Source organism: Carassius auratus, chromosome 8 (genome assembly GCF_003368295.1).
Source record: "Carassius auratus strain Wakin chromosome 8, ASM336829v1, whole genome shotgun sequence".
Taxonomy (NCBI): Eukaryota; Metazoa; Chordata; class Actinopteri; order Cypriniformes; family Cyprinidae; genus Carassius; species Carassius auratus.
In genome coordinates, this window is record NC_039250.1 from 15,865,385 (window position 1) to 15,937,473 (window position 72,089).

At 38.8% G+C, this 72,089-nt stretch overlaps 3 protein-coding genes and 2 long non-coding RNA genes across 9 annotated transcripts; 4 read left to right on the forward strand and 1 right to left on the reverse strand.

The window, feature by feature from the left end:
- Nucleotides 1-1,615: 1,615 nt before the first annotated feature.
- On the reverse strand, nt 1,616-10,734 carry LOC113107408 (formin-like protein 2). Of its 3 annotated transcripts, none has more exons than XM_026269899.1 (7): nt 8,763-10,734; nt 5,168-5,364; nt 4,949-5,057; nt 3,860-3,943; nt 2,823-3,387; nt 2,163-2,322; nt 1,616-1,868 (listed from the first exon to the last, which is right to left on the reverse strand). In XM_026269899.1, exons 2-7 carry the CDS (start codon nt 5,361-5,363, stop codon nt 1,696-1,698), a joined length of 1,287 nt encoding a protein of 428 aa, XP_026125684.1. In that variant the 5' UTR covers nt 5,364; nt 8,763-10,734; the 3' UTR covers nt 1,616-1,695. The 3 variants fall into 3 exon arrangements, with proteins under 3 accessions (XP_026125684.1, XP_026125685.1, XP_026125686.1); XM_026269900.1 differs by lacking the exon at nt 8,763-10,734 and having other exon boundaries at nt 2,823-3,153; nt 3,193-3,387; nt 5,168-5,494; XM_026269901.1 differs by lacking the exon at nt 8,763-10,734 and having other exon boundaries at nt 2,823-3,192; nt 5,168-5,494.
- A 3,274-nt stretch (nt 10,735-14,008) lies between these two features.
- On the forward strand, nt 14,009-26,645 carry LOC113107409 (uncharacterized). Its single transcript, XM_026269903.1, has 12 exons — nt 14,009-14,792; nt 21,604-21,746; nt 21,849-21,993; nt 22,104-22,147; nt 22,298-22,327; nt 22,417-22,470; nt 22,813-22,842; nt 24,110-24,148; nt 25,321-25,341; nt 25,502-25,646; nt 25,877-25,951; nt 26,389-26,645. The coding sequence occupies exons 2-12, from the start codon at nt 21,693-21,695 to the stop codon at nt 26,547-26,549; spliced, it is 798 nt and encodes a 265-aa protein (XP_026125688.1). The 5' UTR covers nt 14,009-14,792; nt 21,604-21,692; the 3' UTR covers nt 26,550-26,645.
- A 2,839-nt stretch (nt 26,646-29,484) lies between these two features.
- Nucleotides 29,485-32,264, forward strand: LOC113107410 (uncharacterized). The gene is made up of 6 exons (XR_003292653.1): nt 29,485-29,740; nt 30,031-30,061; nt 30,159-30,297; nt 30,397-30,447; nt 31,638-31,780; nt 32,187-32,264. It is a non-coding gene; the product is annotated as an uncharacterized LOC113107410 (long non-coding RNA).
- Nucleotides 32,265-32,568: 304 nt separating this feature from the next.
- On the forward strand, nt 32,569-40,476 carry LOC113107411 (uncharacterized). Of its 2 annotated transcripts, none has more exons than XR_003292655.1 (4): nt 32,569-32,626; nt 34,419-34,629; nt 38,831-38,911; nt 40,232-40,476. It is a non-coding gene; the product is annotated as an uncharacterized LOC113107411 (long non-coding RNA). The 2 variants fall into 2 exon arrangements; XR_003292654.1 differs by having other exon boundaries at nt 34,419-34,618.
- A 10,016-nt stretch (nt 40,477-50,492) lies between these two features.
- LOC113107412 (uncharacterized) lies at nt 50,493-54,431 on the forward strand. 2 transcript variants are annotated; one of them, XM_026269905.1, is made up of 4 exons: nt 50,493-51,038; nt 51,539-51,673; nt 51,844-53,502; nt 53,619-54,431. In XM_026269905.1, exons 3-4 carry the CDS (start codon nt 52,923-52,925, stop codon nt 53,864-53,866), a joined length of 828 nt encoding a protein of 275 aa, XP_026125690.1. In that variant the 5' UTR covers nt 50,493-51,038; nt 51,539-51,673; nt 51,844-52,922; the 3' UTR covers nt 53,867-54,431. The 2 variants fall into 2 exon arrangements, with proteins under 2 accessions (XP_026125690.1, XP_026125689.1); XM_026269904.1 differs by having other exon boundaries at nt 50,493-50,828.
- Nucleotides 54,432-72,089: the final 17,658 nt, after the last annotated feature.

Here is a 72,089-nt window from a genome sequence, read left to right on the forward strand (position 1 = left end):
TTTTATTTTGTGACAACTGCAATCATTCAAGTATATTAAATGATATTAAAATGATCAGTTTCAAGAAAATGAATGAGTAATTTAAAGCAATAAAATGTTTACTGTATGTTAATGTTTTTCTTTAATGCAAGTTTGAAATCTGAGGGAGAATTATATTGTTTAGATTGTTACAACCCCCTTGGCTCTAGGTGAAACAACATTACAAAAGGCCACACATGGAAGTAAATTTGACAAATAAACATTTAATTAAAAAAAAGAAAAAAAAAATCTAAATAGTAATACAAGAATTAATAATAATAATAATAAAAAAAAACACTCCAAGACTTAAGAGGAAAATATTAATGGTCCTAAAGTCCAATTTAAGACACTCTTTTCTCCATCTCCTTTTTATCACCAACTCAATCACAGGTAACACTACACACCATTCAAAATTCAAGTTGTATTTGTTATATGACATGCAAAGAGCAGTGAATTGTAGGTCTGGCATACTCTTTTTAGACTGTGCAAAAAATAAGAGAAAATTTAAATACAAATAATGAAACAATAGGAAAAAAAATAAAAGTTTTTTTGGGGGGAGATACTTAAATACAAATAATAAAAATATACACAATATTAAACTATTAAACTACTACACAGATGATTTGTAGAGATGATACACAGAAACTGCTACACAGATGATGTGCAGAGATGTAAACAATGTGCAGTGACCCTGTCAACACACCCATGTGGGGCCCATAAGGGATGGATATGGGCTGGTGAGTGGGCCCCATCTGGGCTGCCCAGATGGGGCCCAGTTAATTTTGTCCGGGGGTTCCATGGTGGCCCCATGTGGGCAAGCCCAGATGGGCTGAAGGTGGGCTTCACATGGGCCCTAGCTAAAACCTACTTGGGCATCCCAGGTTTCTCCCATCTGGGGCCCACACTAGCTGGGCCCCATGTGGGCTGATTATGGGTCCCTGCTATTATACCCATATGGGTAATAACCATTATTATTATTATTATTATTTTTGGGGAATTGGAATTTGAACAAATTCAAATTTTAATTCTTATTTTACAGTCAGTCCATACAGTTCTTTAACAGTTGTAAGATGTTAATATTTTTGTTACACAGCCAATATCCCCGAGTCTGGTGGACCCACCACATTATTAGGCTTTTAAATCAATACAGCCACAACAATTTATGTAAAAATAGTTAACAGATGTTTACTTTAGCTCAATATTACCAATGGTATATACATAATTTATGGTTCTTATTCGCCATTTACCCCTGTGAGATAACAATTATGATCATATGATGGATGAAAACATGGAAATTCAATTATAAAAAAAAAAAAATAGAAACAAGATTTTTTATCATTATTGGTGCTCATTTCTTAGAACTTTATTTAGAACAGGTGAAAGTGCTTGAAATGTAACAATTTTGTTACTTTGTGTGTGAATAGCAGGTGCAGAAAAAAAAACATTCGCGCACACAGACAAGACACAGCAGGCCCAGTTAGGAGGAGGACACAGTTAATAAATAGCGTAACTTTTTCTTTTAGCAAACATTGAAAATGGGTCTCACAGACCCGAACACCTTGGGTTAAACAAGCTAAAATAACAAGGATACCAGTAATAGAATTAATTACATTTTATTTAAGTAAAATTTATGACAACATGCTTTTGCACAGTGTTCCCTCACTGTCACAAACAGAATTAGTTTCTTTCCACCTCAAACGAGCCTGAAGCCTGAAGTCCTTGTTGAGGGGTTGACTGTCGGGCCTGTCTATTACCCCCCCGGTCCCTAGCACCAATGAGCCACTTGGAGACCGCCTTCTCGGCATCTTTACGGGTGATTTGGCTGGTCATGGCGTTTTTCTTTAAGCCTCCTTCAAGAAACAAATATAACGGTGACTTAATTCATATGTGCCAACACAACACTCAGCCAGGACTGTAGACAACTATGTTAAAAAAAGAGCTATATAAATTAAGATTATTATTAGAAATAACACTCTTGAACACACAAGCTAAGCAACTGAGAGACATGTGCGAACACACTGCTCAGCCAGGACAACAAACGCTTCATTCACAATATTTAAAATTGACATGTTTATAACGTTAGGGTATTGTGACACCTTTCTATTATGGGTACACCTTAAAACATTATCCACATGCACACCTACCATATATTACTTCATACAGTTTTAAGGCCTTGAACTCTCTCTTCCCATTTCGGCCCACAAAGTTATACTGCCTGGATAGGCCATGGTCTAGGAGAAAAGTCATCATCCTTTTTGTGGCCTCGTCAACAGTCCCCCCTCCTATGTCAGTCACAGCTGCAACCTGAGGGGGAACAAAGGCAATACAAAGCAAATTTATCTACAGTATATTGCTCACTGGAGTAAACCACTCAACATGAAAGAACTGCCAGAAGCATGGGTGTGAGCTAGGCGTGGAACGGTACATGTATTCGTATTGAATCGAAATGGTAGGGGCATCACTACATTGATTAAAAAATAAAAATCAAATGTTTTTAATGGTAGTATTATTTTATACAGAAATAAAGTATTTATAATTCAGATGAGAATAAAGTTAGTGTTAATTAAAATGAAGGAAAACAAATATATTGATCTGAAATATAGCAAATTAACTTTAAATTCATTCAGATACAATTACCAAACATATCTCAAGGTATTTTTTGTCTCTTTATTAATTTAATAAACTAATTATCTAAAACTTGTCAAAAAGTTGTGAGCACACTTGGGAAGTTTCAGATCAAATTCACTGCAAGCCCCCCAATAAAATTTAATTGAGTTGCACTACCCTAGACTTAACATGCATACCAGTTCGGACATGAAGTTTGGGTTTGCCAGTTTTTCTTCCATGATTTCCACATCCCTAACTGTCTTTAGGGGGAAACCCTCGGGGGTAGAAGAGAAGGTGGTGCCGATGTTGCCACGCTGTTGTAGAAGCGTTTGTAACATCCTCCCCTGGATTTTTTGTGTCTCTTTCATCTCCTCAATCAGTGTTAAGATGCGAACAAACATGTTGCCCCTGATTTGTCTTTGAGAGGTTTCTGGTGACATGGTGACGTGGTGATGGGTTGAAACATCAGGCCATCTCAGGTTACCCAGAGGTGGTGGAAGTGTCGGCCTAGCAGATGATGGTGAAGAACTGAGGGTGGATGGAGGCGGTGCAGGTGTCAGCACAGACCTGAGGGTGGATGGAGGCGGTGGAGGTGTCAGCACAGACCTGAGGGTGGATGGAGGCGGTGGAGGTGTCAGCACAGACCTGAGGGTGGATGGAGGCGGTGGAGGTGTCAGCACAGACCTGAGGGTGGATGGAGGCGGTGGAGGTGTCAGCACAGACCTGAGGGTGGATGGAGGCGGTGGAGGTGTCAGCACAGACCTGAGGGTGGATGCACCATACAAAAATCAACACTGTAAAAATCTCGTACAACAACAAAAAAAATCTTAGTACTAATTTCTCCTAGCTTTTTCTTTTTGACTCAACTTTTGTAAATAACAGTACGAACTGAAAATAAGTTGTCTGTGATAGAAAAAAACAAAAAAACAAATCTTTTGAAGTTGAGGCAATTCAACATCTTGTGTCTATTCGAAACAAAAGTTCTTATTAAGAATAAACGGGTTCAGATGTTCTAATCTTTTTTGTCAGAAATAAGATTAGTGATTTATTCTAGTTTATGAGGCTGAAAACTTGATCATCTTGGTTTCTTTCAAAGCAACAAATTATGTGTTTTGCTAAACACTGTTCAAAGACCCCAAACTCGCACAAAAAAAGCCAAGAATCAAACCACCCAACCAAAGGAAATGATCATCACCTAAATGGTAAAAAAAATTTACAGTATGGAGGTGATTACCTGAGGGTGGATGGAGGTGTAGGCCTGATTTGGCTGCCGGACCAATTGACATCATCCTCATCGTCACTGTACAAAATCACTCGTCTAGAAATTTATAATATACAAGCACATCAATGAGTTAAAGCACTTTAAAAAACAGTTGGTTAAAAAAATATATATATACATTTTGGACAACAGATGATACCACTAAACATAGGGTTGGTACACATTTCCACCAGAGAATTTCCATGACTGATCTATATACAGTATGACAACACTCTGGGTACCAGAGAGACACTCACATGGATCCTTAGCATCTGTTCCAACACCCCATTCCACCTTCAGGCATGCACACATCCATTTGTATACATCTCTTTTAACCCTCTAAACATGTGATTGTTACTTTTATTAATTGATTACATTTAATTTTATTATTGGTTAATTGTATATCTGTTGTCTACCTCCCTAGTTTTGACAGCTTTGAGCCAAATACCGTATTTTTCGGGACTATTAGTCGCACCTAAGTATAAGTCGCATCAGTCCAAAAATATTTCATGACGAGGAAAAAAACATATAAGTCGCACTGGGCTATAAGTCGCATTGATTTAGAACCAAGAACCAAGAGAAAACAATACTGTCTACAGCCGCGAGAGGGCGCTCTATGCTGCTCAGTGCTCCTGTCACCTATCAGATCGGCTGCATATTTATCTACCTGCAGTTTGTAATCTGCAGAATAGGATTTTCTTTTGGGGGCATTTTGTTTGCATTCAGTCTTTTTCAGTTGTCTTTAAGTTAATATTTCAGTTAACAGATTTCAGTTGTTTTCAGTTAATGTTTTCAGTGGTATGCTACAGGAGCACTGAGCAGCATAGAGCACCCTCTCGCGGCTGTAGACGGTAATGTTTTCTCTCGGTTCATGTCAAATTAATTTTGATAACTCACACCTGACTATAAGTCACAGGACCAGCCAAACAATGAAAAAAAGTGTGACTTATAGTCCGGAAAATACGGTACACTTAACAAAACTCCCACAAAACTTGTCCTTCCTGTGTCATTGGGAAATTCAAATTTTCATCATCCATTTAGTAGTAGTAGTTCAAATACCCTCACCTCTTTTTGCGCTTCCCCCTTCCCATATTCTCTGTAGAATCAGATTCGGTTGGTACATCTGTGTTCTGTTCATACTCGACTAATTTTGTGCGGGCAATTTCATACGTTGCTTTGGGAGACAGACAAATGAGTGGCAATTAGTTTCATTCAGAGCTAATTTAAACCGAACCAACAGTGAACTCATTATGTCAGATAATCTCGTACAAATGGACACCTTACCGACTTTTCTCTTGACAGTCAACTTGTATGTCGCCCAGTCAGTGTGAGGGTCCTGTTGCTCTATGACCGCCTTTGCCATGTTCATCCTTGCTGGTGGCCAGTAGCATTCATCCTCCTCAGGCCCGATAAACCACTTGGTCGGTATAACTGCCAATCCTCCACTATTTATAAATTCAACTATCGCGAAAGGTAACATGCTTAAAGAAAAACAAATACATGCAAAAAAAAATTAAAACAAACAATAAAAAATAATAATAAATAGCACACTAGTGCAGGAGTGGCAATGCCACGTATCCAGTCTTGAGTGGCAATAACACCATTTTTGTTTTTAACTCCTCAACAGGTAACAGCTGCAAGTCTTCAGATAAATTAAAAACAAAAAGAATTCCAAGACATGATGAGTCCATTGGATAGGTGAAAAAGGATTTGGCAGTTTCAAAGAAATTACACAGGACTTTAACAGTTCCAGAATGTGACAAAATGTTCCGCACAATAAGAATCCTTCCCCCTACAGAAAAACAGTCATCGCCACGAGAGGAGGAGATCAGTGTCTGTCCATCATTGTAACGCCTGTATTGTTCCCATGTTGCAATTGAATTAATCAATGGTCCAGAAAAGTGGAGCTGTTTAAGTGGGCTGAAAACTGATGTGGTCTTTTGGCTTGCCACTTTCTGCTTCTCATGGATTCGCCTGACGAGTTGTTGGACAGGGTTTTGAGGCCGACGGACAAGTTTTTTCAGTTTACCTAAAAATGTCTCAAAGGGAAAAGCTGAAACACTATCTAACGGGCCGAAATTTCGTGCATCTTGAGCTAGGTGGATCAATGAATGCATGTTATAGCTGACAAATTCAGCACCATAAATTGCAGCAAAATCTGTTACAAAGAGTTTCAAAATCTCCTCAGCATAGTCACAATTGTCAGGAGAACATAAGGCAGGACTCAGAAGTATTCTCATAGATACTGATAGAAGTAAAAAGTTTCTGTACATTATACTGGGTATATTATTGAGGAGAACAACAGGCCCAGTGTAAAGTAAAAATTGCCGAAGCTCTGTAGCTTTCCATGTGCTGAATTCAAACAAAGATCGTGGTTTCCTTGCAAAATTGCTAGGTAAATATTGCCTGATAGAAACCATAAATGCTGACATTACAACAAAAAACTTCATAGATTGCCTGCATTTCAGCGGCCCCTTCAACCAAAGAAATATTAACTTACGCATTGCCCCCAAGCAGACAAGGTGCATATAATCTAACACAAAACTGGTAACTAAACCTATACCCAGGTCATTTAGGGGGGAGGCTGACAGTTGGTGCTGTTGATAGCCTTGCCTGCCAAATTGCTCATCTGTCCTGAGCTCTGCTGATATTTCAGGATAAGCCACCTTCCCATTAATGTACTGGCCTTTTTGAGTGCACCTCTCACACCCATAATAGCCCGTATGGCCTTTGGAGCATTTAAGAAAGGCACGAGCAGGTGCATCACAAATAAAAGCATCAGGTAATGGTACCCTGAAATGTACACCATTGTACACAATACCACTCTGAGAAATTGCTTTCATATCTACAATGAATTCTTGTAAATACTCTTGCACATTTGCGGGTTTGGACACACCAGAGTACACTCCAATTACAAAGACACTACACTCTGGAATTTCCTTAATCATACCCAGAATAGGCCACAGACTCAAACTGGAGCTACGGAATAAGGGCAATCCATCGATGTTAATTCGAAGTGTGAGAGTATCAGTCACATTTGCTAAATGTCCTAAAGATGTTAGTTCAGCTATGAGAGCATTTTCGATTCCAAAGTGGTAGTAGGACCCCCCAGCCATATTCGCCACATTGCAAGATCTGTCAGTTGACATAAGAGTTCTGCCATCCATTGGGATATCAAGACCCTTTCTCCTTAGGATTTTAAGAAGTGCAGACAGCGCTGTTTGTGGTATGTTGAATTCTGCAGCCCACTCTGCAATCCCATGCGAATCATCATCATTGTCATCTTCCAAGTCAGAACACACATCTCCATGCAAATCACAGTCACTATCACAACCAGGCATATCACCTGGAACCCGGTTTTCAGAATCCAAATCATCAAATGAGGAAATGTTAAAATCATAAAAAGAATCTGAGGAATTTTCATCTTCTAAATCAATTGATGAATTCTCAAAACAGTTCTGATCACAAGCATCGTAGAAAGTGTCCATGGAATCTTCGCTTTCAGTATGCTCTAACAAATCATCCAGTTGGTATTCGTTTTCAGAGTCATGTGCCAACAAATCAATCATAGACTCCTTTTCAAGGAGACGCAAATGTTCCTCCACTTTCGCTGATATTTTCCTCCTTTTAGTTCTTTCTGAACACTCCATTATTCTATATTAAAAAAATAGAAAATAAAAAAAAGCATTTTAGTTTTTAGCTATGATTACAGGGGATCGGGAATGACAAACTCTAGAGTACAATTGCAAATCATATAGTTTGGTAAACTGGTATTAATGTGGCTGATTCTACCATCTGTTCTTAGTAGCCTTCAATTTGATAAGTAAACTATTTGTAAGATAGCATTTATCTCTCTGTTAAGGCCGAACCCTTTACTATCGTGTTTCAATTGATTTCGATTAATATGCGCGAGGGAGAGAGAGCCAGACAGCGCTCGTGCTGTTTGAAGACCGCAAGAGTGTGCGCGCGCGCGGCCAGGCGGGGCTCTCTCTCTGCTCGATCGTGTTTGAAGACGGTGAGAGTGTGCGCTCGCGGCCGGGCGTGGCTCTCTCTCTCTCTGCTCGTTCTTATTTTCGCCCCAGCAGTCATTCACCGATCAAATGGCGGGACAAATGTTTTTGCTATGGCGGCCGCGAAAAAATGTAGGAAAACCCCTGTATCAGTCGGCCTTTGTAGCTAAAGTGCATGGCAATATGGAACTTAGGAAAACACTGTAGATTAATCCACAATATTAAACGACGCATTAAACAATTCACACGTCGCCTTAATGTAACAGACAAATAAACATATTTATTTAGATAAATGAGTCCCTTATTACTATGGAAAACCCTTCCACGTCGCTATTTGTTCCATTTAAGAGGTGAATTCGTAGTGCACCAGTTAAACTCTGCTTCTCTGCGTGCTCCCGCGGCCATGGGATGCAAATCAGGCGGCAATGAGTGCCTTGGCACAACACCCTAGCCGATAAAACATTTCTGACAATCAAATGGACTTTCATCAGTGTTTTTGCTTTAACTGTAAATGCAACAAGTGCAAACATTAAAATGCCACCAGATGGTAAAAGCGGAGAAATTGACATTTTAGAGGGTTTTTTTAACAGCTTGCTAACTGCCTGTTCGACTGCCTTGCTAACAAGTTCGCAATCAAATCCTTCTAAACAATGTATTCAAATCAACCACTCAAAATAAGCTATGCATGATATTTACTTGATAAATTAAACTCGTCTGTTCAACGCATGCTTAACCAGGTTTAATTGTTTACATTCGCGAAAAGCTAGTCCCTGGCCTCTTAACTAATACTTTCCAAAAAAGCTTTTGGTTAACATACATCATACTGTAAAATCATCCCCTGTTTATTATACATTGAAGCAGAGTCTTACCTGTCTTTTGTCCAGTCGACACCGTAATGGATCCTTAACGGACAGCAGACTAAAGGCGGCAAAATTGTTGCTGGGCAAACTTCTTTCGCTCAGTGATGGGGGTGGAGCTTTCCGGATGTGCGCTGCACACAGTGCGCACTGCTTAGGTTTGAACATTTTGTGCAACCTGCTGTGGCAAACTTGTCTGTTGAAAGTTGTATAGTGCTTCAGACCACTATTAAATTGCTATGGCTTCTAAATAGCTTAATAGTCTAATAATATTCATATAAAAAGTGACCCTAGCCTAGTGGCTATTGTTAAAAAAAGCATCCATGTCTGACATAATTAATTTTGAATATATATATAAAAACATAATATCTTGTGGAGCCCTAGCTGGAGCACTGAGTTTAGCCCATCTACTGCCCATGTGGGGCCCAACAACAAAGCCCACTCTGAGCCCATGCCCAGCCAAAGCCCAACTAGCCCAAGTGAGGCCCATGTGGGCCCCAAGTGGACGTGTTTGCAGGGGAGGAGGAGTTGCATAGTTAGGTTGTGTCAAAAAAGTGCAGTGTGCAGAGTTATTGGGTAGCCCTAAACAACCAGTCTATAAAGTTCAGTGTGTTTAATGTCCATGTTTAGTAGTCTGTTAGCATGAGGGAAGAAACTCCTCCTGAGCCTCTCTGTTTTTGCCATCAGACTGCAGAAGCGTCTGCCTGACTGTAGCAGATTTCCAGGGTGTGTGGGGTCTTTAAGGATCTTAACAGCCCTAGATTTACATCTCCTGGTGTGGATTTCTTGCAGAGAGGGGAGAGATGTTCTGGAGATGCGCTCAGCTACTCTTTGCAGGACATTTGCATACCTGCTCACACTCTCCACTGGGGTCCCGTTAATGATGATTGGGGTAGATCCACTGCTGCCTCAAATAGAAAAGAGATATATTGTAAAATATTATTACAATTTACAATATGACTGTTTCTACTGCATTTCTGAACAAATAAATGAAGGCCTGGTGAGCATCAGACTTCAAAACCATTACAAAATCTGTCCAACCCCATACTGTCCAGTAGAATAGATATTTAAAGAACCTGAGGTTTTAACCTGCTTGATTTTTATTAGCATTGGAACACTTTGCTGCTGCTTTCACTCCAAGGCTATGGATTATATTTTTACTGGAATTAAGTGTCATTAGTCACTAAACATTCAGTCCAATGACATCCTAAAATAATTCACTGTTGACAAGTTAACATTAACTAAAGTACAATGATAACATTAATGAAAGTACAGTGAGACGTCCACAGAATGTAATGTCATTTATATTCCAACATTTGTCATTTAGTACAGTCTCTGACCATACCCCTGGAGCAATTTTAGGGACAAGCGCTGTTGCAAATGTCCACCTTTAAAGTATGAACATAATTTATCCACACAAAGACCCACCCACACACACACATTAGTCAAAATTCTTCAGACACAATAAATTACATATCTTGATGCATAAAAAGAACAAAACAAGGTTGAAAGAACAAAAAAATCAAGAAAGTGATCCTTTGGGTTTGCAGAGAGAGACGGTAACCAGGTCATTGAAATTTAACTTCTGGCCACCCAGACTTGAACTTTCTGTAACACAAAGTTTACACATAATGTTTTTGTTTGTTGGTGTTTACTACAATGACAAAATGAATTTTACACCTTATAGGCTACTGTTGATAATGCATGGTAGTGGACACTGCAGTTATCTTCATATAGCCACTGTTATTGAAAAAAATAACTTGGTAATTAAACCAAATGTTTCAATTGCATTACGTTATTTGAATTAACGTTACACGTAAAAACAGATAACATTTAAAAAATATAACAGCAGGTTTTGAAACAATGACCAGCTTTGTTAAAGTCGAAGCATAATCAGTTAGGAGTTTTAACTAAGACTCACTCTTATGGAACACTGTACTAAATCTATTAATAGTGTCACGGGAGGAGCACAAGACAGACACAGTGGGCGTGGCGTCAGGCCTCGGAGAGGCTTTTATTAACAGAAATCATAAAATAACAGGGAATAAAAGTGGCCAAAGGGGTAAAGTGTCCAAAATAACAGGGAATCTGGTGTCCTCGTCGTGCTGCAGGGTTTGTGTAGGTCGGGCAGTGTTCATCGAGGAAGGGTCCAGGCAAGGGGCGGAGTCCGGCGGCCGCACGCGCTCCCCTCCTCGGTCCGGGGCGCGAGGGGCGACGGCTTCTCCTAGCGGCCGCGTCTCTCTCGTTGGCCGCGGCGCTGGTAGGGGATGGACGGCCCGGCATCCTGGCCCGTCGGCCGTGTATACGGGTGCGGTTCCCATCCGGATCGCGGGTCCGGCAGCTCACGTCTTGGTGGCGCGGGAGTCCCTCAACGCACCCTTCCTGGACCCACGAGGACACCAGTGCATGCACGGGGAAGAGACCGGTCCCCCGAGGAGAGGCGCGTTGGGCTTTTAAACAGCGGCGGGGATGAGGCTCCATTCACATCAGGTGTGCCCCATCACACGCCGCCAGTCCTGACTCGTCCAGCGCCCCTCCTCTCACACACCCACTCCAGTCGGGAGCCTGGTGAAGGGCGGCGATTTAGGACGGGGTGCCGATGACAATCAGGGAGGAGGCAGCTGACTCGTCACAATAGTTATTGACGCTGAAAAACCTTGGGAAGTTGACGTCGTCCTTTTTTTTTTTTTTTTTTTTTGGTGGGTGGGAATTCGCAGCGTGCATTAACCCCATGACATTAAATAAACCAATCAAAAGACTCTGGAGGTTTGTACAGCCCACTTGGAGCTGAAGTCCCACCTATTTGGAGCTGACCCGCCCATTTGGAGCTGGCTCCTACCTCCGTTTATACCCATCTCATGATACCTGATGATTCAGCAATACATTAATGAAACTGAGATGATAACTGTCGTTAGAAAGTGCAATACATTTTATTTTAATCTTTATTTTTTATTTTGTTCTATATATATATATATTTGTTTTGATTAGATTTTTTTTTTCTTTATTTCAATGTTTGGATATTTATAAATACTAAATCTTAAAGAAAAGAGATTCTTACACTATCCTGTTATTTACTGTTCTAATAAATCTTCACTGTGAAGCAAAACTTAAGGCTTTTGTTTTTGCACTGAATTGGAAATGATGATGTTTTCAAAAATACGATGAATTGTATGAAGACAAGGCTGAATTATATTCTGAGGTTTTAATTACATTATTTTAAAATAGTCAGTTGTGAACTAAAGTGGGCCGGTCTAAGGCATGAAACTCCAGGGCTGAAAATGGGTCCCAATCCGGCCCTGGGTTACATCTAGATAACATTATATTATATTAAGCTAACATCTGCATGCAACTGCATAGTGTGTACAAAATACATTTCAGAAGATTGATTTCTAACCTGGGTTACTTTCAGGATCCACAGACTGCTAGGGAACCTCATTCTCCTCATCTGTGAAAATAATAGTTATGTAGCTAAATATGTAGCAAAGCAAGTAAATTGCTAATGTAGTGAATTAAATGATTAATGAGCTATTATCAAGTCAATATTAACCACAGGATGATCCATATCTTTCATTTTTATCTTACCGGTAGAGAATGGGGTTTTCTTGTCTTCCGCCTTCGCAACATTGGAATGTGGAGAATCAAAATCATGTCTCTGGAATCAATCATGATAGAGGATAAAGATAGGGGTGCTCCGATCACGATCGGCCGATCGTTATGCGCATCTCGTCAATACAGCCGGTTCTCTAATCAGCGGTTAATTCCATCAGGTGCCTGATTTCACATAGAGCAGCTGTTACTACACAGAGCCGTTGTTAACTGAGAAGATGCGCAAATCCACGTTCATTTTCAGCGTTTATTGGCGCATCTTCTCAGTTAACAACGGCTCTGTGTAGTAACAGCTGCTCTATGTGAAATCATCACCTGATGGAATTAACCGCTGATTAGAGAACCGGTGTCCTGACATTTTATCCTACCCTGTCAGATTTTCCTACCCGGGTTTACTGCGCACGCGCACATCAATATCGTGTCCTTTGTCTCATGCTAAACAACGATATTTAATGTATCTGCATTACTGTAAGGGTAGGTTTAGGGTTGGGGTAAGTGTAGACTTTAATAAAAACGCAATCTAATTGGTAGAAAATAATATTTATTGTTGGTTTCCTGTAACTGTATCCCTTTTAGCTACAACCACGAATATAACACATAATTACTGTATATGCAGTACTGCAAGGGTATGATTATGGTTGTGGTAGGTGTAGACGTTAATAAACCATAACTTTACAGTAGCATTTTTCGTTGTGGAATTGTACTACCCACTGTTTTAGTGGGAGGTAGGAAAATCTGACAGCGTAGGACAAATCGACAGAACACCGGCTTGACGAGATGTGCATTAACGATTGGCCGATCGTGATCGGAGCACCCCTAGATAAAGATAGGCTTTCTAAATGTTCTTGCTTGCGTCTGTCATTGTATGGTTGATTCAACGCAATATGCTTTAGGGGTGGGTGATATAACCTAAATATTATATCACAGTATGAGTATTTGTATCACAATAACAATAGTTATTTTTATTATGGATTTTATTATACATATATATATATATATATATATATATATATATATATATATATATATATTGTGACGAGTCAGCTGCCTCCTCCCTGATTGTCACCGGCACCCCGTCCTAAATCGCCGCCCTTCACCAGGCTCCCGACTGGAGTGGGTGTGTGAGAGGAGGGGCGCTGGACGAGTCAGGGCTGGCGGCGTGTGATGGGGCACACCTGAAGGAAGTGGAGCCTCATTACCGCCGCTGTTTAAAAGCCCAACGCGCCTCTCCTCAAGAGACCGGTCTCTTCCCCGTGCATGCACACTGGTGTCCTCGTGGGTCCAGGAAGGGTGCGTTGAGGGACTCCCGCGCCACCAAGACGTGAGCTGCCGGACCCGCGATCCGGATGGGAACCGCACCCGTATACACGGCCGACGGGCCAGGATGCCGGGCCGTCCATCCCCTACCAGCGCCGCGGCCAACGAGAGAGACGCGGCCGCTAGGAGAAGCCGCCGCCCCTCGCGCCCCGGACCAAGGAGGGGAGCGCGTGCGGCCGCCGGACTCCGCCCCTTACCTGGACCCTTCCTTGATGAACACTGCCCGACCTACACAAATCCCGCAGCACGACGAGGACACCAGATTCCCTGTTATTTTGGACACTTTCCCCCTTTGGCCACTTTTATTCCCTTTGTTTTATGATTTCTGTTAATAAAAGCCTCTCCGAGGCCTGACGCCACGCCCACTGTGTCTGTCTTGTGCTCCTCCCGTGACAATATATATATATATACTTGATAACAAAGTGATGTAGTCAAGAGCAATGAAAGATTTTCTCTTACTGCTGTTTGATCTGAACGACAGAGAGGAGCAATACTAGGTAACTTCCCCTTTAAGACCGGAACCAATATACTGTTAACGCATGCTTTTTTTTCTCAGCAATTGTTCACATTCACTTAAGTAAAATATTGTGTTTATGAAGATACTTTCAAAGACAGGCATTATGACTCATGTAAAGTTAAGTGTGTATTTAATGCCAATAAAGCTGCAAAATTGCTCAGGAGCTCAAGTGGCAGAGGATATGCGGCTTTAAATACAGAAATCGAGATAGCGCGCACATATATCAGTTGTTTTCAAACTGCAATGCTTAAAAACTGGTAAAAAAAAAAAGAAAAAAAAAAGTTACGTTTTTGATACCACCTGGACAGACGTGAGCTCGTTAACCGCGATGGAGAATATAGTACAAAATCTCTATCTTTACTGGTTCACATATTTTTACCCGTTTAATCATATCTACCACTATATCGTCCACCCCTGTCAGACTCAATTAATTGACTTTTTATATTACAGAATTGTACATACCTTCAACCTGACGTCAGCTGTTGAAATTCAAAATGAAGGGGAAAAAAGTCCGCCAGATCCGGCTACTGCACATGCACGTGACATGTCTCGGCTATCGGGCGGGGCAAATACAGACCTCTGATTGAGTGTTTCGCTCCCGTGTAAGTAGAGAAATTCAAGTTACTGTATATGCATGCACTGGATACTTTAAGACTAACAAGTTAATGAATGTGTTTCCAAAATCAAGATTTTGGTTAAAATTTATATGAATGAATATGGCAACGTCTATTCGCTGTATCTTTGTATAATATATTTCCATTATAATCTTTATAATTTAACTGAATAAACAATTATCTTACTTATAAAATAAATTTTAAAGTAAGAGACAAAGGTAAAATCCAGAATTCAAAGTATATTGAGATGTAAAACATTACAAATACAGATTAGCAAATGTATGTTTAACAAATTAAGCATATTAAAAGACACCTAATTTATATATATATATATTAGTGATCGACCGATATTGGTTTTTTATAACCGATACCCATTATTTGTATGTTTATGTACCCGATAACCGATATGCAGAACCGATATTTATTTACTGTTATACTTCTGTTTCTGACAATTATTACAACACAAATGAGCTGAAAAAAACATTTTATTTATAACAATCACTCCCCCCTTGCATACAAAAAAAAAAAAAAACATTATATTTATACACAAATAAATAGGGGGGTCTGAGTCCAAAAAATTTAAGCGCACTGTTACTAAGTGTCTTTGTTTTAAAATAAAAGCTTTGATGAGGTAAAAAAATAAAAACAGGTAAAAAAATAAAGCACAAAAATGATTCTAACATATTGGTGGGGGCGGGAGGGCTATTTAGGAGTGCATAGCCATTTACTCCCAGCTAAGCAGAACTAGGATTTAGTGTAGAAAACAGAGTCTTTCAGCATTCTGCCCTGTAAGCCTGCTTCCTTCAAAAATGGCATGCAGTGGCCGTGCTTGAGGCTTCCTGATCATCAACCCAGTCAGGTGCTGAGAAATATGAACTATAAATATAAACTAAATATAAACTTTTTTTCCCGAGACTATATAAAGTTAAACAGCACTTGTCAGTTGGCATTTTATGATCTAGATTCAATCTAACGTTAGATCATGAAATGCCAACTGACAAAGTGCTGTTTGACTATAATTTAATCAACCGCGATCGCGCATGGAGATAATAATTAATTAATTTCCACAAAGCGGTATATGTAGCCTATATGTGTATTAGCGAAATAATTGTTATGTAGTAAATGATAATATAATCTAGGGTGTTTAAACAAGATAATCTTGTCAAAAGTTTCATTCAGTGGCCGTGCTTGAGGCTTCCTGATCATCAACCCAGTCAGGTGCTGAGCAATATGAACGAACTTTTTTTCCCGAGACTATATAAAGTTAAACAGCACTTGTCAGTTGGCATTTTATGATCTAAATTTAATCTAACGTTAAATCATGAAATGCCAACTGACAAAGTGCTGTTTGACTATAACTTAATCAACCGCGATCGCGCATGGAGATAATAATTAATTTCCACAAAGCGGTAGGCTATATTTATATGTGTATTAGCGAAATAATTGTTATGTAGTAAATGATAATATAATCTAGGGTGTTTAAACAAGATAATCTTGTCAAAAGTCTCATTCAGTCGCCGTGCTTAAGCCTCCAGATCATCCGTCAGTTGCTAAGCAATATGAACAAACTTTCTCTTCTAGACTAATGGTGAGCAAATACAACAGATAGAGAATTAAATTCAACGCTTTTATTTTCAACATGCACTCATTCATGTCTGTTTTATTTAATTCATGTAAAGATACGTCTTTATTGGGGCAGGACATGATGAATTACACTACGTCCCATACGGTAAAAAAAATACATTTATTTTGGCCAAAATATATTTTAAATATATGCTAAATATATGTTGTAACTATGAAGTTCAATAAAATATATTTTTGAAATCGAAAATATATTTAATTTCAGCTTTCATTTACCAAAATATATTTAAAAATGTATTTCAGGGTCAAGAAAATACATTTTCAACCTTACAGTAGAATGTGGATGGAGAGCAAAAGTATCCATTATTTAAAATGGGATTTTTAAATCATGGATTTTTTTTTTTTTTTTGGCTTTCTAAAATAGTTTACAGTAAAGTAACAGAATAGGCCTGATTAGTATGTACAACATAAACAAATAATTGGCTACAAATGAAACAAGAGCCAAATGTTTAGAAAAGAATTAGATAAGTCAAGTTTATTTATTTGCTTGTCACATTGCACAATACCTCACTACTAATGTAGTACGGTTGACTTTGACTAACTGGCAGAATATACATGAGGACATTTGATGATAAGGCATTAAGTGGCAGTAGGTGCACTGTATGAGTTGTTTTGTTTTGAAAAGGAACCAGAACTAGCACGATGCACAAAATACAAAACTGCTATGTACACTTTAATTTGTTGACATGAATTCATTAAGTGATAGAATATAACACACATTAATGGTAACACACACAGTATTAAAATCACAGTATAATTTTTTGTTTAAAATAAACAGCAAAAACAATGCACAATATATAATACTGCTAATGTAAATTTGATTTCTTGCCATTAAATATAAAATAATCAATTACATGTTTTTTTCAATGATAATGAAGACCTGTTATTGTTATAAACATAAGCATAACAAAATAAACTGAAAAAGTTACAATTATTTACACAAATTGCTTCAAAATCACTTTGCAAAAATATACCACATTGTATAAAATTTTGCATTGCTTTAGTAATGTAGTAATGTACCAAAATCTTTGTACACTGACACTAAAGATCAAATTGAATAAAACAACTTAGGCCACTCTTAGTTTCATTTGACGTCTCATTTAAGGAATTCAGACTGATTAATATTTCTAAAAATGTAATCAACTTTGAGTTTTTCAGTGTGAATGATCAGACATTTGCATTTGATAGCTGAAGCAGGAATAGCTGTAAGATGTCCAAGAAGTTTTGACACTGGTTCAAAGTAACTTGGATTTGAGGCACAGAGACTATGCTTTGCTTGTTCATAGAATCTGCCAATGGCATAACACCTCTCCTCATTTTCATTTTGGCAAATCAAGAATCTTTTAATCCTAAAAATGTTTTGAGCTTCGTCATTCAACACAACAGTGAAGGAATTGCGTTTAGATACACGGCTGTAATCTTCTGAGTGAACCACCTCGCCATTTGTAATGATTCGTTGAAAGTACTTTACCCTGCCTTTTTGTACCCCATAACGACTCAGTGCCATACAGTCATCTCTCCTAAGTAATCGCACTTTAGGACGATCGAGTGCAGTGACATCACATGTGCGAGTTACATGTTTCAGCTGTTTTGGTCTTGTTAGAGTTTCAAAGATCTCCTTGCATTCATTTGAGGCATGTTTTAGGATAGTCTGACCATAAAAAGGTAAAGCCTTTTGTAACCAAAAGGTTTTGACAATCTGCAGTGCAACCCCTTGAGTGCTTTTGATCATGTCAAGTAGTTTAGCATTATAAGACTCAAATACAAAGGCAGAGTGAGCCCACAAAGGCCCCCAGTTAACTACACTTCTTGGTAAATGGAGGCAAAGATGGACATTATAAGACATATTGGCTTCCCCATAGTATACCTCCATGTCCTTCACAAAATCTGTTAAAAGTGCCTCAGACTCAGTAATCTGGTCTCTGTTTATATTTTCACTCAACAGAAGTGATACACCCTTCACTAGTTTGGACCAGTGATTCAGTAGTGGTTCTGGCAAGACACCTTTTAGTACAGGCAAGCTATAATAAAAGAGCCACATGTACCACTCGTGGGCTTTCCAGAATTTCCTCAATGTGACTGACCTTGGCACACGAGGTACATTACATGGTGGTTTAATCTTTAAAAGCAACTCGTCTATCAGTTTTGTAGACCTACCTATATACCAGTGCTTTTCATGGTTTTCACTGTTTAACCACAGCCCTGTAACAGTTCTTGCAACACCCAGAAGTACTGAATGCATGTAGTCTGGCACAGACCCTTCAATTACATCAAAACTGGGAAGCCGACACAATGCACTCGGTCCTTTGACACCCATAACAGGCTGTCCAGACTCTAACGCAGCTTCTACAAATTCATTTGTCTGTTCCTGATTGCGAAGCTGGAGGTCTTTCTGAAAAGGATATACACGAGTAGATCCTCTGCCCTTTTCAATACATTTTCCTTTGTGAAGGCAATAGGAGCAGCCATATTCACCATTGAACTGTTTGACATTCTGTATTAAAGGTCTGGCAACTGAGTCACTCATCAGAACTAGAGGGATTACTTTTGTATTGATAGAAACACCTTTGTCATTTTCCCAAGTGAAACCACTGTCCTCTAGTTTTACACATTCCTCTACAAAAGGATTTAAGAATGTTCTCATATGAGGCTTCTTATCCCCAAACCACAGTCCACAAAGGAGTACATTATCCTGTCTCATTTTCAACGGCAACTCATTAATGGTACATAAGAGAGGCCAAATACTACAAGGGGACTTTTTAAAAACTGGCACACCATCACAGCTAAATGTCAAGGTAAGGGTTGAAAGGGGTGTATCTGAACCACTTAAAGCTTTCTGATACAAAAAAACCATCACAAATATCACTGAGAGATGTTGATGTTTCTTTTTGCCTTTTTACCAATTCGTCTGCAATTCCTGGAATTTTCAAAAGATTTTTTATCTGATCTTCCAAGGAGAGGTATATGAAAAAATTATTGGTGAACCTGCTTGCTTTGTCATGAGTAATGTTGCATTGAACACAATGAACATGGTCCAGTTCAGCTGACATTATGTCATTGCACTGGTCACACACATAACAGATTCTCATAATGTCTTTGGTATAATCGAAAGCTTTGTAAAAGGAGTATTTTGTCCTGCATACCGAATCATTACCACCAACAACATTTAGGATTCTCATAATACCCTCAAGACAGTCATTGGTCAAATTGTGTTTGAGCTTAAGTGCCAGAAGTAGTAGTTGGGTTTGCTCTTTTGTTTGACCTGAATCCGCTGGATCCTCTATCTGAACAGGACTGGAAGGGCACTCTTCATCAGGAGTAGTTAGCTGGATGTCTTCTGGGATGGTGTCTGGGAATGGCTAAAAAAACAAACAAAAAAAAAAACGAGAATTATGGGTCCTGTTAACATCACATTAATACTCTTTGAAGAGATAACAAGTCTTGAAAACAGAAAAATAAGATGTTACTTGTTATAAAGGAGAAATTAATTAAAAAGGATAGTGAAAGTTCTGTAATCCTTTACTCACCCTCAAGTTGTTCTAAACCTGTAAGATTTTCTTCCCTGTTGAACACAAAATACGGTAAGCTATTTTGAAGAATGCAGGTAACCAAACAGTTAATGGACCCCATTGACTTGCATAGTATAAATTCTATAAAACAGAAATACAGTGCAAGTCAACAGAGAACAGAAACTGTTTTGTTACCAACATTCTTTAAAATATCTTATTTTGTGTTCAACAGAACAAGGAAACTACAGGTTTAGAACAACATGAAGGTGAGTAAATTAGCATTAATTAATTAATTAAAGGGATGTATCAATTGTAAACTGTGAAAATTACCAGAACCATACCTTATGACATTCCTTGATAACATTCTCAAGGTCTTCTGCTACCTTAATTCTGAAAAAGAAAAAAACATATACAGTAATGAATAAAATGTAAGTGCTTACTGCTTTAAAAAAATTCTAAGTTTACTGCCATTAATGCCTCCAAAACATAGCAAAAAGTGCCAAGCTGTAACTTTTTTTAATAATTACATTTTTAATAATGACTTGCTTGATAGTAATATCATAGTTTCTGTTTTTGAATTCAGTTAGTCTTCTACAACTGATTCATAAAACCTAATTACTAAAAAGAGTCACTCATAAAAAGATAACTATAGCGATACATATAAAATATATATATGCTTTAAGAATCATTCTAAGAATAAATTTCACACCACAACTATTATACACCTAACATTATATTATTCAAGAACATGCAGAGAAATCGGACATACTCGCGCTATAAATCATGAAAGTGTAAACTCCTAGTAAGATCGCGAGTGCTAGGGTGTCATTTGGGACAGGGCCTAACACGTGATTACCGGTAATACAGGAGCCGGGGTACACCTTTATCTTTTTTTAGTTTATGGGCTGTACACGTTATGCTCTGAGGAATCAAAAGAACCGACTATGAATTATTGGTGACTAACTTGTTCGCACCATAAGCATCAGAAACAAAAGTACACCCGGCCAGAACGGCTGATTGAGGAAAATTGTAATGGCGTTTTGGTTGGTGTTAATAGACCTAGCAGTGGGAGAAATTTTATCCACACACCTTTTTTTAAGGGCCCATCTTCGTATGGTTCTTGGAGGAATTTCCTCTTCAGCATCAGTTAGATACCGTTTATACGAAATCCTGTGTAGAGGCTCGCTCATTGTGTCTGTAAATCATATGTGACATATTGATGCAATTAAGAACAACATTATTGAGGATTAATCGTAAAACCCGAAGGGTTAAAGTTAAACATGTGTAATAAAGATAGAATGTATTGTGACATGCTTACCAAGTAGTCTTTCAGAGAATAAAAAAAATGCATCGTCTGAAATCCATCCGTCAACGCGCGCAGCCACGCCCTGTATGCATGGCGCAATGCCTTGATGATATAATAAAACTACATAATTAGATTTAAATTTAAAGGTCAAATAATATATTTAAGAGAATCCTAAAATGTTTTAATGTAAGTGCAAATACATTATAAAATGTCAACGATTTAGTTAATTAAAAAAGCAGTATGATGACGTCATTAAGAAAAAAAAAACGTTACCTAATATATATATATATTAAAATAATCAGGACCGTGTTGTGACTTGATCTGCATTATTCTATCTCTACAGAAAGGGAGAGAACGTTACAAATAACACTTAAGGAGCTTGAAGAACAGCTACCCAAGCCAGACACTCTTAAGAGAAAGAGTAAACCTTCAATGAAACTCCTAGAGGCCGCAGATGTGAGAGAGGAACCAGCAGCTAAGAAAAAGGTTAGTGTTTCCCATATGTGAATATATTTATATATGTTATATATAACATATTTATGAATACATATAAATGTACTTGTTTACGGTCAATGATGTGTGTTTAAGGGACAGCTCACAGACCTACCAAATGATCTGAAGTTGTGGAATGAAAGAAAAATTGAACATCTACAGAGTGTGATAAATCAGCTGAGAGAAGAGAACATGAATTTAAATAAAGAAAATGAGAGGCTGAAAAATGAAATACTTAAAAGTAAGTACTGTAATATTAGTATATATATTTAAAATGAAATACTTGATAGTACTCTGTACTATATATATTTATAACATTATGTATATGTATGTTTAATTTTACGTTCACAGAAATCCCACCTCTCCTTCTGGCTACAGAGCACTTACTACAGGAGGTTAGAATAATTGTTTACATGATGTAACAGTTATGCCTTAATTTATTTTACTAATGACAATGCTCCACATTTCCTTGCCTTTTAAAACTTTTTAAGACCTTTGGAGTTTTTTGCTTGCTCTATAGTAATATTTCTGCCTACTTATTTCAGCCCATGAAATCAAATGCAGATGCCCCTGACGTAAGATTTAAATCTAATTAAATAATTTGTTTGTTATTATCATTATTGTTGTTGGTGCAGTTTACAATAGCTTGTGGAATCTGTTGCAGATGTTCATGATGTCAAAGACTCCATCTCATGTTCCCCTCTCACATACTCCTAAAGTAAGTATTAGCTGCTTTTTATGTAATGTCTATGCCACATGCTATTATGTCACATACTAAGCACAACTATTGAAATAATGACTTTTCTAATAGATATTTTTTACATTTATAATAAACCAAGAAATTAAATAAAATAATTAAGAAATTACAACAGAACAAGTTGTACTTCATACCACAGCTACATGCAAACTACTATAATGTATATTAAATCTCTGCATTTTGTGGTATAATTATCCTGCTACAAGAGCCACGGTTACATCTTTAGATCAGTAGATAAACTTATATTGTAAACAATTGTCCAGTACTATTGCTAACATATCCATTTACCATATTCATTTTTAGCCTGTGGAATCAAATGCAGATGTCCTTGATGTAAGTTATGCATTTTAACTATTGTCTTTATTTTATTTTTTACATTCAAATATACTTGTCAAGTCAGAAACATTATTCATAGCATCCTAGTGATTTGAACATGACTGTGCTAGATAAACAATAGTTCACCTAAAATTGATATATCTCATAATTTACTCACCTTTGTGTTTACTCATGTTTGTGTGACTTTTTTCCTCAGCATATGTTCTGATGGAGATATGGTGACTATATGCATATATAGTCATTAACATAGTGTTTAAAGGGATAGTTCAGCCAAAAATTAAATTTCTGTCATTAATTTCTCACCCTCATGTTGTTCCAAACCCGTAAGACCTAAGTTCTTCTTCGGAACACAAATTAAGATATTTTAGATGAAATCTTAGAGATTTCTGACCCCACATAGATAGAAAAATCATTACCACTTTTCAAGGCCCAGACAAGTAGTAAAGACATTGTTAAAATATTCCATGTGACTCCAGTGGTTCGAGCATAAATTTTGTTCCAAAAAAATAAAAAAAATAAAAAAAGAGTCTTTATTCAGTTCTTACAATTTATTCTCTTCCGTATCAGTCTCTGAAGCTGTTATTTTTTTATGCACAAAAAATATTCTCGTCGCTTCATAACATTAAGGTTAAACCAGTGGAGTCACATGGACTATTTTAACAATTTATTTGGCCTTGAAAGTAGTTATGATGATGTATGATGTCTATGGAGGGGTCAGAAAGCTCTCGAATTTCAACAAAAATATCTTAATTTGTGTTCAGAAGATGATCAAAGAGCGAAAGTCTTACGGCTTTGGAACGACATGAGGGTGAGTAATTACTGACAGAAATTTCATGTTTGGGTGAACTACCCCTTTAACACATGCACAGAGCACTAGATGGAGTAATTTTGGAGGAATGCTTTGGTCTGTTCTCACCCAAAATCCACTAAATTGCTTCAGAAGACATTTATTAAACTACTGGGGTCTTACTGGAACTACTGGAAACTTACAATTAAGTTTTTTCTGTCTTTTTCAGAACATGTAAACTTTGTACCTATTCACTTGCGTACACCAAATATATATATATATATATATATATATATATATATACATACATATCTATATACCCGTCCCGTATATACCTCCATCAAAATATGAGTCACAAGTCTTAACAAGGAGTAATGTATTGATAGTTGTGCAACATTGTGATATTTGATACTTGTAAAATAGATTTTATGAGGCTCAGTGTTGTGTATTGTTTTTAATGAGTATTCTGCTTTACAGGTGCCGAAGGCTGCATCCAATGCTTCTCTGTCTGCTAAAGTAAGTATTTTGTTTTTGCCTTGCCAAAATACATGGTGTAGTTACGAGTCATTGCTTTGTTAATTCTTAAAGGAACACTCCACCGTTTTTTGACCAAGTATGGTGACACAAAACAAAACATGGCGCTTTTCTAAGCGGGTAAAAAGGATAACTATAATGTATGGTAGGGGTGCTCCGATCACGATCGGCCGATCGTTAATGCCCATCTCGTCAGTAAAGCCGGTTTTCTAATCAGCAGTTAATTCCATCTTACCATTCATTGAAGAACAACAATTGAAAGTAGGGAGCAATCTCATGATGAATATAATGTTTTTCTCCTATGCATGTTAGCCATAATTATTGGCAACCCTATATTCCAATTCATATTAAATTTTTTAGCACACCAGAGTGACTATTGATTTCACATAGAGCAGCTGTTACTACACAGCCGTTGTTAATAGAGAAGATGAGCAAATCACGTACATTTTCAGCGTTTTTTGGCGCATCTTCTCAGTTAATAACGGCTCTGTGTAGTAACAGCTGCTCTATGTGAAATCACGCACCTGATGGAATTAACCGCTGATTAGAGAACCGGCTTTACTGACGAGATGGGCATTAACGATCGGCCAATCGTGATCGGAGCACCCCTAATGTATGGCGGAATAGCACTGGGAGCAGTTAGACTCGGCGCAAGTAATATCATCACTCCTGAAAATCTTCTCCCCCTCTCCCTCTCACTTCTGTCATTAGAACCAACGTGACTTTTTACTTTATCCTTTTTACCCGCTTAGAAAAGTGCCACGTTTTATTTTTTGTCACCATACTTGGTCGTGTAACTTGTGTAACTGTATTTAAATAGAGAAACGTGGAGGTGTTTGGTTGCTTTTAACTTCATCTCTGTCTGGTCCCTAATGAATGAACTGGGCTAAGTTAAGTGCTATCAAAGTGTCTCCATGCGCCAGAGCGATTGAGACGAGAGAGGTGTGTATCAACTCGTCTTAGTTAAGGGAATAACATAGTTTAATATGAAAAAAACGGTGGAGTGTTCCTTTAATAAAGTATGTAAAGGTTTGTAGGTAAGCTCTTCCTCCGTTCCTTTAGAGTTTACCAGCAACAGTCTGTCTGTAATAACATTGTTGACTTTCATTTTGATTTAATGTTTTTTTTTTTTTTTTTTTTTTTTTTTTTTTTAGTGTTCCAGTGATGCTAATTATGTAAGTACTTTTTGCTGAGGATTTAGGTCTGTACATACAGATTTTTTATTCCATTTCTGCAATGGGTGAAATGGCTAAATAAAAACTTAAACAAGTTTTAAAGATTTGATTTGAAAATAATGTATATTATAAATCTCTTTTTATGTGATCACAACCACAGGTGGAGTTAGCACATGGCACGGGCATAAAAATCCTCAAGCATCAATGGACTTCTGCCCTGCAGGCCCAAACAGCCACTTCAATGGTGCGTGTTCTTTTAATGGCCGCCTTCCCACTAGAAGTTCTGATCCACAGCAATTTGAAAGGTAAACAGTTTCAAGGCCAAGTCAAATTCTTAGATATTAATCTGAGTAGTCTAAAAAAAGGCTAATTCTACATCTTCCATACAAGTATCTTTCAAACCCAGTTATTTTTCTTTACTTTCAATGTTGAGGTGAACAAAAATATTTGGAAATCTATAACTGGTCAGAAGACAATTGTGCATGCCCTCTGTACCCTATACAAATGTTTGTGTATCATGTATTGTCTTTTGTAGGGGGAAAGAGTAAAACTGATGGTAGTGCAGAGAGAAGACATGCCCTTGACAAGGAAACCATGGGAGCCATATTTGGTAAATCAAGACTTGCAGTGTGTCTGAAATGTTTGAGTAGATTTGTATTTGAATTTACTTTACAACCGTTAAAAAAGTACATTGTATATGAATGAATTTCGGACATTGGTAAGTCACATGACAGTAACAACATGGTTGATTTAGTGGTTTCATTTATGCCGCTTCACTGCTTGCTCCATAGAATTTAATTGAAAACGCTGGTTCTGCTCTGCGCCAGTGGACACCTGGCCGTCATTAACATAGGCAGTGGCAAAATATGCAGCAATGGAGGGACAGAAATCTCAAATGTTATTAAAATATCTTCAGTTATGTTTAGAAAATGAACGAGAGTCTTAACAGGGTTAGAACAACATGAGCATGAGTAATGACAGAATTTTTATTTTTGGGTGCATGAACTAACCCTAAAATATATCAGTAATTTTTTTTGTCTCTTACAGTGGCAGTCAAGAAGAGGTTTCCCAATGTGTCCAGAGGAGCTTTGGGTATTGCAGTGAATTCCAAGCTGGGGGAACTGAGACTGCTTGAAAAAAAAAAGGAGCTAATTTTGTTATTGTTTTTTTGCTGCTGTTTTTTAATTTATAGCATGTTCCTTACTTGATTTTTATTCAGGGGTGTTATATGCTCACATTTTAGACAAAAAATAAAGATTTTAATCAAATGTTACATTGTGAATGTATTTTCTTGGATTGAAATATATGCAGGGCTATATATATATATATATATATATATATATATATATATATATATATATATATATATATATATATATAAAAATGGACAAAAATGTATTTGTAGAATATATATTTATGTAAATATATTCTGAAATATATTTTTTGGCCATTTTTTTATATTTTCAAATAGATTTTGAAATATATGTAAAAACATAAAAAAAATGGCCAAAAATGTATTTGTAGAAAATATATTTATGTAAATATATTCTGAAATATATTTTAGGAAATATATTTTTTGGCCATTTTTTGTATATTTTGAAATATATTTGAAAATATATTTAAAAATATATTTTCTTACCGTATGGGGTGACTCAATGAGTTCGTTTCAATTGTTTAGAAACAAGCTGCATAAATTAACTATATCAGGAATTTATGTCTCAGATCTCATTTGTGCATGTCTGTTATGTTAAATAAAGTTGATTAATTAAAGCAAACCAAGTAGAACATATATTTACCTGTGCACTGAGTTGTTGTTGACTGATCTCCTCAGACACCCGGGCTGCAATGGCGGAAATCTCAAAACGGCCACAAGATGGCGCCGTAAATCGGGGAATCCGATATTACAAAACCGATACCCGATTATGGAAAAATGCTTAAATATCGGGAAAAATATCGGTAAACAGATACATCGGTCGATCACTAATATATATATATTGTGACGAGTCAGCTGCCTCCTCCCTGATTGTCACCGGCACCCCGTCCTAAATCGCCGCCCTTCACCAGGCTCCCGACTGGAGTGGGTGTGTGAGAGGAGGGGCGCTGGACGAGTCAGGGCTGGCGGCGTGTGATGGGGCACACCTGAAGGAAGTGGAGCCTCATTACCGCCGCTGTTTAAAAGCCCAACGCGCCTCTCCTCAGGAGACCGGTCTCTTCCCCGTGCATGCACACTGGTGTCCTCGTGGGTCCAGGAAGGGTGCGTTGAGGGACTCCCGCGCCACCAAGACGTGAGCTGCCGGACCCGCGGTCCGGATGGGAACCGCACCCGTATACACGGCCGACGGGCCAGGATGCCGGGCCGTCCATCCCCTACCAGCGCCGCGGCCAACGAGAGAGACGCGGCCGCTAGGAGAAGCCGCCGCCCCTCGCGCCCCGGACCAAGGAGGGGAGCGCGTGCGGCCGCCGGACTCCGCCCCTTGCCTGGACCCTTCCTTGATGAACACTGCCCGACCTACACAAATCCCGCAGCACAACGAGGACACCAGATTCCCTGTTATTTTGGACACTTTCCCCCTTTTGGCCACTTTTATTCCCTTTGTTTTATGATTTCTGTTAATAAAAGCCTCTCCGAGGCCTGACGCCACGCCCACTGTGTCTGTCTTGTGCTCCTCCCGTGACACTGGTGGAGAATGCGGGCAGGCGGAGCCTAGACAGCGCAGTTGGGAAACGTCTGGTGACGTCAGGCCTCGGAGAGGCTTTTATTAACAGAAATCATAAAACAAAGGGAATAAAAGTGGCCAAAGGGGGGAAAGTGTCCAAAATAACAGGGAATCTGGTGTCCTCGTCGCGCTTACGGCCATACCAACCTGGCTATGCCTGATCCCGCAGCACGACGAGGACACCAGATTCCCTGTTATTTTGGACACTTTCCCCCCTTTGGCCACTTTTATTCCCTTTGTTTTATGATTTCTGTTAATAAAAGCCTCTCCGAGGCCTGACGCCACGCCCACTGTGTCTGTCTTGTGCTCCTCCCGTGACACTGGTGGAGAATGCGGGCAGGCGGAGCCTAGACAGCGCAGTTGGGAACCATCTGGTGACGTCACTCCTTCTCGCTTGCAAACGTTCGTGAGAACCCGGACTGGGACGGAGGAAAACTGGGGACAGCCTCCCAGCCACAAAAAGGGTAAGTGACTTTTCTGTTATGGTCATTTTACCCTGTGGTTGGTTGAGGCTGTCACTAAAACCCGGTTTCTCTGTCCCTGTTCCGGTGCGCTGCGAGAGGGAGGACCGCCCGGAGAGGAATCCCCGCCCACTCCGACCGTAAGGAGCCTGGTTGAGGATGGTAGCACTCCCGTGTGGGTGGCGCCCTGGTGACGGGGATGTCGCTTGGGAGGGGGAATGTGACGAGTCAGCTGCCTCCTCCCTGATTATCACCGGCACCCCGTCCTAAATCGCCGCCCTTCACCAGGCTCCCGACTGGAGTGGGTGTGTGAGAGGAGGGGCGCTGGACGAGTCAGGGCTGGCGGCGTGTGATGGGGCACACCTGAAGGAAGTGGAGCCTCATTACCGCCGCTGTTTAAAAGCCCAACGCGCCTCTCCTCATGAGACCGGTCTCTTCCCCGTGCATGCACACTGGTGTCCTCGTGGGTCCAGGAAGGGTGCGTTGAGGGACTCCCGCGCCACCAAAACGTGAGCTGCCGGACCCGCGATCCGGATGGGAACCGCACCCGTATACACGGCCGACGGGCCAGGATGCCGGGCCGTCCATCCCCTACCAGCGCCGCGGCCAACGAGAGAGACGCGGCCGCTAGAGGAAGCCGCCGCCCCTCGCGCCCCGGACCAAGGAGGGGAGCGCGTGCGGCCGCCGGACTCCGCCCCTTGCCTGGACCCTTCCTTTGAAGAACACTGCCCGACCTACACAAATCCCGCAGCACGACGAGGACACCAGATTCCCTGTTATTTTGGACACTTTCCCCCCTTTGGCCACTTTTATTCCCTTTGTTTTATGATTTCTGTTAATAAAAGCCTCTCCGAGGCCTGACGCCACGCCCACTGTGTCTGTCTTGTGCTCCTCCCGTGACAATATATATATATATATATATATATATATATATATATATATATATATATATATATATATATATCCCAGACAGCACATGTACGTCTGGCCGACGTCGGCCCAATATCGAAACGTCGGCCTCTATACCTAAAACATCTATAAAACATCGGCCTGGCGGAGGCCGATATAATTTGGTCAGTGCTCTGTTCTCCAGCTCATCAATCGTCGGCCCTGAGTTGGGCCGATGCCGCGCTTCTCTGTGTGCGCGTGCCCAGTATTCGTCTCTTTTAGCCACCCAGAGAGAGAGAAGAGGATAATCCCAGCGACATCTGTGGCTCTGAGGTAACGTTACGATTTCACTTATGCTCAGTTAGACAAAAAATACTACTTTGTTAATTCTGTGACACTGAAAAAGTACTATTAAGGCACACGGTGTGTTTTATACAGTCTATGGGCAGCTGAAGAGTCTGGCTCATTTTCAAATAATGTTACCGTTAACTTTTTGATTTTTTTTAACATTAATGTTAACGCCTTAATGCGTTTTCAGAAGTTTCTCGGAGGGAAAATGTAAAAGCGGGTTATTAAAGAGAAGTCCTGACTGCTTTTCCACCGTGTTTTTCACTCTTTTACAGGCTTTCAGAAATAATCCGGTGAAATAATATGGTGAGCTATTGTTGCTGTTGCTTCTGAACTACAAAATGATTTTTAAATTTATTATTTAATGAGACTGTACATTATAAATGTAATGCTTTAACTCTAGATGTTTGTGTAAATGCTGTGTGTGCGTTGAGTCCTGTGCGAGCTGGGAGCAGAGTTGCCATGGAAACGGGGCGTCAACACAAAAACCGTTACTGGCAAGCAGTAATCTCCGTCTCTCGCTGCGGTTTACACTGTTTTGGGTAAGTTTAGTCGCTAAAATCACACAAATATTATATACAAATGTTCCTGACACGTTTCTTGCTTGTTATTGACATGTTTCAATTAAATTTATTTTATAGAAACGGTTTAGTGTCTTCGGAAAAGTCCGTTATCATTTTAGCAGTTTTTAGGTAGGCTAACTAACGTAGACTAACCATGTTCCGTACAAAACGATGTTCCGTACAGGTGACGTTTTAGCGCCGATTGCAGAATAAATAATTACAGTTCGTACATAAACTATATATCTGTGTCATCCTTATGTTTCTCTCTTTCACTCCCGATCTAAACAGAGACCAATCCGCTGTTTGTTTCAGTAATATTTGAGTAAGTTTGCTCGTTGCGCCCACCGCGCTTGTAAATGGACAGTGGGGAAGATTTACTTCAAAACTTCAGCTTGGGAGGAAGACAACTAGAGCAGCGAAAATGTACATTTCTATTCCACTTATGTTTCTCACAGTACTACAGCCTGTATTAAATGAATATTATGTTATCACAAATTGTTAAATATATTACTTTTTGTTGAATAAATGCTTTGAAATGGGAGTGTTTAAGCATCGATTGCGGGCGATAACCACTTAGCGTCACCCTCACCTGAGACTGGCGGCAGAGATCTCTTACTTTATGAAGTTTTCACATTGGTTAACCTTTTTTTTTTAATTAATCAGTGCCCTTCTCGTTTTCTGCATCTTCAGAAAGATAAGGAAATTATGTTCTCTAACCTTTCACATAGTTCATGCTTAACTCACATGTCATAATTAATATCACGACACAATCATGCCTAACTCGCATGCGCCCTTTATTAAAGCAGCCATTAACTTGTATTTTGATCAAATAAAAAGGTAATAATCTTTGATATTTATTGGAATTATGTTTTCTTGCAGTTAAAATAAATAACAGCTCACTTTTGATAAGTTAAATGTCCATTTTCGCCGATAAAATCAAGTAATAAGAGCTGTACGGAACATCATTATAAGCCTGTACGGAACACCGTTAACCCCTATCATCTTCCGTACACTGGCGGAGGTGGTACTTTTCCCCAGTTTTCTCAAAAACTATTGGTCCTAAAGACATCAATCAAAGTGTAGACTGTGTAATAGGTATTCCCCCGGAGAATGAGCACACAAGCATGCTTGTATGTCTTTTTACAACGGAGGAGTGGTCACTGGCGTGCGGTGAATAGCGAAAAGTGTACGGAACATGGTTAGTCTACGTTATATAGATTGAGCTCTTGTTGATGATTAAAACAAAATGATTTTTAAATTAATTATTGAATGATTATTGAATGAGAATGTACTTTATAAATGTAATGTTTTAACTCTAGATGTTTGTTTGTGTAAATGCTGTGTGCGCGTTGAGTCCTGCGCGAGCGGGGAGCAGAGTTGCCATGGAAACGGGGCATCAACACAAAAACCATTACTGGCAAGCAGTAATCTCCGTCTCTCGCTGCAGTTTACACTGTTTTGGGTAAGTTTAGTCGCTAAAATCACACAAATATTACATACAAATGTTCCTGACACGTTTCTTGCGTGTTATTGACATGTTTCAATTAAATATATTTTATAGAAACGGTTTAGTTTCTTCGAAAAAGTCCGTTAGCATCTTAGCAGTTTTCAGGTAGGCTAACTATATAGATTGAGCTCTTGTTGATGAAACGCTGGGCTTTTAATCAAATCTTCGTGTGTGTATGAGATATTTTGATGGCACTTTGAATGTTTTGCTGGTGATTTGTCAGTATGTTATTGGAAAAGGCTGATTTACTGAATCGATGACGTCACTTACAGTGAGAGTGTAATCGGTTGAAATCATGTTCACATGAGTTTTGATATTTCATGATAAACAGATATTAATACAAATTGTTCTATGATTTCAGGAGGACAGAAAGAAACTCTACAGAACAGAAGTGAAGCTCCAAGATTTCAACATTTCTGAAGGGAGATTCTGACTTAGAAATACAGGTGACCTGAAGAAGCTCATGAAAAACATGAATATGCCTTTTTCAGAATACATTTCACCAATTTTAAGAAGTCCCTGACATCATAACGTAAGTCACACTCAACCTAAAACTAAAAATATAGATTGTGTTATTTTAAGATTATATTTTTAGTAGTAGAATATGTATATTACATGTTATTATAATTGTTACATTTTATTCTGTCTTTTATCTCCATTTCACCTCTACTCTAGCTTGTTTCCTTCTAATGAACCTGGAACTGCAGAGTAAATATTGTTGACTCTGTGTCAGATTGCTTGTTTTGTTCCTGGATTTTTCAGTGATGATGAGCAGAGTCTGAGTGAACCTGCTGTCAGACAGTGAGTACAGTGGGGTTTCAGTCAGGGCCTTCAGTAAACAACTGTTAGATACTTGTACACATCTTACACATCTCTGTTACAGCTAACGCAGCCGTATGTGTAAAGGTGCGGTCACACTAGCCTTTGAACGTGCAAAATTATTTCGGACGCCGCTGCGAATATGGGCGGGAGCAAGATATAACGGTTTCCCCTTATCACAACATGGGTTAATCTGTGCTTTTACTGTGTCTTTGGCGATGGCGTTGAAAGCGTCTTATTATATTGCACTCTGTCTCTCTCTCTCTCTATAAATATACACACTAAACAATAAAAAAAATATAGAACGTGTCCTCATTCAAATGTGCCATCTGTTCCTGTTTCCATTGACACTGCGAACCATGCAGCTTCTTTTTTAATTATCTTTTAAATATGTATTATATAAAATATGATGCTGCGCTACGGCTAAAATTAGCACTTCATTTTTTCATTTCTGTACAGAGAGGTCACGCAGTGACGTATCGATCATCTACTGGTCCCACGACTTCACGTGATGCGAATTCGCAGGTCAAAGTTCACCAAACTTGAACTTTCGAACACAGCGAAATGCGAAAATTTTCGTATAAGACTGGGTTTACGGTCTGGCGCATTCGCATGCGTATGAATGGAAGTCAGTGGAATGAAAAGTGCAGTGTGACCGTAAGTGAGTAGTTAATGATGAACTAATCATTTACAAAACATTCATAAGCGCCTAATAAGTGATATACTAATAATTTGTGTACTTTTTGTAAATTCATTTTAAAAGTCATTTACAAGTAATTAGATTATGATTAACTAATTATTTACAAAACATGACTGTGTTCATAGAAATAAATGATGTTAATATTTTTATCTATGTTCTGTAGATTAAGTTATAAATAATTTACAAGTGACATGAATATACATTCACTAATGATTAAGTAATATGATATGATTTACACATCTTTCATAAGCAATCTTAAAAAAAATAAAATCACAAAAAAAAATCAAACAGATCCTTAATTTTTAATAGTTACTAGTTAATATATTATGAATCACTTATAAATCATTGAAATGTCAACATTGTACTATTATCTCAATAAACAGTATAAATCATTTACAAAGCTTTCTGCACCCCCCAATCTAAGGTGTAAACTACTCATCAGTTGTAAATGTTTTACAAACTATGTATATGTATGTATGTATATATATATGTATATATATGTGTATATATACGTATATATGTGTATATATATATATATATATATATATATATATATATATATATATATATATATATATATATATATACACACACACACACACACACCAACACACACACACACAAAATCAACCAACCTGTAACCGGAAAGTTTACATTTACAACTGATGAGTAGTTTACACTTTAGATTGTGGGTGCAGAAAGCTTTGTAAGTTATTTATAACTTAATCTACAGAACATAGATAAAAATATTAACATCACTTATTAATCATCTATGAACACATAGTCATGTTTTGTAAATGATTAGTTTACCATTAGCTAATTACTTTTATTACATGGCTCTGTGGGTACTTGATTCTGATTGGTCAGTTGCGACATTCCGATGCATGTTATCCCTGGATAAAAACCTGTAAAATGTAATAACACAGGCTCATCCGGGTAACAGTAGTTGGTGCTGTACTCTTGCTTTAACTATTTTTTTTTATTGGTGGAAGCTGTGCATTTGTTTAGCTAATAAATTATATAAACTGTGTACAACAGTTGTGTACAATTGTTTAATTATGTCATCCTGGTTAGGGTTGGCCTGATTGACGATGCCATCGTCCATCGCCGATGGCTGATAGACATCACGATGCTGCGCCGGAAACAGCGTCATCAGCTCCAGTATCTCGCCCGTGCATCTGTTGTCATGCGACAGAGAAGTCACGTTCTATAGACAGTTTCTATAGACAGTTGTGAACGTGCTGACAGCTGGTTGCCCAGGCTATGGATTAAAGGTAATACTGTTGTAAGTAGTGTTCATTTTCTCCTAAATACCGATCATTTCGCTTCATTAGACCTCAATGTATCACCAGTAGCCACCGGTATTGATTTGGTCTTTTTTTTTTCTGGACATCCACACAGCACCACAGTATTATCAACTAGAGATCAACCGATAGTGGATTTTTCCAATACTGATAGCTAGTTTGGACCACACTGGCCGATACCGATTTATAAACCAATAGTTTTTAAAATGAATACTGAACAAAATGGATACTGAACGAGAGCAGCGGTCGCGCTGCGGGTTCCCGGGTTTGTGTCCATTCTCGGACCATTCCATGTATTTCAACTGTAGAAAAGGTTGTTCCGAGCCGAAACTGACTTCTTTCATATTTTCAACCAATATACAGAAAACTACATCAGTATATCATCATAAACACAAACGTTTTTGTCTTACATGAATGTAAACAGATGAGAAAGAAAACACACACGTACAGTATTTTTGGTGTTCGGGTCAATTTGACCCGGAGAAGATTTTCTTTTTCCCGAAAATAATAGTTAATGTTATCGCTTTGGACTGAAACTTAGTGACTTTGTTCCCAAAGGGTATAACTAAAACTAAAAAAATTTTGGGGAATTTTATTACTTTTTTGTGGGAGTTTTGTTACCTTGTTACACTTGTGGTGTTCCCGGTCAAAAATGACCGGCCTATAAAAAATAGCTTATAAATCACTCATTATACCATATTTTCACCCAATCTTGGATTCAATCTTTTTGTCAACTTGTTCTCTTTCAATTAGGACTGGTTTTATATTTCTGTTTGCATCTGATTAATCGTGGGCCTCATTTATCTGAGAGTAGGCATCTCATTTTTTGAGTAAAAAACAAATAATTTATGAGTAAATTTGGAAATATGAAAAAAAATTATGAAAAAAATGGCTACTGTTGATCACACTAGTCTACTCTAATGTTTCACCAGGAATTTTGTTTTGAAACTTTTGTTTTGTAAAAAATATGGCACATAGTCACACTTGTGGTGTTCCCGGTCAAAAATGACCGGCCTGTAAAAAATAGCTTAGAAATCACTCATTATACCATATTTTCACCCAATCTTGGATTCAATCTTTTTGTCAACTTGTTCTCTTTCAATTAGGACTGGTTTTGCATTTCTGTTTACATCTGATTAATCGTGGGCCTCATTTATCTAAGAGTAGGCATGGTCAAAAATGGTCACAATGGCCGACCATTGAAAGTGAATGGGAGAGACTGAAAATAACAGAACAATTTAGTTTTCAGGAGCATGTTCATTATTTTCATGTACACATATGAGCATATGTGCTTGCAAACATCGAGCCCTTGGACCTGTGCATGTATCGATACATTTATACACACACTACCCAGACACACACACGTTAAAACACACAAACTTTTTGAGTATTACAAAGTATTACATTACAAATGAACAGTGTTTGTTTTGTGTTCTCTATATGACAGCGTTTTTGCTTTTTTTTTTTTTTTTTTTTTGTATGTCACAATGGTCAGATTTGTCAGGAAACAGCACAAGTGTTACTGTGCACCCCTTTTCTGAAAATTAAAGCATTTCAAAATACAAGCCCTGTGTTTTGTAATCTTCTACATTCACTTTCAATGGCCGGCCATTTTTGACCGGGAACATCACAAATGTGACTTTGTGCCATTTTGTACAAAATAAAAGCATTTAAAAAAAAAAAAAAAATCCTGGTTAAACATTAAAGTAGGCTAGTGTGATCAACAGTGAAACTTTTTTTCACCTTTTTCACAACATTGACAAAATGATTAACAAATAATGTTTTTTTCACTCAAAAACTGAGGTGCATAAGCTCGGATAAATGACTCCTACAATTAAATAGTTTGAAAATTAAATGCAAAACCAGTCCTAATTGAAAGAGAACAAGTTGACAAAAAGATTGAATCCAAGATTGGGTGAAAATATGGTATAATGAGTGATTTATAAGCTATTTTTTATAGGCCGGTCATTTTTGACCGGGAACACCACAAGTGTGACTATGTGCAATATTTTTTACAAAACAAAAGTTTCAAAACAAAATTCCTGGTGAAACATTAGAGTAGACTAGTGTGATCAACAGTAGCCATTTTTTTCATAATTTTTTTTTCATATTTCCAAATTTACTCATAAATTATTTGTTTTTTACTCAAAAAATGAGATGCCTACTCTCAGATAAATGAGGCCCATGATTAATCAGATGCAAACAGAAATATAAAACCAGTCCTAATTGAGAGAGAACAAGTTGACAAAAAGACTGAATCCAAGATTGGGTGAAAATATGGTATAATGAGTGATTTATAAGCTATTTTTTATGGGCCGGTCATTTTTGACCGGGAACACCACAGGTGTTATTGGGTTTTGAACACCACATGAGGGTTAAAGAGACAACAGCCTAATAAATGCGTCTGTCATTAATGTTAATCAAAGAACAAAAGAAACAAAAGAAAATCATTCACTGATCTCGACTGAATATATTTAATAACTTTAATTGATTAATCTTTATTTTATTTATAAAAAGAAAACTATGCAGTGTTTTTAAACTTTTAATTACAGTTTCTGTACCTGAAATTTTGTTTAGTTGTATTTAGGATATTGCTAATTGATTTTGTTTGTTCATATCTTACTACTGACTGGTTACTTGTCTTTAACACTTTAATATTTTTATTAATTAATCGTTTTTGCTATGGTATTTTTTTTTTTTTTTAAGCACAGGCAAAATTCCTCTTGCAGTGTTTTGTAAGCTGCTGATTTTTGCTCATGTTATTCAGCTGTAACAGAATGCTTTGTAAAAAGACAGAAACATGTTTGACATCTAAATGTTTGACTTAATTTTTTTATATTGGATTTTTTTTCTTATTGGAATCGAAACTAGGAATCGATAAGCAGAATCGGAATTGGAATCGATAAAATTCAAACGATACCCAACCCTACACACCGAACGCATCACATTTTATTTGCTGCTATTTTAGAACAGTGCATGATTATCTAATCATGCGCAGCGTCTTTGAGAAGTCACAGTTATCACACACACCGGATGCGTCACATTCAATTCAAGCAGCGGTCTAAAACTGTTTATTTAATCACCAAACGGACATAAGTTTGCTTCAGGAATGAACTATGTGGCATATGTGTTTAAAGTTCAGTGTTAAAAAAAAAAAGAGCAAACGGAAAGAAAACGCGCAATCTGTATTACAGCTTTCTATATGAAGCATACAGACTGTATTAGAGCCACAGAAAGACCAACGTTTTGCTGTAAAATGCACAATACATAATTTATAGCCTAGGGTGAAGTCATTATGTAAATTTACAATGATTTGAGATTAATATAATGTTATTTAATAGAAAACTATGTGAGCGGCTGCATTTAAACTCGCGTCTGAAGTTTCCCACTCTGTGCAGCGCACAGTGTCACATGGCAAAAAAAACGCAACACGGAAAAATATCTCCATGGATTTTGCAGATAACCGATAGTTCTACAAATCAACTATCGGTGCCGATTAACCAGCAAAACCAATGAATCGGTCGACCTCTGTTATAACAATGTGCATGATACAATACTCATCAAATAATAAAGAACTCTTTTCATGTCCCTTGACTCATATTAAAAAGTAATCACGGCCAACAAAATAACTTGTGCTTGGTGTTAACTGTTAGCCACTCATAGCACTCGTAGTTGCAATCTTTGAAATGGTGCATAAAAATGTTGCTGGCCTTCAGTTTAGGTGTAGGTCTTCCTTTCTCAGTTGTAGGTCTTCATTTCTCAGTTATTCTCTTTCTGTCTGCAAAATAGCACCTTAAAAAAGCATTTTAGTAGATTGGCAACCAGGTCTGTAGGCTGTATTTTCTTTTCATTTAATTTCACTTTCGTACTTTGGAAATCCCCGACTAAAAGGGCAGTCTAACGCTGGGGTAGCACTGGGCACGTCTCTAGACCCAGAGGGTGTGCTGTCATTGAATGTCAAAATTTTGATTGGCTGATGATTCTGTCATTAATGCTCGTAACAAATCAGATGTGACTTCTTTCATCAAAAGGGTAGTGCTGGCCATAGACTTTTTTTAATGTAGGATATTCCAGGTCAACCTCAACTAAACTAATCACAAGCAATTTGTGAACATTACACAAATGTAAATGATAACTAAATAGTCTTTAAAAGCTTTTTTCACACAATTTTGTTTTTTATAGGGCCAGCAGAGCCCTGCTCACCCTGACGGCCCACTGCTGCTGTCAGACAACATCTCCAAGATGCTAGAAACTGCAGGACCAGTAAGTACAATCTTGAACATACACAACTGTATCATAAGTTTGGGAAGGTATGGTTTTTTTGTGTTTTTGAAAGTCTTTTATGGCAACCACAGTTTAATATATGAAATGAAAACAGTTCACTACAATTTAAAATAATAGTTTTCTATTTGAATATATTTAGAGAAGTCATTTATTCCTGTGATGGTAAAGCTGTATTTTCAGCATCATTACTCCTGTCTTCAGTGTCACATGATCTTCAGAAATCATTCTTATATTCTGATTTGCTTCTGAAGAAACATTTCTGACTATTATCAGTGTTGAAAACCGCTGTGTTCCTTCATTTTTTCAGGATTCTTTGATGAATAAAGTTTTAAAACAGTACAGTGTTTGAAACAGAAATGTCTGTTTTAACTTTTGATAATTGATAAGACAGTGATAATAATTGAAAAAGTTTATTGAGCAGCAAATCAGAATGATTTCTGAAGGATCATGTGACACTGAAGACTGGAGTAATAAAAATTAGCTTAGATCACTGAAATAAATTACATTTCACAATATATTCACGTAGAAAACTGTTGTTAAATTGTAATATTTCACAATATTACAGTTTTTTTACTTGCTTTTGATCAAATAAAGGCAGCCTTGTTGAGCAGAAGAGACTTTTCTCAAAGACGTAAAAAGAAAATCGTACTGACCCCAAACTTTTAACGGTAGTATAAATTACAAATATAATGTTCCACCTACTGAAATGTATATTCCATTGTAAAGAGATGCCTGTTCCACAAATATTACATTTACAGGGATCACGTGAAACACTTCATCAGTAAACTGATTTTTGAGAGCATTAGTGGCAGTGTGACGATTTTTATTTATTGATTGGTGAATTGGAAGTGGATGTGCGTTTATTAAACCTACTTGTGATTAAATCAGATATATATATATATATATATATATATATATATATATATATATATATATAATATATATATATATATATAGCAAAATAAGCTCAAATTGAGGCAGCAGCATCTATGGTGCATGGCCTGTAGTGAGGTCACTAAATTCTAACACCAAGAATTTATCAAAGTCCACTAAAGGAAACAAAACCTATTGGTATTTTACTTTGAAAATAGCCTTCCAAATAATATTTGGGGCTCGGACACACTTTTTTTTTTGTTGTTTAAATTAAATTAAAATACATAGTTTAGTATTCACACAACACATCTAATAACCATGCACTCCAGTTATATGTGATTAAATAAATAATATTTTGTCTGAAATAATATGAACAGCAGCATCTATTCTAAACTTTCTCCTTTTTATTTCCTGTTTTTATCTCAGGATGGCCATCCCAAGGTTTCTAGAGATTACAGCAGCTCCAGACTGAATCCAAACTCACTCGTGAAGACTTCAGATGACACCAACGCTCACAAAGACTACAGACGACAACTGTACATGAACACACAAAACATTGGACACACAAAACAAATATTATCCTTATTTTGCCTATAAGGGTAAATTTGATGATTTTCGAACTGCTTTATTGTAACGTCTCTTATATCTGTAAATGAACAATATTTACTCTCTGAGTTATGTGGACCTACATGTCCCCTTTTATTTGTAAGCATCACTTTAAAAATGTTGAAAGATAATGTTAATGTTAACTGAATACAAAACTAGAGACTTGTTTAGTAAGATTTTATCAGAAAATATTTTTGAACTTTTATCATGCAACATTTTAATTGCTTAATTAGTATTGTTTGCCTGGTTTTATTTTGTGTTTATGTAACTCTTTTTAAAAAGTTCTTGGCATAAAGTTCGCATGCGATGCTGACAGCACTGAACACATGACTTTTTATTATGAACTAGATGGTCTTCCCAGTGAGTCTCAGTCATCTCTGGCTTTTTAAACTGTAACCTTGAAACATGCATTTCCTGTAAACCTACTTTGAAATAAGTATTGTCAAAAGGTGCTATACTCAAACAACATTTAACCATGCAAGTACTGTAGTAATGGTTATTTTTGTTTTTACTATGGGTTTACTGCAAAAGCTGTAGTAAAATCATGGTGATTGTAGTAAAACTATGGTTGCTTTTGTTTTTTCTATGGTTTTACTGCAAAAGCTGTAGTAAAATCATGGTTAATGTTCAAAAGACTACAAATAATCCCGAATTATCCACTTTTGATCAAAGCATCTGGTAAATGTTATTGTATTTGTACATGTAATATGAAATAAATGAAAATATTAATAAAGTTGCGTCTGTTCTTGAGAGTGGTGTGTATTGTTTTATTATAAACCAGCTGCGGTAGCCGCGGGTGGTCCGTAACGATGAGCAAAACGCCGGTGAACCGCGTCCACGCAGAGCGGCCGGGATGTATCGTCTCAGCATCGGCCAGAGAGCATTTCCGATCAGAGGCCGACGTCGCCGAGACATCTTGCCTATTAGCAAACGCTTCCTGAGCGATATCGTCCCGATGGAATTTTGTAGGTCAGCTCGACATCGGCACAACGTATGTGTGCTGTCTGGGATATATATATACTTACTTACTTACTTTACTTACTTTATACTTTATTGTCAGACTGTGTCTGAAATTTTTCTTGCATAACAGTATTTATGTTTACAACATTTAACATACATTCTACATTGACATTCACTCTAGCACGTACAATTATACATTTCATACAACATTTATACATCCGCAACACCGTCCCAATACTCTTGATCTCTGATTAGGTGTTTTTGTTCAGTGCAAGGATTGCCTGGTGCACAAAATAATTTTTCAGCTTCACTTTCTTAAATTTGGGAACTCTATACCTCCGTTGTGACGGTAATAATTCAAAGTCTTTATGCAGTATATGCGTAGGATTAGAGACTATATTGTTAGCAAGCCTAAGCATCTTCTTATAATAGGATGAATCGTAAAGCTTCTCAAGCGGCTGACCTACTATCTTTGAACAGATTTTTAATTGATTAAAAACCTTGTTTTTTAGCGCAACAGATAAACTTTTATACCAAATAGAGTTGCAGTATATATATATATATATATATATATATATATATATATATATATATATATATATATATATATATAAAATATAACTTATGAGTAATATAACTTAATTAGACCTTTGGTTTTCATAAATCTAAATTAATACTAAAGTGTATATGAAGAATTATTAAAGTGATAGTCCGAGTCCTTGATTGTGATTGGCTGAGCCTCTAAGCCATTGTAAAATGCTGTACATACACCTGTTATTTATTAAAACGAATGTATTGTTACTGGACTAGCCTTTTTATAAAAGCAAAAAGCCCTGTTAAGCTGTGGTTTACAGTGAATTTATGGCATCTTAGTGGGTTTTAGTCACTAAGCTAAAAACACCCATTAGCTATTCTAAATTCACTGTAAAACCATAACTTATTGCTTTGTAGCAAAACAGCATGTTAACGATCTATTTACAGTGTTATAATGTTCCTTTATTTTTTTCTGGGTCACATGTAATATAAAATATTGTATTTGCAGTTAGAATGTTAATGCTTCACTTTATTTGTTTTATGTGCAGGATATGCAGGAGACAGAGTCATCATCAGTAAGAAAAGGTTCACTTTTCAGCCAAAGTAGAGTACAACTTGTGAAATGGTTGGAATTTATTTACCGGTGAGTGATAATAAAAAAGATAAAGGCTTATTTATATCTGAACAATGCTTTACAACTACAGGTCCTTCTCAAAAAATTTGCATATTGTGAAAAATATCATTATTTTCCATAATGTAATGATAAAAATTAAACTTTTATATATTTTAGATTCATTGCACACCAACTGAAATATTTCAGGTCTTTTATTGTTTTAATACTGATAATTTTGGCATACAGCTCATGAAAACCCCAAATTCCCATCTCAAATAATTAGCATATTTCATTCGACCAATAAAAGAAAAGTGTTTTTAATACAAAAAAAGTCAACCTTCAAGTTTTTTCAATTCAATTGAAATTTATTTGTATAGCGCTTTTTACAATACAAATCGTTACAAATGAACTTTACAGAAACTTATGTTTCTACAATATTTAGTAGTAGGTAGTAGTTTGTGCACATTTGACAGGATTTTAGAAAAAATTAAAATAATAATAATACAAGACGTAGTCAGCTAGACGATGACCTATCAATATTATTAATTAAGTTATATGATGCAGTCACACATGTAGCAATAATTGTTAGTTCTGTTTGTTGATTCAGGGTTAGCATCATCTGAGGTCCTCTGAGGGTCAGCATCATCTCTTCTTAGGTGTTCTGGATCCAGACTGGAGCTTGTGTAAATCCTAGTTACCACGGGATGTAAATCCTGTGGCGAAACATAGAAACAAAATAGAGACATCATTATAGCTGCTGATCCAACAAAGTAAAATTAGTTTAACCCAAGCTAATGAATAAAAATGCACCTTTGATCAGATGCAACTACACTCACAATTTAAAAGATACATTATTCGTATGCTTGGCGAAAGAGATTTAAACAGAGAAAGTGTGTCTGAACCCCGAATATTATCAGGAAGGCTATTCCAGAGTTTGGGAGCCAAATGTGAGAAAGCTCTACCTCCTTTAGTGGACTTTGCTATCCTAGGAACTACTAAAAGTCCAGAGTTTTGTGACCTTAGGGTGCGTGATGGGTTGTAGCGTGGTAGAAGACTAGTTAGGTATGCAGGAGCTAAACCATTTAGGGCCTTATAGGTAAGTAATGATAATTTGTAACTGATACGGAACTTAATAGGTAGCCAGTGCAGAGACTGTAAAATTGGGGTAATATGATCATATTTTCTTGACCTCGTAAGGACTCTAGCTGCTGCATTTTGGACTACCTGTAGCTTGTTTACCTTCAAATAATTATGTTCAGTTATGCACTCAATACTTGGTTGGGAATCCTTTTGCAGAAATGACTGCTTCAATGTGGCGTGGCATAGAGGCAATCAGCCTGTGGCACTGCTGAGGTGTTATGGAGGCCCAGGATGCTTCGATAGCGGCCTTAAGCTCATCCAGAGTGTTGGATCTTGCGTCTCTCAACTTTCTCTTCACAATATCCCACAGATTCTCTATGGGGTTCAGGTCAGGAGAGTTGGCAGGCCAATTGAGCACAGTAATACCATGGTCAGTAAACCATTGACCAGGTGCCAGGTCGTGCTGAAAAACTAAATCTTCATCTCCATAAAGCTTTTCAGCAGATGGAAGCATAAAGTGCTCCAAAATCTCCTGATAGCTAGCTGCATTGACCCTGTCCTTGATAAAACACAGTGGACCAACACCAGCAGCTGACATGGCACCCCAGACCATCACTGACTGTGGGTACTTGACACTGGATTTCAGGCATTTTGGCATTTCCTTCTCCCCAGTCTTCCTCCAGACTCTGGAACCTTGATTTCCGAATGACATGCAAAATTTGCTTTCATCCGAAAAAAGTACTTTGGGCCACTGAGCAACAGTCCAGTGCTGCTTCTCTGTAGACCATTTCCTGCACACGCCTGTGCACGGTGGCTCTGGATGTTTCTACTCCAGACTCAGTCCACTGCTTCCGCAGGTCCCCCAAGGTTTGGAATCGGTCCTTCTCCACAATCTTCCTCAGGGTCCGGTCACCTTTTCTCGTTGTGCAGCGTTTTTTGCCACACTTTTTCCTTCCCACAGACTTCCCACTGAGGTGCCTTGATACAAGACTCTGGGAACAGCCTATTCGTTCAGAAATTTCTTTCTGTGTCTTACCCTCTCGCTTCAGGGTGTCAATGATGGCCTTCTGGACAGCAGTCAGGTCGGCAGTCTTACCCATGATTGTGGTTTTGAGTAATGAACCAGGCTGGGAATTTTTAAAAGCCTCAGGAATCTTTTGCAGGTGTTTAGAGTTAATTAGTTGATTCAGATGATTAGGTTAATAGCTCGTTTAGAGAACTTTTTCATGATATGCTAATTTTTTGAGATAGGAATTTTGGGTTTTCATGATCTGTATGCCAAAATCATCAGTATTAAAACAATAAAAGACCTGAAATATTTCAGTTGGTGTGCAATGAATCTAAAATATATGAAAGTTAAATTTGTATCATTACATTATGGAAAATAATGAACTTTTTCACAATTTGCTATTTTTTTGAGAAGAACCTGTATTTACTACAATAATGTTTGTGTAGCCTGTGGAGTAGACAGAGCCAGTACTAGTGATGTGCTCATTGTCCACAGATTTGCACAAGGTCTCCAACTCAGGGAAATGGACCTGTTAGAGGATCAGATAGCCAGAAGTTCAAGAACTCTGTCGCGAATGACAAATGCACTTAGGAAGGTGAGGTACTTGTTCATAATGACTACAAAAACAATGCAAACTAGATAAAAAAGTTTGTCAAGACAAACTTTAAGTTGGCTTGACAAAGCCTGACCAGAAAGTTTGAAAAGTTTGAAAATGTGAAAAGTTTAAAAAGTTTAAAAACATTTAAAAGTTTAAGAAGTTTAACCCTCTGGAGTCTAAGGGTATTTTTGGGGCCTGGAGAAGTTTTGTCATGCAATGATATTTGTGCTTTTTTCAGTTTCTTATAAATATCTAAATGGGTAAAGTTTAATTTCACTGTAATCAGCACAAACTGGGCTATAATAATATGTGAAATGCATGCATGTACATGATTGTATTTTTGAGAAAAAAAATGTTATGCATGGTTAGTGAAAAACTAAAAATGTTAAATCACTTGAATAAGGCCATAAAACACATACATAACATTGGTTCCCAGGATTGTTGAGAACTGGAGCTTGTAGCCTAGAATTTTTCTTTCTAAATTATGTGAAAATCATCTTGTTTACTCATTCACAGAAAACAATATATTGATTAACATTTTCTAAGACACTTTTTTGTTGGTAAAAGTCATATGCAAGTAGGCGTCAACTATCATGAATATCATTGTGATTTACACCTGATAAGACAAAGCCCTGCAATGAGATGCATAATGAGCCTCTCATTCAGCTGTGCCACTGAGGGAGGACTTACAAGGAAGAATGTGAGAATAAAATAAATCTATATAATTTTATGTTTGTAGTTTATTAAGAATATATTTAATTATCCCACAACATAATTTAACATCCACTTGGGGGAGCAGTTAAACAGTTTATTAGGGACAATCAAAGCTTACTTTCATTTTTTTTTTTTTTGGCATCCTTACTCCAGTCACACAACCCTTCAGAAATCCTTTTAACAATCTTATTTTCTACCAAAAAAAACCCCACTTATTATCATCATCATTATTATTATTATTATTATTATTATTATTATTATTATTATTATTATTATTTTATTATTATTATTATTATTATTATTATTATTATTATTATTAATGTTGAAAAGAGTTGAGAATATTTTTCAGGCTTTTTTAGGGGGAATAAATTGAAAGAACTGCATTTTTTTTACATTTGTTAGAGTTATCTCTATTTGTCACATTTATATTATTTACATCAAGCTTTTGAATGGTATAGTATTGTATATTGTTATTGAAACTTCATAATGTTTCAATTGATTATACATTTAGTCAGGGATTATAGTTTGGAAAAAGTATTTGGAAAAAGTCTAACTAGTAAAATGTTTACATGTACTAGTTTTCACATAACAAGTATAAATAAATAAAAAGAGACTTACTCATGTTTATGATCTCTGCTGAATAAAGTGCTTCATTCTTTTTTCTGAGGAAATCCATTTCTCAAATCCTCAACCACATCACATCTTTTTGGAGTGATTTATGTATTATTCCTCTCATCGCGAGGCAAACAGTAAAATAAAATAAAAACTTAAAGAACAGTCTGGCTGCTTTTTCTTCTGTGTGGGAGTATTCAAGCCGCGCGCTTCTGTTTGAATCTGAATAGCGCGTTAAGCGCGGGTGCGTGGTCACATTAGACATAATGAAGGGAGACATGAAAAATAGACATCGCGTTGTTTTCATATGGATTACTTTATCTCAGAATATTTGTTTTCAGCAGCACTTGTTTAGTTTAAAAGTATACATTTCAGGCTTTCTATAGATATCTCTCTCATGTCTCTTCGTTGAGTATTCACGGAGTTACAGTTCATTTTAAAGACGTGTTTGTAAATGAAGATCAGCGCACACAAAGGCTGCAGACAGCGCACCTTGTTTGTTATCTTTATTTTATAAGTGCACAAAGGTGTTTTGTTATTATGTCTGTATCCAAAAAAAAAGTAGACCCTTTACAGATTCGATTGATGTATTGCTCTTATCTGTACGATTAAAACTTTTTAATTTAAATTTAAGTTATTTTCGTGGTTATCCGGAGAAAATGACTCAAAACGCATATATGCGTTAATCGACTTCAAAGGGTTAAAAAAGACAGTGATTAACATATTGCTAGTATTACAAGCAAGTGACTACCATGTCATTAGCATGATTAGCAAAGTTGCTAGCATGTTTCTAGCATGATTAGCAAGTGATTAGCATGTACTTAGCATGATTAGCAAGGTATCTAGCACGTCGCTTGCATAATTAGCAAGTGACAAGCCATGTCGCTAGCATGATTAGCAAGTTACTAGCATGTCTCTAGCTTGTTTCTAGCATGATTAGCATGTTTCTAACATGTTGCTAACATGTTTCTAGCATGATTAGCATGTTGCTATCATGTTTCTAGCTTGATTAGCATGTTGCTAGCATGTTTCGAGCATGATTAGCATGTTGCTAGCATGTTTCTAGCATGACTAGCATGTTTCTAGCATTATTTTACCATGATTAGCATTTGACTAGCATGTTTTCAGCATGATTCGCATGTTTCTAGCATTAGCATATTGCTATCATGTTTCTAGCATGATTAGCATGTTGCTATCATGTTTCTAGCATTAATTATTAGCATGTTGCTAGCATGTTTCTAGCATGATTTTACCATGATTAGCATGCGACTAGCATGTTTCCAACATGATTAGCATGATTAGCATGTTTCTATCATTTTTCTAGCATGACTAACATGCGACTAGCATTTTGCTAACAAGATTTTAGCTTGATTAGCATGTTGCTAGCATGTTGCTAGCTTGTTTCTAGCATGACTAACATGCGACTAACATGTTGTTAACATGTTTCTAACATGTTGTTAACATGTTTCTAACATGTTGCTAGCATGTTTCTAGCAATATTAGCATGTTGTTAGCATGTTTCTAGCATGATTATCATGTTGGTAGCATGTTTCTAACATGATTAACATGTTGTTATTATGTTTCTAGCATGATTAGCATGTTGCTAGCATATCGCTAGCATAATTAGCAAGTGACTAGCCATGTCGCTAGCATGATTAGCAAGTTACTAGCATTTGTCGCTAGCATGTTGTTAGCATGATTAACATTTTTCTAGCATGACTAGCATGCGACAAGCATGTTGCTAGCATTATTTTAGCATGATTAGCATGTTGCTAGCATGTTTCTAGCATGATTATCATGCGACTAGCATGTTGCTAACATGTTTCTAACATGTTGCTATCATGTTTCTAGCATGATTAACATTTTGCTAGCACGTTTCTAGCATGACTAGCATGCGACTAGCATGTTGCTAGCATTATTTTAGTTTGATTAACATGTTTCTAGCATGACTAGCATGCAACTAGCATGTTGCTAGCATGATTTTAGTATGATTAGCATGTTTCTAGCATGACTAACATGCGACTGACATGTTGTTAACATGTTTCTAACATGTTGCTAGCATTTTTCTACCATAATTAGCATGTTGCTAGCATGTTTATAGCATGATTAACATGTTGCTAGCATGTTTCTAACGTGATTAGCATGTTGTTATCATGTTTCTAGCATGATTAGCATATTGCTATCATGTTTCTAGCATGATTAGAATGTTGCTAGCATATCGCTAGCATAATTAGCAAGTGACTAGCCATGTCGCTAGCATGATTAGCAAGTTACTAGCATTTGTCACTAGCATGTTGTTAACATGATTAACATTTCTCTAGCATGACTAGCATGCGACTAGAATGTTGCTAGCATTATTTTAGCATGATTAGCATTTTGCTAGCATGTTTCTAGCATGACTACCATGCGACTAGCATGTTGCTAACATGTTGCTATCATGTTTCTAGCATGATTATCATTTTGCTAGCATTTTTCTAGCATGACTAGCATGCGACTAGCATGTTTCTAGCATGATTAGCATGTTGCTAGCATGTTTCTAGCTTGACTAGCATTCGACTAGTATTTTGCTAGCATGATTAGCATGTTGCTAGCATTTTTCTAGCATGACTAACATTCAACTAGCATGTTGCTAGCAAGATTTTAGCTTGATTAGCATGTTGCTAGCTTGTTTCTAGCATGACTAGCATGGGACTAACAAGTTGTTAGCATGATTTTAGCATAACTACCATGTTGTAACCATGTTTCTAGCATTACTAGCATGTGACTAGCATGTTGCTAGCATGATTTTAGTTTAACATGTTTCTAGCATGACTAGCATGTGACTAGCATGTTGCTAGCATGATTTTAGTATGATTAGCATGTTTCTAACATGTTTCTAACATGACTAACATGCGACTAACATGTTGTTCGCGTTTCTAACATGTTGCTGGCATGTTTCTAGCATGATTAGCATGTTTCTAGCATGATTAGCATGTTGTTATCATGTTTCTAGCATGACTAACATGCGACTAGCATGTTGCTAGCATGATTTTAGTATGATTAACATGTTTCTAGCATGTTCCTAGCATGACTAACATGCGACTTACATGTTGCTAGCATGATTTTAGCATGATAAGCATGTAACCATGTTTCTAGCATGACTACCATGTGACTGGCATGTTGTTAGCATGATTTTAGTTTGATTAACATGTTTCTAGCATGATTAGCATGTTTCTAGCATGATTAGCATGTTGTTATCATGTTTCTAGCATTACTAGCATGCGACTAACATGTTGCTAGCATGATTTTAGTATGATTAGCATGTTTCTAGCATGTTCCTAGCATGACTAACATGCGACTTACATGTTGCTAGCATTATTTTAGCATGATAAGCATGTTGTTAACATGTTTCTAGCATGACTAACATGCGACTAGCATGTTTCTAGCATTATTTTACCATGATTAGCATGCGTCTAGCATGTTTCCAGCATGATTAGCATGTTGCTAGCATGTTTCTAGCATGTTTCTAGCATGACTAGCATGCGACTATTATTTTGCTAGCATGATTAGCATGTTGCTAGCATTTTTCTAGCATGATTAACATGCGACTAGCATGTTGCTAGCAAGATTTTAGCATAACTACCATGTAACCATGTTTCTAGCATGACTACCATGCGACTGGCATGTTGCTAGCATGATTTTAGTTTGATTAACATGTTTCTAGCATGACTAGCATGTTGCTAGCATGATTGTAGTATGATTAGCATGTTTCTAGCATGTTTCTAGCATGACTAACATGCGACTTACATGTTGCTAGCATGATTTTAGCATGATTTTAGCATGATAAGCATGTTGTTAGATAGATAGATAGATAGATAGATAGATAGATAGATAGATAGATAGATAGATAGATAGATATATACAGTCAGATAGATAGATAGAAATAGTCATATTGATAGATAGATAGATAGATTAGATTAGTTTGAATGAAAAAATTGAGATAACCATGTGACTTCAATGTATGTGTGCCACTTTGTATACAGAATCACTTTGGGGGGTGTTCGCGCGACCAAAACTCTGAATTTAAAATTTTAAAATAGTCTCACGCGGAAAAACCGTTTATGTCCAGTAACGAAAAATGGAGACGCCGGTTGCTTTCATGTCCGCTGCGGACATTAATAGACAAAACGTCGGCAAAAAAAGGAGAGCGAACATGAATGAATGGAAGGACAGGGCAAGGAAGTCTCTGAGGGATGCTGGGAAACCATATGTGAACCGGAGAGGAGAGCAAAAACGAGGAAAAAGTCCACCAAAAGAGGTGAGTGAAAAACCGTATACAAAGTATCTACATAAAGTTAGCGGTTACAGACAGAGGGTCATCGTCTACTACAGTTCATTCATATAGCTCACTCTTTTTAAAGGTTCAAGTCATGTCGTATGAAAGCTGAGAAAATTAGGATTCAGGGGACGTTTTAAACATGTCTCTCTACTCCTCATAATCACGGAGAAATGAATCGAAACGCTTTAGGTGCGTCTGTAACACCAGCCCAGCTGCGTCTACAGTAATGTTAGGCTTTTTTTTTTTTTACCATTCATTGATTTTGTTATAAGCACTGCTGGCAGAATTTTATATACATAAACAAACATATGTAAATTCATCCCCAATCTTTAAGATGTTTAGAGTAGAATTTGACTGCTTTATGTCTTCACTGAAATTGGTTAAAAAAAAAAAAAAAAGATAGAAAAAAAAGTCATTGACGTGTTTAAAATATTTTGATATAATTTTTGGATCCCTGTTACCATTTAATGTAACACTTTGTTTTTGTAATATTGTATGCTATGCTATGTTTGTTACTTGTTATTTAATAAATAATAAAAATAAATGAAAAAAAAAGTTAATAAAACAAAATAATGCATTGATTGTGTAAGCTGTTATACATTCTAGCTAGTAACCTTAATAGCTGCTAATAGCTCTAGTGTTTTATAGCTCAAAAAAACAAAAACGCTAATGTGACTGTTTCTGTTAAGGGAAAGGCGTGCAAGGAGACATGTCCCAGGCAGTGTTCAAGCCTAACAGACCAAAGAAAACTCCAGCTCTTCACAGAGTTTTATGCTGTCTCTTATGAGAGGCAGCAGGCTATCATTCTCTCTGGTTTGGAGCAGGTATGCTAACTTAAGCAATTCATGACCATATCATGTCAACAGTATGCAATGCATTACAATGTAGGCCCATAAAATTACCAGTGAATTGAATACTACTGTATGCCTTCAATTCACTAAGACTGCACATGTGCCTGATCACTGATCATCCCAATATGTCTTTTTACTTCTAGCACAAGGTGAGTCGCAGACGACCACGTGGGCCCAACACTGAGAATACTAAGAGGAAGTACACCTTCAAGTACCATGTGCAACAAGGAGGTCAAAGACTTGCTGTTTGTAAGCTCACATTTATGTCAGTCTTTCAACTGACCAACAGTCGCCTACAGGTAAGTTTTAAACAGCCTAGCTTTTTCCGTTTGTTAACTTTTTATTACATGCATGATTTTAATTAGATACATTGTCCATAACATATTTATTTAAAGTTACTTATCTTTGAAAAGGTTATTCAAGAAAAGTTAGGCAGTCAGTCTGAGGGAACAGAGCAGGTAGTCAGGTCTCCCTCCATTAGAGGACTTCAGAGGAAAATATAAGAACAGGTTAAAAAAAAAAAAAAATCCTGGAAGGACCTCATGCTCTCGTCCTATTAGTTTTTAAAGCTGCACCAATGTCAGCATCAGTTGCCCTACAACATTCCCTGATCTAATGGTGCACTTGACGCTGGCATTATAGGGTGTCGGGTGCCTTGCCACCCTATAACGCCAGCATGCACAAACTGTAATGGTTAGGATTCAGCTCACTGTTGTTGCCCAGTCAGGAAACATATTTTTGCACTTTGAGATCGATATCAGAGGTAAAGTGCTATGCAAATGTAATGTATGATCCCGGGATTTCGAGATCGGCCAAAATGTCCGGGATTAGGCTTTTGCATTCTACAGTTGCCATTCATTGTGTTTACTGTGGCAAGCAGGACGAGACTGAGGGCCGCGGGAGAACGGCGCAAGGCCGGTGGCGTGATTACTGATGAGTGACACCTGTGAGACGCACCGGTCTCGTATCTCTCACGGAGGAGCAGGAATTTTCTTAGCAATGCTAAAACGCACACATCAATCGATCACATGTTTAGCGTTCATGTAAACACTACATTCAGATTCACCAATCAGAATGAATTCAGTTAGATTGAAACAAAATGTGTGCATGTAAACAATGACAATTTTTGTCATTTCGGAAAGCCGAAAAAGCATACACCCAGTTGCAGGCTGACACAGAGTGGGCCAAAGCCAATGATGACTGCCATGTCATTTGTATCGACATGCAGGGGGTAGTGTACACGCCAAACCTGACACACTCCAACGTGTACTATCAACGGCAGCTGGCCAACTACAACCTCTGTATCCAGGAGATGGGCACTGACAAACCTCCTACAATGTGCCTCTGGCATGAGGGCATCGCTCACAGAGGTTCCATCGAGGTGGCAAGCTGTCTTTTGAAGTGGGCAGAAACATCTTTCGCTCCCCTAGTCCAGGCAAAGGAACGGAAGCTCATCATCTATAGTGACCGATGCTGTGGGCAGAACAACAACTGGCAAGTCCTAAACCTCATGGCCCTACTAGTATCTAGAGGGTACTTCAGTCAGATAGAGCAGAAGTTCATGGTGTCTGGTCACTCCTTCCTTCCCTGTGACCGTTCATTTGCCATGCTGGACAAGAGGCGTAAGGTGTCCACACTCCACACCCCCAGCGATGTCGCCGAGATGATCCGTGGAGCCAGGCAGCTGCATCCATTTAAAGTAATTGAGATGAAATGTGCGGACTTCAGGCAGCTCCCTGATGCAACATTAAAGCATCCACCTGGCTTCCTAATCACATCCATGATGTGGTTGAAAGTGACAGGTAAAGAACTAAAGAACTAGACTAAAACTAAACTGGTTTTCTGAGATTAACAGTGTTGGGGATATGTGTGTGAAGGAAGAATCATTATTGAATTTCTTGTTGAATCATGATTTCAGCTACTGATCCATGGTGTGCCCACACAAAAGGGAGCCACAGCCTCTACGAGGGATGGAAGCATTGGCTGATCACCAAACAGAGGAAGAATCAACCACCTCCAGCTCCCTTGTTCTCCACCACGTATGCTCGTGCTTACGAGGACCCTTTGCCCATCAAGAAGGAGAAGCACCGTGACCTTATGAAAATGCTAGCCTACATGCCAGCGGAGGCCCAAGCATTTTATGGGACATTAGAATGTGAAGAGTAGCCTGGTATGTGTAGGTCATGTGCAGGGAAAGGTGGGATATATTGTGTATGTTGTGTGAAATTAATCATAAAAGTAGTTGTAGCTTATCTTGTATGTCTTATCTTATGTTGTATAATAGGAATATATAGGTATTTATTTTATTTTATTTAGAACCAAAAAAAGGAAGACGTATATGGTAAACTAGCATATAGAACAAGCATGGAATGAAGATGATGTATGTCTCTATTGTAAATATGTATTGTTTACCATTATTACTGTTTATTGTTTGTATTTATTGTTTATTGTATGTACGGTTTGTTTGTACTGACGTTTATTTTCTGTACTATAAGTAGGCCTATGTATTGTTCATTGTTCGTACCGTATTGTCCGCGTTTTTGTTCTGTGATTTACGTTGGCAAAAAATAAAAAAAATTGAAAGAAAGAAATGCTTAATATTTTCTTTAAGGTTCTGTTACTGTATTAAAACTAAGATAAAGGAATCAAATCTCCAGTGGTTTAAATTGATATGATTAATTGGACTTATACTGTTATTCCACATTAACTGGACATATACTGTTCTTCCACATTCCAGAAATGTAAATTACTCTTAACTTTTTATTTTTAAGATTGATACTAAAAAATCCAGTCTCATTAGAATTGGGAAGCTTTTGTTGTCTATCTTCAAGTAAAAAAAAAAAAAGTAATATAATATTCAGTCCAAATTAAAAAAAAATGTATTATTCAAAAATTGAAAATATGGACTTATATGGTTCTTCGTCTCAAGCCCTCAAATAAAACAGTCTGAAAGTCTGACCCGGGTTTGGAGTTTGTCGAGTTAAAGCTCTAGGAGGAGTTAGAGTTGCAAAATTTTGGCTAAGAATAATAATAATAATAATAATAATAAGTTTAAATAGGATTTCAGTAAGTTGCCTTTCTCAAGCCATTGCATGCCATTCATTAATATTTCTATTATGTTATTTAGATATGCAGAAGCACTACAGAGACCGCGAAGAAGAACCGTTCTTACAGTTGGTGGGAGAGGGGGTTCAGCGAAAAATTGGCAGCTGTCAGCAGGAAGTGGCTGTCACTGGCAGCAGGAAGTGGCTGCCAATAAAACCGGATGGCAGCTGTCGCTAATACCCGGAAATTGGAGGAGGCTGCCGGCGGCAACAAGACAAATAAATAATTATATACACTTATGATTATGTTTAATACTTTTTTAAATAAGTATAAAGGTCGGTATTGTATATTATTTGATTTAAAATATTGATCAAATATAAACAAAGAAATAAGATAATTTTGCAAAACGTTAATCTCCAACTGAATGTTTATCCATGCATGTATCATTGTTTGTGTGAAATAAATGCACACAAACACATTTATATTTTTTTTATATACGAAAGTGGCACTTACTGGGTGTATGTTGTATATTTATTATAGGCTATATACACAAATGACTGAAAAGAGAGAAGTCTCAGAGACCTTTATTTAAAATCATATTTTGCGGTTATATTTGTAGTATTTCAAGAAACAACTATATATATATATATATATATATATATATATATATATATATATATGTATATATATATATATATATATGTATATATATATATGTATATATATATATATATATATATATATATATATATATATATATATAGTAGCTGTTAAATTTGTTACTGGGTTAGTAAGTTGTCAAAGTCAGTGCTTTACAATGTAAACAGTATAAAATATATCCAGTAAGCAAGCAGACTAAAATATCAATCAGAATCACTAACAACGATCCGGAGGTATTTTCAAGACTCTTAGATCAGTATACGGAGTTACTTCTCCAGCATCTTGCACCAATCACTGTAAAACCCAGGATGGATGTGCAATCTCTCCTCATTTTCCTCTTGCAACATGGTCAAGTCAAGCATAATTTATTTATATAGTGCTTTTAATAATACAGATCAAAGCAACTTTACAGTATTAAATAGGAAAATAGTGTGTCAGTCAATAATGCAGAAGGACATTAGTAAACTCAGTTTTTAGTCAGTTTAAAAGGCAGTTTATCATTCAATTTAGTGATGTCATCCTTCAGCTTGGTTCAGTTTAAATAGTATCTGTGGAAACGTTTGCAATCATGTCAATGATATCACTGTAAATGAAGTGACCACAACGAAGCAAGCCAGAGGCGACAAGGAACCAAAACTCCACCGGTGACAAAATGGAGAAAAAACAAGGTCTTTACAGGGGATCTGTATCTGGGGCTCTAGTTGTCCTGGTCTCCGCTGTCTTTCAGGGCTGTAGAGGTCCTTTCTAGGTGCTGATCCACCATCTGGTCTAGATACGTACAGGATCCGGGTGACTGCAGTGACCTTCGAATAAGAAAGAAACAGATGAATATAATTGAAGATGTTAATATCTATACGATGTTTGATAGGGAGCCAGTGCAGTGTTTACAGAACTGGGCTAATCCGGTCATACTTCCTGATTCTAGGAAGAACTCTAGCTGCTGCATTTTATTATAAGAAAATGGTGACATTAATACCTAAATTGCTTTATTAACAGTAGACATGCATGCACAGCCATATTAATGGTTATTCCCATTGCATCTTGTCATCATGTACAGAGCAGTGATTACATTTTCATGCATAATTTGCACACCTGGTAAGCAGTTGATGTAAACCTCGTCGCAGTGTCTGCAGGGTGTACATTTTGTTGAATTCCTGACATGGCTTAGACTTGTTCTCCACCTGTATATTGAGATGAGGAGCATGAAAACAGCATTATTACAAAGATAAACATTCAGACATAGCAACTGAGAAATGTAATGTTATGGCACCTTTTTAAACCTCTAATCAAATATGTAAAAGAAAATACTCCGTCAAGCCAGCTGGATTGTGCCCTCTTTCGAAAGGAGTCTGTATACAGTACAACAGACTTCTGAATTTGGAACAAATCAAAGACAGACTTAATAATGTAGCATCACCCTCCTCCAGGATCACGTAAAGAAGAATTTCCAACAGGACAGCATCTGGCAACTGTTGGGTATTACAAAAAAAAAAAAAAAGGTGTCAGTGCCATGGTTTTGTCTCAAGATGCACATCAGTAATGTTTTTTTTTTTTTTTTGTTTACAAAAAGCTACTTCAATGTTCTAAATTTAACTACAGCCTAATCCTGGCTTAATCCAAGCCCTGTCTGTGAAACTAGACCTAAAAGATATAAGGAATTATGAACCGGTCCATTATATTTTGTATAGATTTAAAAAAAAAAAAAAAAAATTGTTTTGCATTCACTTGCTTACAACTTCAACTGGTACACAGAACAGTTCTGCACATACTGCACATGCATAGTATTAGAGAAAACACACCTCAATAGTGCAAAAAAAAAAAGGATTCTTCTTTTAAGAACTCTTAAGTTAATGTATATCACACAATCTCCTGAAAGACTAAACATGCAAAAATATATGGTTAGTGTTGCACATTTATCTATCATTCCAGTCAAACAACATTCTTTTATATTATTCAATAGACTGTTAACACGCTAACAAACGTTAATATTTAAATGGTACAGTATTGTTCAAAATAATAGCAGTACAATGTGACTAACCAGAATAATCAAGGTTTTTAGTATATTTTTTATTGCTACGTGGCAAACAAGTTACCAGAAGGTTCAGTAGATTGTCAGAAAACAAACAAGACCCAGCATTCATGATATGCACGCTCTTAAGGCTGTGCAATTGGGCAATTAGTTGAAAGGGGTGTGTTCAAAAAAATAGCAGTGTCTACCTTTGACTGTACAAACTCAAAACTATTTTGTACAAACTTTTTTTTTTCTGGGATTTAGCAATCCTGTGAATCACTAAACTAATATTTAGTTGTATGACCACAGTTTTTTAAAACTGCTTGACATCTGTGTGGCATGGAGTCAACCAACTTGTGGCACCTCTCAGCTGTTATTCCACTCCATGATTCTTTAACAACATTCCACAATTCATTCACATTTCTTGGTTTTGCTTCAGAAACAGCATTTTTGATATCACCCCACAAGTTCTCAATTGGATTAAGGTCTGGAGATTGGGCTGGCCACTCCATAACATTAATTTTGTTGGTTTGGAACCAAGACTTTGCCCGTTTACTAGTGTGTTTTGGGTCATTGTCTTGTTGAAACAACCATTTCAAGGGCATGTCCTCTTCAGCATAGGGCAACATGACCTCTTCAAGTATTTTAACATATGCAAACTGATCCATGATCCCTGGTATGCGATAAATAGGCCCAACACCATAGTAGGAGAAACATGCCCATATCATGATGCTTGCACCTCCATGCTTCACTGTCTTCACTGTGTACTGTGGCTTGAATTCAGAGTTTGGGGGTCGTCTCACAAACTGCCTGTGGCCCTTGGACCCAAAAAGAACAATTTTACTCTCATCAGTCCTCAAAATATTCCTCCATTTCTCTTTAGGCCAGTTGATGTGTTCTTTGGCAAATTGTAACCTCTTCTGCACATGCCTTTTTTTTAACAGAGGGACTTTGCGGGGGATTCTTGAAAATAGATTAGCTTCACACAGACGTCTTCTAATTGTCACAGTACTTACAGGTAACTCCAGACTGTCTTTGATCATCCTGGAGGTGATCATTGGCTGAGCCTTTGCCATTCTGGTTATTCTTCTATCCATTTTGATGGTTGTCTTCCGTTTTCTTCCACGTCTCCCTGGTTTTGCTCTCCATTTTAAGGCATTGGAGATCATTTTAGCTGAACAGCCTATCATTTTTTGCACCTTTTTATAGGTTTTTCCCTCTCTAATCAACTTTTTAATCAAAGTACGCTGTTCTTCTGAACAATGTCTTGAAAGACCCATTTTCTTCAGCTTTCAAATGCATGTTCAACAAGTGTTGGCTTCATCCTTAAATAGGGGCCACCTGATTCACACCTGTTTCTTCACAAAATTGATGACCTCAGTGATTGAATGCCACACTGCTATTTTTTTGAACACACCCCTTTCAACTAATTCAACTAATTGCCCAATTGCACAGCCTTAAGAGCGTGCATATCATGAATGCTGGGTCTCATTTGTTTTCTGAGAATCTACTGAACCTACTGGTAACTTGTTTGCCACGTAGCAATAAAAAAATATACGAAAAACCTTGATTATTCTGGTTAGTCACATTGTACTGCTATTATTTTGAACAATACTGTACGTCAAACGTAATTATTTGAAGTTAATGGTAGGCCCCTAACAAGATACACAAACAACGTTGCTACCACTCACTAATTAGATTTCATTGAACAATTAAACCAAAGTAGGCAAAGTTACACTGTCGTTCACCAAGATAACAATAAAAATCAAACTTACAACGCAAAAAACATTAATTACTCCGATGACCAATTTTTGAACTTACCGTTTGATCAATCGCAACCATTACTGAAGCATTTGGGTGCAGTTATATCTGATTGGTTGCGCCCACGTTGGTCGATACTGATTGGCTCCCACCGAATGGCAGGTCCCGCCTACCATCCAGCTGCCAGTTACTGCCCTATGGTTACTGCCCTCCGGCTGTCAGTTACTGCCTTCCGGCTGTCAATGGCAGCCACTTCCTGCTGCCAGCTGCCGATTTTTTATCTGAACCCCTGCTGGTTGGTGGAAACTCAAGACGCAAGTTTGTTTCTATTGATGAGTCAAAGTTTGCACACAAAAGGAAGGTAAACGGGCCATGAACAAATTTAAAAGAAAAAAAAAAGAAGAAAGTTTTAATCTAAATTTAATTTAAATATCCATATACAAAATTACTGAACCCCCCCCCCCCCCCAAAAAAGTAACATTTTGTAAATATGCTTCCAAAATTTCAAAGGTCTATCCAAATTCCTTTTACCATATTCAAGTAACTGTGCGTTCACACCGCCGGCGTCGAGAGCTCAACGGCCATTGAGAGCTGCTCGACGCTGCTCGACGTCGGCTTACATTGAAAATGAATGACTTCCGGCCGCTTTGACGCTCTCGATGCCGGCAGTGTGAATGCACAGTAAGCCATTTAGACTCTTTTGGACAAGAGTGGCATTCATCAATATGTCCAGACATGAAGTCAATGCTTGCACATACTGTATAGTCTGCACTGTAATGTTTTCCCTGCTTTCTGTTCTGTTTAGTCTAGCAGGTTTCTTGTAGTAAATTGAGGTTTTTTCATCAGCTGCTCTGATAAAACATCTTATTCCTATTGAAGAAATAGTGCGAGAGCTGTTTTGTCTTGGCCATATTTCCGCATTATAAGGCGCACTGGATTATAAGGCGCACTTTCAATGAATTACTTATTTTATATAATTTTTTTTTTTTTTGACCTACTTTTGTGCTACGGGAATTGAAGCTAAGACCTTTTGTGCTGCTAACGCAATGCTTTACCACTGAGCCATAATATTACTGTTCTTTTTTTCTGTATTTTTAATCTAATAAATGGATGTAACTTTTCACTGGTACTGATTCTATATATATATATATATATATATATATATATATATATATATATATACACACACACACACACACACACAGAGACACAGGGTGAAATAAAAGTGCAGGATTGAAAGATCACAGTCTATTATTTACAAAATAAAATATTTGGTGACATTTTGGGTATCTCCAATGTACCTAAAGTTTGATTAGTTTCTTCTAGTATAACCGTGGTCGTTTCCGAACTACATGGAAAAGAGTTTTTGGAATACTGGAAATGAAGGGACATAGACGTTTGCCCATTTTGAAGATTGTCAAAAACCGCTCAAGACAAACTCTACTACCCATTATCAGAAGGCACGGGAGAAGAGGATCCACCGTTTTCAGTGGCTGTTGGAGAGCATATGTTCAGGCTCTTCCTAGACATGGATACAGGCATTTTACGGTCAACCATTCAAAAAACTTTGTTGATCCAGTCACTGGTTGCCATACACAGCACATTGAGCATGCATGGCAAAGCATGAAGTCAGAGGTTAACAAGCACAGAAGCAACAAAAGCACTCCACTCTTGAAAGAGCATTTAAAATGTATTCAGTGGTCTCACTGGTTAGGCAAATGAAACAGACAAGGAGTAATTGCTTAACTCTTTCATGACATTAGAAAATATTTCAAAATCCATTAATTTGTAGCCATGCAGAACATATCAACTTATAAATATTATTTTCTTAAGTTCACGTAGAACAATAATTAAATTGTTTTATTTGTTCTAATATCAAATAGGGTAATTATATGTAGAGGCAGATTGTTTGATAATATAAATGAATGTGCTCACATAGTTTTTTAACAGGAGGTTTAATTTACTTTCATAGATGCAGACTTAATCTATTTTGAAAGTAACTTCCAGGTATTAAAACGTTTTCTTGTGTATTTTCAGTGTAAGTACGCATCAGTTCCTGGGTACCAATGCAGGTTCAACACTTTAAGTGGTCAGTTTTTGTGTATTTTCAGTGTAATACACATTAGTTACCGGGTACCAACGTAGGTTCCACACTTTAGTTCTTGGGTACCAACGTAGGTTCCACACTTTATTTTAAGTGTTCAGTTTTTGTGTATTTTTAGTTCCAGTTTGTTTTGTTTTTGTTTTTAATTAAACCTTGTTCATAGTATACTCAACACTTGTTTCCAGCTTCTCCTTCACCCAGTCGTCACAGTTCCACACTTTATTTTAAGTGGTCAGTTTTTGTGTATTTTCAGTGTAACTACACAGTAGTTCCCGTACCAACGCAGGTTCCACACTTTGTTTTAAGTGGTCAGTTTTTGTGTATTTTCAGTGTAACTACACATTAGTTCCCGGGTGTGATGAATAATGAGAGGATGCAAGATGCAAGTTAACAAGTTTAATAATAATGAGAGTCAGAGTAAAGACACAGGCCGGGGAAAAACAATCAGGTGGTGGTGGTGAAGCAGGAACGAGATGACGATCCGGTGGTGGTGCGGTGAAGAGCATGAAAAGAAACCCAGGAACCGTGGAACATCCAGACTGTAATGACCCAGAAATTGACATGGGATCCATATGCAGGCTTTATTGCAGAGGCTGCAGAGGTAGTCGTACAGGCAATGGTCAGTACCAGCAATATCAACACCTCTTAGGGAGAGCAGAGAATCAATATCCAGTAAACAAGCAAGGGTCGGTAGGTAAGCGGCAAAGGTACGTAAAGGATATCAGGCAGGATCAGCAACAGGAAAACAAACACAGGTAGTAACGCTCAGAAATGACAGAAACAGCAAATCAAGACTTCGCGTTGAACTGTTGTGATAGTCCAGCTTATATAGACAAGTCCTGATGTATTGCACCTGTAACGGTGATCAGAGTCCAAGGACGGGGCTTGTGGGAAATGTAGTGTAGTCAGTGTAGATGAATGATTGGATGCGTGTGTCAGTATTCAGGTGAGGGAATCATGGGGTTCGTCTCCGTGACACAGACGACACGAAGAACTGACAAAATCTAAAGCGATATGGGACCAGGGTCTCGAAGGGACAGGCAGCGGTCAAAGTAACCCATCTAGGGGTCGGTTAGATGATTACCAGTGGAACAGACTGAAGAAGCCAAAACAAAATCGTGAATGTCGCGAGCCATAAGTGGCCACTAGAATCGTTGCCTAACTAGAAAACTAGTGCGAGTCACTCCTGGATGACAAGCCACGTTGGAACAATGACCCCATCGAATAATGTCAGACCATAACCCCTCCGGCACAAACAAATGACTCGGTGGGCAACCAGGCGGAGGCATTACCCCTTCTAAGGCTGTCTTGACCTTCGATTTGATCTCCCATACCAGAGTGGAGATGACAACTTTCTCAGGTAAAATACACTCGGGAGTGACCGGGCGTTCGGATGGATCAAAAATACAAGATAAAGAGTCAGGTTTAATGTTTTTAGACCCCGGGTGGTACGAGAGAGCAAAATCAAAACGTTCGAAAAAAAGAGCCGACAAGCCTGCCTGTGTCACGGTTTTACGCTGCCTGAAGGAATACGGAGTCGAAGATAAACGGAATAAGGTTTTTAATATATCCAACACAGGGGATATCCAACATGGAGCACAGAGGTAGACACACGTAAGTAGCAAGTGAAGACCCGACAAAACAGAACTGAAAGGACAAGGCTTAAGTACAAAGGATAATGGGGAAACACAGGTGGATGGAATAACTAAATTAACAGGGACATGGAACACATGAGGAAGATAATAGACACACCTGGGAACTAATCAAACTAAACACCGAAGACACAAACTGGGTCACGGGCAAAACACACTAAATGAGTCCAGGTGTGTGACAGTACTCCCCCCTCCCGGTAGGTGCGTCCTCGCACCGTAGAAACAACAGGGGGAGGCGTGGGTGGGAACTTGGGAGGAGGTTCCGGTGGAGGACGGACTCCCAGGAGGGGGCCAGCAGACAGGGACCACAGAAGGAGGAGCCAGGGAGGAGACGGAGGAAGGAGCCAGGGAGGAGACAGGAGCAGGAGGAGCCAGATGGTCCACCAGAGACCAGCCAGGACTGAGATCCAAGGTGGAGTTGACGGCGGGAGGAGCCATGGTGAAGGAAGGGTCGACGACACCAGGGGGCCGACAGGCGGAGACTGCACCGGTGGGTGAGGAGCCCAAGATGGAGCAGCACAGCCGCAGAGCCAGGGTGACGACGAGGATCCGGAGGGCCTAGGTGGAGCTGAAGGCTCAGGCGACCAAGGTGGAGGCGGGGTCCCGGCAGACCGCTGTGGAGCCGGAGTGACCGAGGATGGAGGTGGAACCGGAGGGAAGGAGGAGCCTGACAGAGCCGGAGGGATGGAGTGACGAGGTGGAACCAGAGGAGTGGAGTCCCAAGGCGGCGGATGGTCGACGACTGACCAAGGTGGAGCCGGAGGGACGAGGGAGCCCGGTGGAGCAGGTGGGATGACAGGCCATGGTGGAGACGAGGGAGCTAAGAGCCAAGGCGGAGCCGCTGGGTCGAAGGACCGAGGAGGAGTCCAGGGCTCGGAGGCTGGAGGCGGAGACAGGGCCTTAACACGCCAAGGCGGAGCTGGAGACTGGCAGTCCAGCGGCGAACCACCGCGCCCCGATGGCGCGGACTGAGGGTGAGCTACGGGACTGGCTGGCACCAGCAGGGATGACGAGGAACTGGCTGGTCTAGGAGGAGGAGAGAGGAGAAGGATGGGAGGAAGGACAGGAGGATCAGGACTGGACGGAACCAGCGAAAGAGGAGTAGAGGGACCAGCAGGTTTGGGAGGAGGCGGGAGAGGGAGGCTGGGAGGGAATACAGGAAACACAGAAGATTCAGAGCTGGGCGGAACCAGCGGACACACAGAAGATTCAGAGCTGGGCGGAACCAGCGGACACACAGAAGATTCAGGGCTGGGCGGAACCAGCGGACACACAGAAGATTCAGGGCTGGGCGGAACCAGCGGAGAAACAGAAAACTCAGGGCTGGGCGGAACCAGCGGAGACACAGAAGATTCAGAGCTGGGCGGAACCAGCGGAGACACAGGAGACTCAGGGCTGGGCGGAACCAGCGGAGAAACAGAAAATTCAGGGCTGGGCGGAACCAGCGGAGACACAGAAGATTCAGAGCTGGGCGGAACCAGCGGAGAAACAGAAGATTCAGAGCTGGGCGGAACCAGCGGAGAAACAGAAAATTCAGGGCTGGGCGGAACCAGCGGAGAAACAGAAAACTCAGGGCTGGGCGGAACCAGCGGAAATGGAGCAGAGGTAATGACTGGAGGAGGTAGGAGTGGGAGACTGAGAGGGTATACAGGGGAATCAGGGCTGGACGGAACCAGCAGGGAAACAGGAAAATTAGGGATTACCTCCATAGACCAGTCCATCAGATCCAGAACTTGCTCCATATGATCTTCAGAGACTGCATACAGCTCACCCTCAGTCGCAGGAGTGTGGGCAGGGCTTTCCTCCACGCCCTCGATCTCCACGAGGACTCCCACGATGCACGGTGTTGCCGGCTCACACACCTGGTCAGTCGCGCTCTCGAGATCCGGCTCCCTGTCAGTGGATGGCTCGGGCTCTGCGGCTGCGGTGGGCTCTGGCTCCGTGCGGCGTGATGGTGGCTGGCTGGTCTCTGGGTCGGGAGTGGGACTGGCGATATCCTCTATGGGGCAGATGGTGAAAGATGAGCCATTTCTCGCCAGAGTCCACTCCACGAATGCGGCGAAATCCTCTCGAGGACCATCTTCGGACGACAACGCTCTGCATTTGGAATTCAGGCTGGTGTTGTAGAAGGTGCAGAGCGCGTCGTCCGGGTAGCTGGTGGCATTAGCTAATAGGAGAAACTGTCTGGTATGGTCCTCGAGAGAACGTCCTTCCTGCTTCAGCAGGAGGATGAGAAATTCGGGACGATAGAGGGGATCCATAGAACACTACGAAACAAAAAGACTTTGAAAACACAAAAACAAAACGGAGGAAAAAAAACACGCAGTTTTCTATTTTCTTCTTTAGGTCGGGTCTTCTGTCACGGTTTTACGCTGCCTGAAGGAATACGGAGTCGAAGATAAACGGAATAAGGTTTTTAATATATCCAACACAGGGGATATCCAACATGGAGCACAGAGGTAGACACACGTAAGTAGCAAGTGAAGACCCGACAAAACAGAACTGAAAGGACAAGGCTTAAGTACAAAGGATAATGGGGAAACACAGGTGGATGGAATAACTAAATTAACAGGGACATGGAACACATGAGGAAGATAATAGACACACCTGGGAACTAATCAAACTAAACACCGAAGACACAAACTGGGTCACGGGCAAAACACACTAAATGAGTCCAGGTGTGTGACAGCCTGGAGTTGAGTCTTTTAGCTGATCTGATGTATTCAAGATTCTAATGGTCGGTCCAAACGATAAAAGGTACCCCAGAACCCTCTAACCAATGACGGCACTCCTCCAACGCTAACTTAATGAGCGATAAACGATGAGAAAAGAACGCACAGGGATGCATCTTATCGTCTGGGGAAGCGCGTTGTGAAAGCACTGCTCCTACTCCCACCTCTGACACGTCGACCTCCACCACGAACTGACATGTGGGGTCAGGGGTGACAAGAATGGGAGCTGAAACGAAGCGACTCTTGAGGTTGGTGAACACTGCCTCGGCAGTGTTCGACCACCTGAACATCGTTCGGGGGGAGGTCAAGGCAGTCAGAGGTGCGACTAGGTGGCTGAAGTCGCGAATGAAACGCCGGTAAAAATTGGCGAACCCCAGAAACCACTGTAGGGCCTTACGGGAATCTGGACTTGGCCAATCTACCACAGCTTTAACCTTGTCAGGGTCCATGCGCACTCCTTCAGAAGAGATGATGTACCCTAGGAAGGGAACAGACAGTGCATGAAACGAGCATTTCTCCGCCTTGACAAAAAGCCCATTCTCTAAGAGTCTCTGGAGCACTCGTCTGACGTGTTGAACGTGTTCCTGGAAAGACGAAGAGAAAATCAATATATCATCCAGGTATACATATATGAGTTGATCTACCATGTCTCTCAACACATCATTCACGAGTGCCTGGAAAACCGCTGGGCTGTTGGAAAGCCGAAGGCCATAACCAAATATTCAAAGTGCCCCTTGGGGGTACTAAAAGCGGTTTTCAATTCATCCCCCTTCCTGATGCGAACCAAGTTATACAAGTATTGTTCAAAATAATAGCAGTACAATGTGACTAACCAGAATAATCAAGGTTTTTAGTATATTTTTTATTGCTACGTGGCAAACAAGTTACCAGTAGGTTCAGTAGATTGTCAGAAAACAAACAAGACCCAGCATTCATGATATGCACACTCTTAAGGCTGTGCAATTGGGCAATTAGTTGAAAGGGGTGTGTTCAAAAAAATAGCAGTGTCTACCTTTGACTGTACAAACTCAAAACTATTTTGTACAAACATTTTTTTTTTCTGGGATTTAGCAATCCTGTGAATCACTAAACTAATATTTAGTTGTATGACCACAGTTTTTTAAAACTGCTTGACATCTGTGTGGCATGGAGTCAACCAACTTGTGGCACCTCTCAGCTGTTATTCCACTCCATGATTCTTTAACAACATTCCACAATTCATTCACATTTCTTGGTTTTGCTTCAGAAACAGCATTTTTGATATCACCCCACAAGTTCTCAATTGGATTAAGGTCTGGAGATTGGGCTGGCCACTCCATAACATTAATTTTGTTGGTTTGGAACCAAGACTTTGCCCGTTTACTAGTGTGTTTTGGGTCATTGTCTTGTTGAAACAACCATTTCAAGGGCATGTCCTCTTCAGCATAGGGCAACATGACCTCTTCAAGTATTTTAACATATGCAAACTGATCCATGATCCCTGGTATGCGATAAATAGGCCCAACACCATAGTAGGAGAAACATGCCCATATCATGATGCTTGCACCTCCATGCTTCACTGTCTTCACTGTGTACTGTGGCTTGAATTCAGAGTTTGGGGGTCGTCTCACAAACTGCCTGTGGCCCTTGGACCCAAAAAGAACAATTTTACTCTCATCAGTCCACAAAATGTTCCTCCATTTCTCTTTAGGCCAGTTGATGTGTTCTTTGGCAAATTGTAACCTCTTCTGCACATGCCTTTTTTTTAACAGAGGGACTTTGCGGGGGATTCTTGAAAATAGATTAGCTTCACACAGACATCTTCTAACTGTCACAGTACTTACAGGTAACTCCAGACTGTCTTTGATCATCCTGGAGGTGATCATTGGCTGAGCCTTTGCCATTCTGGTTATTCTTCTATCCATTTTGATGGTTGTCTTCCGTTTTCTTCCACGTCTCTCTGGTTTTGCTCTCCATTGTAAGGCATTGGAGATCATTTTAGCTGAACAGCCTATCATTTTTTGCACCTCTTTATAGGTTTTCCCCTCTCTAATCAACTTTTTAATCAAAGTACGCTGTTCTTCTGAACAATGTCTTGAACGACCCATTTTCCTCAGCTTTCAAATGCATGTTCAACAAGTGTTGGCTTCATCCTTAAATAGGGGCCACCTGATTCACACCTGTTTCTTCACAAAATTGATGACCTCAGTGATTGAATGCCACACTGCTATTTTTTTGAACACACCCCTTTCAACTAATTCAACTAATTGCCCAATTGCACAGCCTTAAGAGCGTGCATATCATGAATGCTGGGTCTCATTTGTTTTCTGAGAATCTACTGAACCTACTGGTAACTTGTTTGCCACGTAGCAATAAAAAAATATACGAAAAACCTTGATTATTCTGGTTAGTCACATTGTACTGCTATTATTTTGAACAATACTGTATGTATTGTATAAGTCCAGTTTCGTGAAAATGGATGCTCCCTGCAACCTCTCGAAAGCTGAAGACATCAACGGCAAAGGATAAGAATTCTTTACCGTGATGTTGTTCAGCTCTCGGTAGTCAATGCAAGGTCGCAGAGAACCATCCTTCTTTCCAACAAAAAGAACCCCGCCCCCGCAGGAGAAGAGGAAGGCTGGATGAACCCAGAGGCCAGAGAATCAGAAATATATTTCTCCATGGCCTCCCTCTCAGGAACAGAAAGAGAGTAAAGTTTGCCCTTAGGCTGAGTCTTACCCGGCAGTAGATCTATCGCACAGTCATAGGAACGATGCGGAGGGAGAGAAGCAGCACGGGGCTTATTGAACACTTCCTTCAGGTCGAGGTACTCCGTGGGCATGTTAGACAAATCCGCTGCCTTACTCTGAAACACAGAACCAGACACAGAGGGACAGGCAGACATTAAACAAGATTCATGACAGTGTTTATTCCATGTGGAAATTGTGTTAGTGCACCAGTCGACCCAAGGGTTGTGTTTAAAGAGCCATGGGTGTCCCAAAACCACTGGTGCAAGTGGTGAGTCCATCAGGAGGAATGAGAGGGTTTCAGCTCTCCCCACCTGCATGGGCTCGTTATCAAAGGCGGGGCTGGCCGCGCTCGCACCATCGGCCTGGTGATTCTCCGAGCTGGGCTGTGGACGGCTGGGACGCGTCAGCCGGGTTACGCAATTAAGACGCGCGTCCACTCTCGGGGCGAGTTCTATCAGTCCGTTCAGTGTCTCTGGTAAGTCCATGGCAGAAATCTCCTTATAAACGCGGTCAGCCAGCCCATGCAGGAACATATCCCACTGCGCTTCCTCGTTCCAATGGCACTCCGAACCGAATGGAAAAATACGCCACCGAGCCTTCTCCCTGTTGCAGTTCGGCGAGTAATCTGGACGCCTCCTTACCTGCCACTGCCCGATCAAAAACTCTCCTCATTTCTTCGGAGAGTGCACGGAACGAGATGCAGCAGTTGTGTCCGTTCTCGTTCCCCAAAGCGCTGCTCTTCCTGACAGCAGGGTGAGTACAAACGCTACCTTTGTCTGTTCGCTCTGAAAAGTATGTGGTTGTAAAGCAAAATGCATGGAACATCTCGTGAGGAATGCTCTACAAAATTCAGGCTCACCAGAATATCCCTCTGGTGTGGGTAGGCGTGGCTCGGGTCCTTCCGCTGCTGCCGGCTCTGGTGGTGGAGGATCGGGTGGCGTGGGGAGCGCAGTGCGAGTCCGTAGAAGCTATACCTGTTGGCCGAGCTCGAACACCTGCTTCACGAGTGCTTGTACCGCTCGACCTGTGCCTGAGATGTTTTCTTCCTGTTGGTCCATACGTGAGATAATGTGAGCGATATGAAATCCTTGAGTTGAGAAGTGCTTGCTGCTTCCATTGTTTGGTCAGATCATTCTGTGATGAATAATGAGAGGATGCAAGATGCAAGTTTAATAATAATGAGAGTCAGAGTAAAGACACAGGCCGGGGACAAACAATCAGGTGGTGGTGGTGAAGCAGGGACGAGATGGCGATCCGGTGGTGGTGCGGTGAAGAGCGTGAAGAGAAACCCAGAAACCGTGGAACATCCAGACGACACAAGGAACTGACGAAATCCAAATGACATGAAGAACTGACGAAATCCAACGGAGAACAGGGCTTGACGAGACACAAGAACAGGACGCACACCAGGGAACAACCACAACAATCTGACAATATGAGAGAAAAATTACTGACATATAAAGGGAGGTGAAATCAACAACAGCTGGTGACACTAATCAACACAATGAGTAACCACACCCACACAATTACACTCACACAGACATCTCAGTGTGAGACAGCCGATTCATGAACCGTGACACCGGGAACCAACGCAGGTTCCACACTTTATTTTAAGTGGTCAGTTTTTGTGTATTTTCAGTGTAAGTACACATTAGTTCCGGGGTACCAACGCAGGTTTCAGACCCTTTCTCGTAACACTTTACAATAAATTTTCATTCGTTAACAATATTCCACAGCATTTATTAAGGTTAGTTAATGTTAATCTCAGCATTTATTAATACATTTTTAAGATCAAATGTTGCATCTGACAACCTTTAATGTTAATGTTCTGTGAATTAACATGAAAGAGAACATTTTAACTAACATCTACTGAGATGTAACAGATATGCAGGTCATCGCTTCATGGGTTAAATTCAGGCATATAAAATGAAACCTTTTTACACTAAATGCCTGGCCTGGCGCCAGCTTGGCTGGACTTAAATTTTTTTACGATACCCCTGCGAGCCTCAAAGGACACACAAAACCCCCCAGATTCCACACACACACAAAGAAACCTTTCTTAAAGTTCTTTACCTTCGTCATTTTATTAATAATATGTATTTTGAATATGTTTGTGCATACAATGGTTAATCCTTGTTATGCGAGGATTATAATTTTACCAATTTATAAATTGGAAATGTTTCTCCTCATTTTAAGGTTCTCAAATAGAGTCATGTTTCTGTAACCCCACTCCTTTGCAGCTCATAAAACTTTATGACCCCACTGGGAAACAGGACAGGAAGAAGCCAAGTCACTGGCATCTTCTCTCAATGCATTCTAAACTATTACCTTTTGTTTTTATGTATTCTAAATGTATTAAGTATTTCTTTTTGGTACATTAGATGTTTTCCATAATCAAAAATTGGAGTATCCACAATTTTATTGTGTGTTAATCTTTAAATGTGTGTAATTCTGCATTTGAATGTAACTTCATGTTTTGATCATTTATATATATTATTTTTGGTATCTGTTTAATCGTCATGCTTTGACGGACCCATTTATCTAAAGCAAATTAATGAAAAATGTATTAATCTTGAATTACGAACTTGCTAGAATATCACTGCTGAAATCTGATAAGCCCAAATTTATTAGGGTGGTTGTTTCCACAGAGACAAAGGAACTTTTTCCCGCTTCAGATCGTGGACGTTCATTGGTTGTCCGTGCAAACAGAGGCGTGAACCATTTCAAGCCATAAGAGCTGACCCCAGAAGGTCCGCCCTCTCTTACTCTTTTACGTGTTGCTCTCCTGCTTCGATCCTGGTCGCTCCCGCTCGTCCCTCCTCTCCTATTGCCATCCCCCTCAGCACAGGGGCTGAGAGGACAGCCATTCTCATGGCTCCTTCGGAAGCTTTCGTTTTCGTTGTTTTCTTTTCTTTTCATTACTAAGTTTATTCGCCTCTCCACACGAGGAAGACGAATCCTGAAACATTGTTTTGTTGGAACTTTCAAATACCGCGCAACTCCGCAGCAACCCCCGGAAGACAGAACAAAGACCCCGCTCACGCTGCTCCAGCACACAAAGAACCAAGGACGCAGCTCACACGCGCGCCGGTCTCACGCCACACACGCTGGACCCTGCAAGTATCATTCTATGGAGATTTAAATGCTGCTTAAAGTTTGTCTATGATTTGAGTCGTTGTTGGCGTCCAAGGGTTACTGTCTGAGTTTGCATAACTGAGCTCATTCTGTGACCACGCTCTCTCTCTCTCACCTCCCTTCTCTCTCATTCATTCTCTCTCTCTCTCTCTCTCTCTCTCTTTCTCTCCCTTATTTGAATTCCGTTATGTCTTGTACAAAGTTTACTGTCTGTATTGTCGTAAGCGTATTTACTCTGTGTGATTTGTAGTTTGATGTATTATTAGTTTAATTATTAAAGACCATATATATTCATGATTGTCTCTGAACCGCTCACATTACGAGTCAATGAGATGCCTGATCTAGCTACAAGCTTTATTTTGAGTAATTAAATTTATCATAATGATAGGATAATGTTTTCATGGCCAGAGAATATTTTTCCTTGAATTATAAGAAGTGATAACTTTATTGAAAATTGATAAGTTAATCTTACGGCCGTTTGCTGGACAAACCACTGTTTGATTTGCAGTAATTTACAGTAAGAGATATCACTATAACTGATATGAAGAATGGAATATTGA

Coding starts and splice junctions, on each gene's coding strand:
- LOC113107412 (XM_026269905.1), top strand. CDS start 52,923: ATGCAGGGGGTAGTGTACACGCCAAACCTGACACACTCCAACGTGTAC. Junction 53,503..53,618: donor GATGTGGTTGAAAGTGACAG/GTAAAGAACTAA, acceptor TCATGATTTCAG/CTACTGATCCATGGTGTGCC.
- LOC113107409 (XM_026269903.1), top strand. CDS start 21,693: ATGAAACTCCTAGAGGCCGCAGATGTGAGAGAGGAACCAGCAGCTAAG. Junction 21,994..22,103: donor GAAAAATGAAATACTTAAAA/GTAAGTACTGTA, acceptor TTACGTTCACAG/AAATCCCACCTCTCCTTCTG. Junction 24,149..25,320: donor ATGCTTCTCTGTCTGCTAAA/GTAAGTATTTTG, acceptor TTTTTTTTTTAG/TGTTCCAGTGATGCTAATTA.
- LOC113107408 (XM_026269899.1), bottom strand. CDS start 5,363: ATGTTACCTTTCGCGATAGTTGAATTTATAAATAGTGGAGGATTGGCA. Junction 5,058..5,167: donor GACTGTCAAGAGAAAAGTCG/GTAAGGTGTCCA, acceptor TGTCTCCCAAAG/CAACGTATGAAATTGCCCGC. Junction 2,323..2,822: donor CAAACTTCATGTCCGAACTG/GTATGCATGTTA, acceptor GTTCCCCCTCAG/GTTGCAGCTGTGACTGACAT.